This window comes from Ipomoea triloba, chromosome 10, assembly GCF_003576645.1.
Source record: "Ipomoea triloba cultivar NCNSP0323 chromosome 10, ASM357664v1".
NCBI lineage: Eukaryota > Viridiplantae > Streptophyta > Magnoliopsida > Solanales > Convolvulaceae > Ipomoea > Ipomoea triloba.
In genome coordinates this window covers 23,724,542-23,795,298 of record NC_044925.1, presented here as the reverse complement: position 1 = coordinate 23,795,298, position 70,757 = coordinate 23,724,542, and the positions used below count along the sequence as shown (strand labels likewise).

Sequence of the window (70,757 nt, the reverse complement as noted above, 5' to 3'; positions counted from 1 at the left end):
CGCCGTTGATGATTTGGAATCCGTACGGAGGAATGATGGGAAAGATTCCAGAATCTGCCACTCCATTCCCTCACCGGAAAGGGGTGATCCTGGAAAATTGAAGGGGAGAAGAAGAAACACATTGATTGGATAAGGGGACTGTACGATTACATGAGCGCTTATGCCTCCAAGTCTCCCAGAGACGCTTATGTGAATTACAGGGATTTAGACCTGGAATGAACAACAATGGCAGAAACACGAGTGTCTCAGAGGCTAGTGTTTGGGGTTATAAGTATTTCAAGGGAAATTTTGAGAGACTTGTTGCTGTGAAGACGAAGGTTGACCCTCATAACTTCTTCTGGCATGAACAGAGCATCCCTGTTCTTTCCTAATTATGTATTTATGTATTTTTATGTCATTGGTTTACAGTGTGATTAATGTTCAGTTGCATAATAAACAGAGTTTAATGTTAATGAATCTTTAAAACTCTGGGAAATAATAAACATGTTCATTTTTTCAGTACTGAACGTAATAACAAACATTCAATACACAAACAAATGAACTATTGGCTAGCTCACTGTAAAAACACAAGAAATTGGCACTGGAAATCTGCAATTATAAGCTTCAATCCAACAAGGTTTTACTTTGATGGAACAACAGGGATGCTCTGTTCATGCCAGAAGAAGTTATCAGGGTCAACCCTCGTCTTCACAACAACAAGCCTCTCAAAATTTTTCTTGAAATACTTTTTACCCCAAACACTAGCCTCTGAGAAGCTAGTGTTTCCGCCATTGTTGTTCATTCCGAGGTCTAGATCCCTGTAATTCACATAAGCTTCTCTCGGGGACTTGGAAACAAAAGTGCCCATGTAATTATACAGCCGCCTTATCCAATCCAAGTGTTTCTTCTCCTCCCCCTCTATTTCCCAGCTCGTCAGGTACTGGATTTTGCATATCACCCCTTTCCGATGAGGGAATGGGGTGGCGGATTCCGGAATCTTCCCCATCATTCCTCCGTAGGGATTCAGGATCATCAGCGGCGAGTCATCCTCCAGGAAGATTTTCCAGAGCCCCTTGAGACCGCTCTTTGGAATGGGCTTTCTCAGGAAATCTGATTTGGCCTTGAAATTTGTCTTCTGGAATTGTAGTTTCCCTTGGATGAGAAACTCCGGCGGCGTGGTTCTTGGGTTTCCGGTCAGGTAAATCACGGACTCTATCCAGCTCATTTCGGAGCAGTCTTTTTTGGTCAATCGTAGTTCGGGGAAGCTATGATTCATGATTTTTAGTAGCCTGTCGGTTTGTCCGAGAAACAGGGCTTTGTATTCCGTTTGTACGGTTCTTTTGTAATTGATTGAGGTTGAATTCACGGCCGTGAAGGTGACTTCGATGAAAAGATCCTCGTCGAGCTTATCGGCGATTTTCTGCCATTTATAGAATATTTTGGTTCCGTTTTGCTCTAATGTCCTCGGGACGTTGAAAACCGTCACCGTGGATGGAACTGGTACGAGGTTGATTTTCCAGGCGAGTAGAATTCCGAAGCTTCCGCCGCCGCCGCCGCTGATTGCCCAGAACAAGTCTTCCCCCATTGCGGCTCTGTCTAGAACCCTCCCCGTCGCGTCAACAATACGCGCATCGACAACGTTGTCCACTCCGAGACCGTACTTTCTCACCAACGGACCATACGCGCCTCCAGTAATGTGCCCTCCGATTCCCAAGCTGGTGCAAAACCCCGCCGGAAAACCAAGAATCTTACTTTTTTCCGCAATTCTGTAATAAACTTCTCCATTCGTAGCCCCAGCCTGGACCCAAGCACTGTTACCCTCAACATCAACCTTAATTCCCCGGAGCTTCGCCAAATCAATCACGACAAACGGCGCCGGAGATTCCATGTCCGAGGTGTAGGAAATCCCTTCGTAGTCATGGCCGCCGCTGCGGACTCTGAGCTGAATTCCGGCTTCTTTAGCGCAAATGACGGCCGCCTGAACGTGGGATTCAATGAGCGGGGTGAAGATGAGCAGCGGCTTGGGCGCGGAGGGCTCCAGGAAGCGGAGATTTTGGGCGGTGGATTGGAGAACGGAATTGAACGAAGAAGCATTTGTAGTAGGGGAGAAGAAAGCGGTGGAGAATGGAATGGAGGTATCGGAATATAAAGAAATGCATTTGTAGAACTGAACTTGAACGGAAACGGAAACCACCGGCGGCGAAAAGGTTAAGCAAGTGAATAAAATTGATAGAATTACCGGGGAGCTCGAAGAAGCCATAGCCGCCATGCGTCTTCCCATTAACGATGAGCGGCCTCACATATATACGCAGTAGAAGACAGAATTGGCTTGCATACTAACCCCAGCCTGAATAAGCCCAGCCTGAATAAGCCTGATCAACACGAAATTAAGAAAATAATAAAATTTCGTTATTTCATGGAGAATAACCTTTTCATCTTACATGGCACGAATATGATTGACAAAAAAATATATGTAGTATATGCTAATGTACGTAAATGATGGAAGCATAGCGTTAAGACGTCGATTGTGATTTGCTCGCTAGACTAAAATTCTATATTGTTGCTTACCTATGATTTTTGTCTCATTCATAAATATAAATAATTAAAAATTATTGTTCAAATTATATATACCCAAATTGTATATGTATTATATACACACAAATATGATATATTATTCATAGAAATTTAATTAAAATATAATCAACAATTAAATTAATCATATAATGATTTGAATAAAATGATAATTAAATAATAAGAAAATAAAAGATATGATAAATATAAGTGTATGGTAATAATGATGGAGTCATTAGTGTTAGAATTAAATAGTAACGTAGTTATAATTGTGTAAGTGTAGTTTTGTCTAACAAGAATGTAATAGAGATAATTTTGTCCAATAAAACTAAAATGTACAACATTTAATATTAAATGTATATCTTTATTAGCATACATAAAATGGACATAAATCAATGATATAACTTGGATTGAGACTTACGGAGTATTATTTAAAAAAAATTACATGAAAATTGCAATTCAATCCAACCAAATAATATAGTTTCCTTGCATGTTAATAACATTGTAAAAGATTTCCAATTACAGCCAACCAAATGCCCCAAAAGGTTATTTGCTCACAAGACTAAAATTCTATCTTTATGATTACGTGTGATTTTTGGTAACGCAAATGTACGAGGTAAACTTCACTTTGTGACTAAGAATATCCACAATAATAGTGATTTTTTGTGGTTTTTTAGGTTACACATAAGAGAGAGGAGGGAATTAGAAAAAGGAAAAAGGAAGAAAAAAAAACGGTTGATTCTGACGCAATAAATAAATAAATAAAGGCTCTAACGTGCCATCGCGCACTGCATGCGATCGTGTGGGTGTCTATTGTGCGTGAAACACGCACAACACCTGCTGGTATCCCTTTTCTCCTCTCTTTAGGACCCACAAAAAATCATTAACTTGCAGGAAAATAAAACACACACTCTCTCCTCCTTCTCTCATCTCCACATCACATTATACCCCACAAAAAATCACCGAAAATCTGTTGACATGGATGCTCTAAGGACTCTAAGGAAGCAAACCAGTTTAGGTTGTTCATAGCTGATCGGATCGAACCAAAAAGGTCAATAGATAGCTCCCATTGTTCATAGACACAATTATTGTTTTTTGAGTTGATTGATTACTTGTATTTTCGCTTATAATTCAGTGGTCTATTATTATTTTATATCGAAAATAAGAGGAGGACCCTTGGGAAGTCCGTATCAAGTTGACTCCACCACTCTACGCGCCCTTGTGACACGCACCAAATCGTCAAGGTAAGCATCTTCACTCCCGATAAGGCAGGCATCCAAAACCATTCTTTCTTCCCCCTGAATAGCCCCGAGCGACGCAAGGCAATCCGCCACTTTGTTTTGTTCGCGATAGACCACCCGCATGGAAACCCTCTCGTCTCTCTTGATCCACCATTTAGCATTCTCAATGTACTGACTAATAGGACCCCGACCAACCATCTCATCGTTGATCATTATTTCATACAAATATTATCGCTTGCACAGTGCACACCTTTGAAGGAGCCTTAATGGAATATTGTCTCACGTATGGCCGCATAAACCAAACTTGTTTTATTAAATAGTTTTTAATAATTAAATTGTAATGAGATCAACTAATTGATGAGTAACTAATAAATATATCATAAAGATATTTATAGCATTGTCAGTTGGCATATGATTTAGACATTAAATATATATTTGGTAAAATGATCAGCTAATGGTATGAGATTGTGCCTGATTCATGTGGTATATATTTGGATTAAAATAATGGTTAGTGATGACAATGGGGAAAGTAGCTGAATTCAACACTCTAAATGATTGGTATCTTATTATTGCCATAAAAATGGGTTTGAAAGATGATATGAACTTCCCCATTTTTGCCTTGAAAATCTTAACCTTAATCACACTGTAAAATCATTGACATAATACATAATTAGGAAAGAATAGGGATGCTCTGCTCATGCCAGAAGAAGTTATCAGGATCAACCTTCGTCTTCACAGCAACAAGTCTCTCAAAATTTCCCTTAAAATACTTATAACCCCAAACACTAGCCTCTGAAACACTGGTGTTTCTGCCATTGTAGTTCATTCCGAGGTCTAAATCCCTGTAATTCACATAAGCTTCTCTGGGAGACTTGGAAGCATAAGCGCCCATGTAATCGTACAGTCCCCTTATCCAATCAATGTGTTTCTTCTTCTCCCCTTCAATTTTCCAGGATCACCCCTTTCCGGTGAGGGAATGGAGTGGCAGATTCTGGAATCTTTGCCATCATTCCTCCGTACGGATTCCAAACCATCACCGGCGTGTCCTCCTTAAGGAAAATCTTCCAGAGTCCCCGGAGACCGCTCTCCGGAACAGGCGTTCTTAGGAATTCCGACTTCGCCTTGAAATATGACTTCGGAAAGAATGGTTTCCCCTGGAGGAGAAACTCCGGCGGCGTGGTTCTTGGGTATAAGGCGTTGTAAATTACCGATTGGATCCAACTCATTTCCAGGCAGTCCTTTCGGGTCAATCCCAGTTCTGGGAAACTGTGATTCATTATTTTGAGCAGCCTGTCGGATTTCCCGAGAAACACGGCGTCGAAAGCGGTTTGTACTGTTCTTTTCCCCTTGACGGCGGTTGAATTCACCGCAGTGACGAGGACTCTGAGGAAGAGATCCTCGTCGAGCTTATCGGCGATTTTCTGCCATTTATAGAGTAGTTTTGTCGCGTTTTGCTCTAATGTCCTCGGAACTGTGAAAACAGTCACCGTCGCCGGAACCGGGACTAGCTTGATTTTCCAGGCGAGTAGAATTCCGAAGCTTCCGCCGCCGCCGCCCCTGATTGCCCAGAACAAGTCTTCCCCCATTGCGGCTCTGTCTAGAACCCTCCCCGTCGCGTCAACAATACGCGCATCCAAAGCATTGTCTGCTGCGAGACCGTACTTTCTCAGCATGGCACCATACGCGCCTCCAGTCACGTGCCCTCCGATTCCCAAGCTGGCGCAAGTCCCCGCCGGAAAACCAAGAATCTTGCTTTTTTCCGCAACTCTGTAATAAACTTCCCCATTAGTAGCACCGGCCTGGACCCAAACACTCTTATCCTCAACATCAACCTTAATCCCCCGGAGCTTAGCCAAATCAATCACGACAAACGGCGCCGGAGATTCCATGTCCGACGTGTAGGAAATCCCTTCGTAGTCATGGCCGCCGCTGCGGACTCTGAGCTGAACGCCGGCTTCTTTAGTGCAAACGACGGCGGCTTGGACGTGGGATTCAATCAGCGGCGTGAATATGAGCAGCGGCTTGGGCGCGGAGGGCACCAGGAAGACGAGATTTTGGGCGGTGGATTGGAGAACGGAATTGAAAGAAGAAGCATTTGTATTAGCGGAGAAGAAAGCGGTGGAGAACGGAATGGAGGTATGGGAATGGAGAGAAACGCATTTGTAGAATTGATCTAGAAAGGAAAGAGAAACCACCAATGGCGAAAAGATTAGGGAAGTGAATAAAATTGATAGAATTATGGGGGAACTCGAAGAGGCCATAGCTATATGCAGACTGCTCTGCATTTTCTTGAGTGTCAAGATGATGAGGATCACACATATATATACAAGAAAAATGCTATTCCACTTTGTATACAAATTGACTTGTATTGACAATAGTTATATCATGGATCTGGATACATCTTACAAAGTGGACCCATATTTAAAATACACAATTTCATAATTGTATATTACAGTATATCACAATTTTTAAATCTATATAACAAAATTGTAAATATAGAGTTCAAAATTGTAAATATTGAGTAATATAATTTTGTATATTGATATTTAAAATTGTGAATATAGACCTGAGTTCACTTTACTCGGAGTCATTGCATAATTTGTATATTCTAGATCCAAGTTTACATAATAATTTGTCCATGTCCTGCTTAAAGATGTTGGACTCCTTTATTTATTTATTTATTTTTAAATTGAGTGCTTTAAAATTTTGATCACCACACTTGCGGATTGAAATGGCTTTCAACTTCACTCAATTGTCATAAAACAATAGTTAAAAGAAGTTGGCTTTCTAGCTAGTATTCATTACTCCTTTTTTTTTTAATAATAAAAGAAAATAGAATTGTTATGGTGTCGAATGACATCGATATTACGTTATATATGATACAAACATCAATGCATAGCATGCTATATAAGGGTGTGTTTGGTTGGGGGGTTTAGGCATAAGGTATCGGTATCAAAGTGATTGTTAGTGTTTGGTTGATAGGTTTTGTGAATGCTACTATGGGTTTGGAATACCCCATTAATGGCAAAATCCATACCCTTATTAAATAAGGGTTTCATCTTTCTTCATCATTTCTTCCCCAACTATTAATAATCATTCCCATTCCACCCAACTACCAAACATGCTAAATACTTTCACCAAAACTCATTACCCTTACCAAGTATTTGATACCCATTCCGATTCCGATTCCCATGTGCGAACCAAACGCACCCTAAGTATTGGGTCAAATTTTGCCATCCTTTTTTTTTTTTGAAAGAAAACATCAGAATATTCATTAAATCAAATGCGAAATACATGAAGGAATAGAAGATAACCAACTAGAAGGACCAGGTTGGGAACGAGCCGCCCTTGCAACAGCATGGGCAAGCTTATTCGCTGATCTAGGAATAAAACCAATAGACACTACTTCAAAGTGTCTTTGCAAAGACCTGCACTCATCAATCACACAGCCAGCATATGAAAGATCTGTTGAAGAGCCATTAATGAAATTACACACTGACTGACAATCGGACATCACCACTATCTTTGAACACACCCTATCTTTTGCCCAAGACAGAGCTTCCTTCACCGCCATAGCCTCTGCAAGATGAACATTGTTATGGCATCGTAAATAACCATTTTTAGCAGCCACATATCTCCCATCGCTGTCAGTAATAATAATCCCATAAAAAGCATGCTCAGAGTTAGGAAACACCGTTGCATCAACAAAAAACTTCACAAATTCATCTGTCACCGTCAAAGAAGGTGGCAGCTGCATGGCACGCTCATCATCACCAGGCATAGCATTCATCAATTGTTGCCAACAATTAACCATATAATCAACCTCAGCTTGTATTTGCGAAGCCACCCACGGCTTACTACTCGAAATCAACGCATTACGCCCTCTTCAAACACACCAACAAATTGCAACCCCACGTAACACTGTCAGCATAGGGCCAGCAGAAATAACAGCTTCTAACCATGCAACAAACGGCACACTACTATCAACAGGTTGATCAATAGAAGCCCATAAAGCCATAACTTGAGGACATAGGAAAAACAAGTGGTGCAAAGATTCAGGTTCATGGGAGCACAGTGGACATACCACATCAACATTCACCCCTCGGCCGAACAGGGCAGTCCTCGTAGGAATAACAGAATGCACACACCGCCAGAGGAAGTTTCGAATATGCGGCGGGATTTTGAGGCACCATAGTTTACGCCATATACCATTCAAAGCGAACCCGGTCTCATACTCCATTGACAACAAACGATAACCTTGTTTCACAGTATAACAGCCTCTCAAGTCTCCCCTCCAGCACCATTTGTCTTCAAAATTGATGGAGACTGGGATCTGAGTAATAAGCTCAATATCCCGCTGAATAAACAGACTGGATAATTTAGTCAAATCCCAGTCATTGGTATGAGGGAGCAGTAACTCAGTAACACGAAGATTCGCATCCTGACCATGCACTGGAGTAGTCACAAACGGATTAGTCGCATCTGGCAGCCACGGCTGATTCCATACACAGGTCGCTCGACCATTGCCAATTCTCTTATAACAGCCTTTTTTTAAAACATCTTGCCCAGCCAAAATGGATCTCCAACAATAACTAGGATTAGCACCTATTGAAGCATTCAGAAAATCTGCTCGCGGAAAGTACCGAGCCTTGTAAACTCTAGCAGCCAGAGAATCAGGACAAGTCAGCAATCTCCATCCTTGTTTTGCTAATAAAGCAATATTAAAATTATGGAGATGTTTAAATCCCATTCCACCAGTATTTTTCGGGCCACACATGCGCGTCCAAGACATCCACCGAATTCCACCACCACTACCACCATTCGCAGTCCACCAGAATTTATTCATCAACCTTTCAAGCCGCTCACATAAGGAGATGGGGAGAAAATATAAACTCATCGTATATGTAGGCAAAGCTTGAGCGACACTCTTCAGTAGTATCTCCTTGCCGCCCGAGAAAGAAACTTCTTATTCCACCCCCCTAACCGGTGTTTAAGTTTGGCTTCAATAAATGAAGACTTCTTGCTTATTCCGTCCTATCCCCATCGGAAGTCCCAAATACCGGCCAATATTATTTGCTTGTTGTACATGAAAAACCGCCGCCACATTATTTTTTTGAGACTCGCCCGTGTTCCTGCTGAACACAATACAAGATTTCCCGTAGTTAACGGTTTGGCCGGACATGCGCTCATAACTCACTAAACACGACTTGACAGATTCTGCCTCACAGACTGTAGCCTTGAAAAACAACAAACTATCGTCTGCAAAGAGAAGATGCGAGATCCCAGGAGCCCCTCTAGCCACAACACAAGGTGATACTCTACCTTGTCGAATAGCTCTAGTCAACAAATGGGAAAGGCCCTCGGCACAGATGATAAACAAGTAAGGCGACAAGGGATCTCCCTGTCGCAATCCGCATGTTGGCTCAATAAATTCAGACAGGTCCCCATTCATACTCACCTTATAACGAACAGTGGTAACACAATACATAATGAGTTCAATAAAATCAGTAGCAAAACCCATCCGTGTCATAATTTCCTTTAAAAAGGACCACTCCATTTTGTCATAGGCCTTGGCCATATCCAGTTTCAAAGCACACCAACCCTCCCTACCATCCCTTTTACGGTTCAAATAATGAATAACCTCGGATGCCACAAGAACATTATCTGTAATTAACCGGCCAGGTATAAAAGCACTTTGCGTTGCTGCAATCACCTCATCCAAAACCCCTTTCAACCGGTTTGCTAACATCTTCGAAAAAATCTTGTACGTAACATTGCACAATGCTATCGGTCGGAGATCCGACATAGCGACCGGAACAGATTTCTTTGGTATGAGCGTGATAATGGCGTCATTCATTCCAGACGGGAATCTTCCTTCATTAGCACAACCAATTAAAAAATTTGCCACATCCGGTCCAACCTCAGCCCAGAAATGTTGATAAAACGCCGGACTAAATCCATCCGGTCTAGGTGATTTATCGGGGGCCATAGAAAATAAAGCTTCCTTTACTTCCTCAATTGTGAAAGGTTGCATCAACCGACTGTTGTCCTGATTAGATATTCGAGGAGCCAAATCATCTAAAAGACCATCCATAAAAGAGCCTTTAGACGTGAATATAGACGTAAAATATTTCGTAGCAACTTCCAGAAGCCCTATACCTTCGCACCATTGACCCGAATCATCCTTAAGCTTATCAATTCTATTTTTCCTCCTTCTACTGGAAGCATAATGGTGATAAAATTTGGTATTTCTATCCCCATGCAAAAGCCAATGCTACTTTGATCTCTAGCGCCAATAGATATTTAACTGATCATGAAGAACTCGAAGCTGACCATCTAACCTTCGAAACTCAGCCAAACCAGACATATCTCGTCTATCTCGAAGAGAATTAAGCTGCCTCTGAATATTTTCAATATCTCTCTAGGTACGTTTTGCAAAATCTCCGCCCCACCTACGAAGAGCAGCGGTACGTTTTGCAAAATCTCCGCCCCACCTACGAAGAGCAGCACCACAAAGATGGAGTCTAGTAGTTAGACAGTCGCCTAACGCACCACAAAGATGGAGTCTAGTAGTTAGACAGTCGCCTAACGAAGAATTCCAAGACTCGAGAACCGTGTCTTTGCATCCATTCGAAGAATTCCAAGACTCGAGAACCGTGTCTTTGCATCCATTATCTTTCAGCCAAGCGTTCTCAAATGTGTCTTTGCATCCATTATCTTTCAGCCAAGCGTTCTCAAATAAAAAACTTCGGCGACGTCGAGCATATTTAGGACCTTCTAATTCAACAAAGATCGTTGTGTGATCCGAAGTCATCACATCAAAATTCTGAACGGTCGCCTGTGGGAACATACTACACCAATCAACGCCTGCCACAGCTCGGTCTAACCGTTCCTCAACCCAACTCTCGGTCCCTCTACCGCGCTCCCACGTAAAGCGTCGGCCACGCATCCCAAGATCGAATAATCCACAATCTTCTAACGCAGCATTGAAACCATCCATCAGCTGAGTAGGATGAGGATGAACACCACGTTTCTCTTCGGGAGATGCAATGTCATTAAAGTCCCCAACAACCATCCAAGGAAGGTCGGAGTTGTGCTTTAAAGACCGTAAAAAATTCCAAGCTTGCTGTCTTCTACATCGCTCAAGGTAGCTATAATAAAAAGTCAAACGCCAAGGTAAGCTGCCAGGCAGCCGAACTTGAACGTCTATATGGTTTTTGGAGTAGCTAATCAACTGCACTACCCCCTTATCACGCCACAGTAAAGCCAAACCACCTCCAACTCCTCCGCCATCAACATAGAACATTCCTTCAAAACATAATGTAGTTTTTAAATGAGCCGCATGAACCTGCCGAACTTTAGTCTCCATCAAAAAAATGAACATTGGCTTGACCTTAGCATCTAAGGCCACAATCTCTCGAACTGTGCGTGGATCGCCAAGTCCACGACAGTTCCAACATAACGAACTCATTGGGATGGGCGGGACTGGGCAACACCAGCTCCCGCCAAAAGCAAGTTTTTTGAAACAATAGGCACTACTTCCATCGTAACATCTGACACAGTCGTAACATTGTCATCCGCTTCCTTGCGCCGACGTTTTTTATCAAGAATGGTAAGAAAATCAGTCTGATTACCCTTGGAAGTATTTGAAAAGTTACCAGATCCCATATCGGGAGTACCCAAATCAGCCACAGACTTACCATTTGAAGTCTGTGAAGTCTTTCCATGCACATTAACATCATTCAAATCTTCAGCAATATTTTGTGACATCTTTCCTTTTAAGTCTCGGTCAACCGTCATTCCCGGTGCAACCCACGATCGCCGGTCAACTGTAGTCTCCGGGGCTACCCATTTTTCGCCGACTGCCGGAGAGTTTTTACGCCCACCCGCTCTCAACTCAACCCCAAAGGGTTTAGCAGCCTTTGGATCCCATCCATGCACCTTCGTAGGACAAAATCTGTCCCCATGGCCGATGATGCCACACAAGAAACAAAAAGTCGGGAGTCTTTCATAACGAAACTCAATTTTAATCCATTCACCATTATCCCGACGTAACTTCATACCCTTTTTCAACGGTTTCGCGACCTCCAACTCCACCCTAATCCGGAAGAACACTCTCATGGAGACCTCCAACTCCACCCTAATCCGGAAGAACACTCTCATGGAGCCATCCAACTCCACCCTAATCCGGAAGAACACTCTCATGGAGCCATCAAAGTTTCTTTCATCCATCATAACTACACGACCTATAAAACCACCCACAGCATCCAACACCGCCTCAGACCGAAGCCCACTCGGCAAACCGTGAACTTGAACCCAAAAAGACCGAAGCCCACTCGGCAAACCGTGAACTTGAACCCAAAACTGAGAGTGATCTAAAGAAATCAAATCTGGGTCCTCGCCTGGAGCCAAACGCTTGACAACCAAAAGATTTTGTTCGAAAGCCCAAGGTCCCTCATCTACGGCTCGAGAGATGTCGCTCTCGTGAAAGAAACGAAACATAAACCTCTTCGACGGCAATTCCTTCACATTCAAACGAAACATAAACCTCTTCGACGGCAATTCCTTCACATTCAACCCCATCGCTGGCTTCCAAACACTGGCCATCGTATCGCTCAACCCCATCGCTGGCTTCCAAACACTGGCCATCGTATCGCGAAAGAACAAAAATTTGGGAGTTCTATCAGATACAATACGTCCAACAGCAAAAAAACTCCTCCTCAGGCACCAACTCAACAGGAACGTTTCCGATCTGTTGGCCCCCCTCATCGTCATCCAGGTCCGCAAGAGTCAGAGTTGCCAGAGCATTCATCGCACTATCCGCAGCCATTGAAGAAACAGAGAAAAACGACGGAAAACAGAAGAAACCACTCTCAGACGAGAAGAAGGAAAGAAACTCGCGAAAGGAATCGAGAGAGAATTTGCCATCCTTAATTATCTTCAAAGTTAGTTGTCGTGGTCATATGCAGTAAATTAAAGACATCAACACAAGGCCCGTAATCGTTGGGGGCCCAATTATTTTATATATATGTATAGCGTAACATAATGTACATAAATGCATAACACGAGATGCATACACATGATTTTTATTTTACTACAAGATACATACACATGTCTTTTATTTTACTTATTCTCAGATTTGATTTATGTAAATAATTTATCTCCTATAGGCACATAATTTCATAATACAATACATAAATTTGTAAAATAAGGCACACAATATGTTTTGTGTTATACAACTACTAATCAATTTCAGGTACATAATCCTTATGTTTAAGGTACAAAATTGCATAACATGATGTATAAAAACGCATAACATGGCATACATACACATGCTTTACAGTAAAAAAAAAAAAGAAAAAAAAACAGTTCATCAAAAAAAATTAAAAAAATATCGATAACGCGAACTGATCGACGTTAAAATTAATGTTCAAAACGACGTCTTATAGAATCAGAGTTCACAGTGCACTGTGAACCCTGACCCACGGTATACGATTGCTTATTTGGATGACAAGCAGCTGTTGGGAATTGTTATGTGAAGGCCTTAAGAATCTAGTATATTGAACATTTAATACAATATTTGTTATGATATTTACTTATATTTAGTTTTTTTTTTAATACAACTAACTCTATTATATTGTAGTATCTGTTCATACATACTTTCTCAACCTATTTAGTTTAAAAAATAAGTATTAATGTATTTTTTGTGTAAAAATTGAGAAATATTTATTAAGTCTATTCAATTTGATTAAATTTAAAATTTAATTATTTGAATTCAACTCCAATCAATTACATCCTTGAGGCTTGAACAACGTTACGCATTGTTCGGTTTGTTTGTAACTTTGTAGAATAGACATAAAATGAGCTATAAATAAGAATGGTCGGGTTGGCCCAATAGGGTGGGGAAGGCCAATTGGCCATTGTCGAATTCGGGTCGTATCTTCTGTGTGCTCGGAAGCCTCCAGAAAGGAAAACGCAACAAATCTTCATCACGAGTTTCCATCAATTCAATTCGGATAAATTATGTCTCTTCCTCGTTGAATTCAAAGCCCTTTCCTTACCTGAAAGTCAAAGAACGCGAATTCGTGTTCGCTTCGTAGATTAAGCGGAGAAGAATATTCTTCTTTTGATTTGTTTTATTATTCTTAATAAAGGAAACTCGGATAAGATTTCCGTTCGGAATCGCAGTATCGTTCGTCGTTTTCTCTGTAATTTGCCTATCTGATCAATCTCGTCTCTTGGGCTTCAGATTTGCTCCTTCATCAGTGGTGAGCATCCCTGAATTTTTTGTTACAAAGGGGTTTATGGTATTTATCGATTTTGTAATTTGAATTTCACAATTTGATATGAAAATCCATGTTAATGTTGCATCGATATGTGCACTTAAATTGGAATTGCGTATCTCTAGGATTGAATTGATGTTCGTGTATCCAAAGTTTGAATCTTTTTAATCGCTGTAATGAGCTAGAAGATGCAAATATCAGATTGTGCCGTAAGCTTAATGTGAATTTTGTGTTTGATTATTTGCGTTGCAGATATGCAGAGCCAGGTGGTTTGTAACGGGTGTAGGACTATTCTTCTTTATCCCAGGGGAGCCTCAAATGTCTGCTGTGCAGTGTGCAATGCCCTAACTCCTGTCCCGCCTCCTGGTATTGTTCCTTGATCTTTTATTGAATTCTGAAAGGTCCATGATTTATCACTGCATATCTAGGCGTTAGTATGTCCCTATTGGAATAGAAAATTGAATATGAAAAAAAAACCCGCTAATAATAGTAACATGTAGTCATTGTAGAGTCTTGATGAGTGCACTTTTTTTATAATTTCTCTGATTCATGAGCTTCTCAGAACAGGGTGAAAGCTTTAAAATTTTAGGTTTCACAGGACATGATAGTGAATGGTCTGCATCATAGGCGTAACAATGGTGTATGCTCGTATTTGGACTTGGTGAGGAAATCATGAAATTAATCCAACTCTAGGATGAGGCAATGAGCAGGGGATTAAAAGAAAAAAAGAGATGAACAAAGAGTAAAATGAACACACACATGATAGAAAAAATAAAAGATGATAAACTTCTGGTGTTAAACAATAAATGGAACAGAAAGGAGAAACATCCTCTAAAGTTGCAATGCCTTATAATCATGCATTAGCAAGGTAGAAAGGTGCATTTATGTCTATAGGGCTAAGTCATGGAATTTATATCTATAATACACAGTAGATGTGCTTATTTTCAGTTCTTTAGGTTTTCACTTAAACATGTTCTTCACGCAGCAATGGAAATGGTTCAACTCATATGTGGAGGCTGTCGAACACTGCTGATGCATCCCCGTGGGGCTACCAGTGTGAGATGTTCATGCTGTCATACGGTTAACCTTGTGCCAGGTAAAAATATTAAAATTTGTTTGCATATGATATCATTGATATGAGCAGTTAACCTTTGATGTGATTAGCCAAAGTATGAAATACTATGAAGATTGTTGTACTGTTGTAGATATGCATTTGAAATACGCTGGTTCACGTGTTGGATTCTTTACTTCAACAATGTAAAGGAATGAAAATTTAGCGCTATTTTAAGCTAAATATGCATAGGGAAATGAGAGAAAACTAGCTAGGACTATCTAGGGTTCGAATCCCCTTCAAAATGTCTGAAAAACTGCTTAAATATGCAGTGTGTGTGGTGCATGGGTGTGCCCTTGCCCATGCGAGTCTGGGCCGTAATTGCACTCCCGCTGGTGCACTTGTTTATGCAAGTGCAACTTGTCCAATGTTGCACTCCCATGCACATGCAAGTGCAGCCACAATTGTTATACCATGGACTAGGGTCCACCTTGCATTGTGGACCTTGGTCCAAAAATTATGTGTATTATGTGCTTTTAGTTAATAAATTATGTGCCTATAAATAAATTGAAGGCACATAATCTGTTAACTGCAAGCAAATAATATGTTAACTGTAGACACATAATCTGGATGTCACTTTGGACTAGGGTCCCCAATGCAAGGTGTACCTTGGTCAATGGTATAATTTGCCGTGTAGCCATGGGTCGGCTTTGGATTGTCCTATGCTCTTCTTGAGTGTCCCAATGCTCCTTATGACTCGGCAATTGTCCAAAATTGACCCATAAACCATAAATGTTAATTTCTCTTCAAATCATCAAATGGTGTACCTAAATATCAAATCAAAGCATTTAAGGCACGTTTCTCTCTAAATCCACAGAAATGCTATACAAAAATGAGTCCAAGTATGGTCTAAAATATAGACATAAATGCACTTATCAATATACGAAACTACGAAAGATTGAGGCCCGTTTTTTGATTACATGCTTTCTTGCATTGTGATGCGTATGAAGTTTGGATGAGATTACCTTTTATGTGTGAAGAGTTGAAGAAAAATTATGGTTAGTTGATACTTGAATATAATATTGCAGGGGGTAGGCACAACTCATGTTTGCTGAATTTGTTGAATCACAAAACTCTGAGCGTTTAATGGCAATAATTTAAGTATATAACCAATGTTTAAGAGGATTTATTACATTAATCAAAGATTTTAAGTGGGATTATGTGTTCTGAGTAAGTTTTTTGGTGAACTTTATGATTCAGTAGTCTTCTAGGAAGTATTATTCTCTCTTGACTGTTTCAGACTGTTGATAGGCAATGAAGTTAGTTCATGTTAAAAGTGCAACGCGATAATGGCAGTTGAAATTTTGAAATATGATTAGTTCGAGTATCATCATTCACCGAGTGATGTTTGTAGAAAATAGTCTCAAAGAGCATTGGATAAGTTGGTGGTTAGAGTTCACTGGATTTATCACTTAACATTCAGGACAATTTTAGGATTCTCCTTTGTTTATGAAAGCTGTTTTAGGCTTTTAGCTTGTAGTTTATTGCTTTTAGTTGTGGGTTTTATGCCTTATCTTGCACGTTCACTCCCCTTTTAATTTGAGTGAAATTTTTCCTGATGTACAGGACCAAACCAGTTTGCTCATGTTAACTGTGGAAACTGCCGTACAATGTTGATGTATCCATCTGGAGCTCCCTCTGTCAAGTGTGCTGTGTGTCACTTCATCACTAATGTTAATGTGAGTATAGCTTCTTCCTAATCTATATGATGTCTACACTATTGTTTTCCTGTACATCAGACTTCATAAAGTCTGCACTATTGTTGCCAATTAATTTGTTCAAAACTGATACGGAGTATTTAAATGAAAGAGAATGGAAACCATTCTTCTTAGAGGAAAATTTCCATAAGCATGGCTTCATTCATGTTTAGGTTGTGGACCCAACAAAAAAACTGTTTACTCTCTGTTTAGCCTAGTGACATTGGTGCATCTAAATGTAGAATATTTAAGGGGATCTGAGAGGCGAGAGCTCAACCCTGACCCCAACCCTGCATCTGCCACCCATTCCTCCTTTGAAAATGTAAAGACAAGCAAGAAAAAGGAAGGCCCATAATTAGAAAACCTTTAAGGTTAGAATGTATTTGGGATCTGTACTCTGGTTGATCTCTGATTTAGCAGTGAGGTAGGTTAATGTTGTCTGTACCAAAGGAGAGTGATTCAGACAAATAATATCTGATCTGCTAAGAAACCAGAGTTTTGTGCTTGCCAATTATTCCAACTTACAATGTTAATCTGAATAGGAGAAAAATATAATATTAACCATGCTTTTTGTCACAAGCCTAAAACATGAAGTGATAGAAAATGAAAACAAAAAATCTTTCACAAATGAGATAACCCTAGAACATCTAGTTACTTTAATGATAATATCATCCTTTTCCCTAGAAGCTCTCAGAAAACTGTTTTTCTTTATCTTGCCACATAATTTATCTGTACAGTTTACCATTATCACATCTGGGATACATTTTAAATCTATAAGCATGTCAATTCTATGTGCATTTTCCTAGCAGGCAGGAGATACAAGAGCGCCTATTCAACCCCACACACCCAATGGAACTGCTACATCTTCATCAATGACACCTTCAACAGTGAGTTCTCCAATCTCCAATGTTCTCTTTTGTACTTACCATCTGTTAGATCAGGATTCTGAATTGAATATTGTTTCACGTGCTGCAGGCTACAACTCGACCACAGAATCAAACTGTAGTTGTCCAGAACCCCATGTCTGTTGATGAAAGTGGGAAGTTGGTAAGCCTCCATCCTGTAAAATTTATTTCTGCCACTTATGTCCATGTCATTTGGATTAGGGATGTAAACGAATCGAATCAACTCAAATATATTACTATTCGATTCGACCACATTATTCGAATATATTCGATTTGACTCAAATATTCAAATTCAAAATGCCTAACTTAATTTTTTTACAAGTTCTCCAATAAATTAAGATAAAATGTAATAAAAGTTTAAATTTAAATAGCATAGATTTTTCTATTAAAATACTACGTAGTATTATACTAATATTCTATTAATATACTAATTTTTTAAAGTTCTAATATAAATATATTCGAATATAGTCGAATCAAATATATTCAGATTCGTATTCGGATTCGAATTAAAAAACATTTGATTAGTTTACACCCCTATTTTGGATATTTACAATAATCCATGTAAATGGTAGGTGAGCAACGTTGTTGTTGGTGTGACAACAACATAGAGTTGGCGGTGGAGCATCTCAAATCTCATTGGTTTGCATCCACTCCAGAGGTTGGCTTGTTCTATTGGTAAAGATGAATATAGAGATGATGAGTACCTGCATTTGAAATGTGGTAAATGATTGGTGTTGATATTGTAAAGGGAAATCACGGCTTTTGTGAAGATTTTGGTTGTAATTTGTTGTACTGTATTGATTTGCTGTAGATGGAATTTTCATGTTGTGATTACTCATTCAGTCATTTGACATTCATCAGTTCTGTATTGTACCTAAACACTACTGTACTCCATTTAAACACCATTACTGGAACTGGGTGGTGGTGATTTTCACGTTTTAACCTCTGGATTTTTACCTGTTACAGGGTGTTTGGTTGGCACTAATTGGAATATACTTTTCCAATGTTATTCAGCCGTCGTAAAAATTACATTGTTTAGTTTGAGGGAATTGAAATTATTATTATTAGTACATAAGGACATTTTAATCTTTAGCTGGCATAAAAATTACATTGTTTAGTTTGAGAGAATTGAAATTATTATTATTAGTACATAAGGACATTTTAATCTTTATCACTTCTTTCCTTCTTATATTCTTAATAAATTCTATTTTTTCTCTACTATTTTATCATTGTTGTGTATGCCTTAAGATTGATCATAATTTTAAAAGAAGAGAAAAGTGAATAGAAATTAAGGTTAAAGTTGATTAAATGGCTCGTCAAACACTTCCTTGGTAGACATTCACATTCTTTCTTGCCAGTTCTTGAAGAAGACTCAAGAGCATTTTGACCTACTTTTATGTCTTGTTCTTAGGTACCTTTCCACTATTTTTTATTTTTTAATTGTTATTTTCTAGTTCAACGAAATGAAATTTACTGATGCCCCAAGACCAAATATTTTGCCAATGATTTCTTGACAAGTCTCAATTTTAACACAATTATCTTACAATGTGTTATGATATATAAACCACACCGGATAACTAAATTAAACAATATAAGAATTGGTATTGGCGAAAATAAAATCAAACACATGACTATTTAACTATAGGAATTATCTTCCACCCACTTAACTATTTCATTCGGGACGCTATATTATGTATTATATTATGCAAAAATTTGTATGAGATCGTCTCACGAGTCTCAATCCGTAAGACAGGTCTGATCTTTGATTAATGATGTCAAACATCCAACCCATTAATTAAAGATTTGATCAATTAATCAAAGATCCGACTAGTAAAACAATCTCACACAAGTTTTATCCATTATATTATTACTCTATATTAAAGTGTTTTTCAACATAACGATATTTCAATAATTATAAGAGTAAATTTTGTGTGAAAGTATCTTAAGTGAAGCGAATAATATTTTTCAACTGAAATATAATACTTTCCTATAAACTCATAAAAGGTAACATTTTAGACGTAAACATGTTCGTTCTATCTTCGCGTCCGGGACGCACCAACAATGGTTGATCAAAGTCCACCATCATTTCACGACCGTTTACCAAATTTTGTAATTAAATAATATCATCTAGTATATACATTTTATGCATCATACCCAAATCTTAGCCGCCATGAAATTTGCAATCGTTATATCGTGGACATGTATGTTGTGAACTATGATACAAATTATGTACTTGCAGAGTTACAATTAATATATTATGTACTTTTAATTTATTTACATACAGTTTATATATTATAAAAAGTTAATTTCATAGTGTTTAGTGGACTCCGTGTATGGTATAATTGCCTAATTAGCGTAAGATTTGTGAGTACAACCATATATGAGACCATAAAGATATGGCTTTGGAATGTAAATTACTATATGGAAAATGCTTCGTTTTTACCCCTCCTAAATTATTACACCACTAATTCTACGTCTTGCCCCGACAGAGCATTTGGGAGGATGTAAATCATTTTGTTTATTGCGCACCCCTCACTTTGAGAGGTTAATTGCTCCCACACTGCGGCTTGTAAGACTCGATCATTAGTATTTCTTCTCAAATTTCACCTTTGTAACCAATTGAGCTGTCCATATTTTAAACTAATAAAATGTTGCCAAGTCAAGAGGTAAAAGATGTAAGGAAAATAAATTAGGGGTATATAGCATTACCCTTAATATATTTTCATTATTGTTGCAGAGAAAAGGAAAATGCTATTTTTTAAAAATTGTATTAAATAATGAAGCATGTAATTAGTTTCAAAAGTATTCATATTCATTAATTAGTCAGTTATATCATCAATCGAAAAACCCTAATGCTGCCTCCCTTTTCTCTCTAAAATCAAACGCCTTTCTCTGCTGCTCAACTTCGGCTTCCACCGCCGGCCTCCGGCCGGAGCTCTGATGGAGCTTTGAGCCAGCGGTTTTGGTCACCTTCTATGTTTGCTCTCGCTCTTCTTCCGCCCCGACCACCGTTGCAGCTCCGTCCGCCTCCGACCACCGCCACAGATCTTCTTCTTCCGTTTACTCTCCCATTGAATAAAATAATAGTAGGTAGGTATTCGGGTTTGTGTTGGTAGTCTTGAACTCCCAACCCTACTTTGACTTTACCCACTTTTTATTTTCTCTATTTTTGTGTTTTCCTCTCGTTAGTTTCACAAGCTTTTTCCCTCTCGTTACTTTCACGAGCTTTTCATTTTCATTAGCATAAATCGTTTAGTTTGGTTTCGACAAGTGTTGATCTTATCCTGGGCGAACAAAAAAGAATGATGAAGAAGACCCAGATCTTTGATGAAGCTTTAAGCTCCCTGAAGAAATATAGCTTCATAGTTATAAAACAGTCTGCGATTCAAGTTTTCTATAGCATAGTTAGAAAAGTTGTTTCTATGTCTGACTGTAAGGAATAGTTTACCATTTCATTGATCATTGATGTGAACGTTTTATGTTATGAATTAATGGAATAGCTACATTTACCTTCAAAAAAAAATATATCATCAATCGAACAAAGAAAACAATATAATTTTAATCAAAATATATTAGGTGAATTTTTCTTTTTATTTTTATTTTTTTTAGAATATGGCATTAATACTTTAAATATTAAAATAGAAAACCTAAAGTCAACTAGCCCTATATATATATATATATATATATATATATATATATATAATATATATTAGGTGTTGATTAGCATTCAATAATAACCAAGACAATTATATTCAAAGTGAATAGGAAAGACTTTGGACCGAGTAGACAATGCTCTCAACTTGAAACTTTTCCTCTTTAACTTGTGTTTGATACAAATTATATAAGTGCTGATTAACAATTTAAACTTTTCTTATAAATATATTTTGTATTATTAAAAAAGTCATATTACCCCTATGCATTGGTTTACTAGATTAGAAGTCACACTTAAAACTTGTTTCCACTGACATAATAGAGGTTCCTCTGCCATGAATAATGGAGATTTATGTTTGGAATGAGCTCATTATGTGCACAAGTGTATAATTTAGTATTGAGTCTCGAAACTAAATTGATTTGATTTATTTCTTCATAAATATGGAGATGAATTTACAAAATCTCAACTATAATCCTGTAAAACTAAAAAAACCTGAGTGTATTCCAAAAAACAAAAACAAAAAACCCTGAGTTATCAAAATAAAAATTCATATCATCGGACGGCAGCTGGGCAACCAAATTTTTGGTACAGTACAACTTAAACCTCGTATTAGTCATAGGTAGATGCAATTTGCCAATTGTCAAGAATAGAGAATTCACGTTTAATTTGCATAATTGCATATGCGACTCCACATTCAAAGGAAAATTATATATTCAATAAAAATGTCAAACGTCACTACGTCAGCACTAAATTAAAATTTATGTGTTAGGTATTTTAATACTATAATTAATTATTATCACTTGCGTGTATAATGTGTATATAACTAACAATTACTTTCTCTTTAATCATAAACAATTAATTAAACCAAATAATATATTCAATTATATTTTAATTGAAAGTGAATCTCGATGCCTTCTAAATTGTTAGATTATGGAGTTTACATGTTAAGGGCAATGGTAGGTTTTTAAGGAGTTTTTGTGATTATGAAAGAGAAGATGGGAGGAGAGGAAATTGGAAAAGGAAAAAAGAAATAATAAACGATAAACAAAAAAAAAATCAGATAACACACCCGATTGGACGCTCCTGGTGCGCCTCACACGCACCAGGCAGATTTCTTATATTTTTCGGTGGAACCCACAAATGAGATAATAAAAAACCAGTTTTGCTGTAATAACCTCAAAATTTATCTTTCCTTCTCTCACTTCCACTTAGGATGCACTATCTTAAAAATAGTGTAAAGACCATGCTAAAGAACAATAATTGTCAATATTTCATCACTAGTAATTGTCGTTGTCGCTTTATTAATTAAATGTTTCCACTTTTTCAAATTTATGCCACATTATATGTGCCATGATACAGAGAACTACATACACCCTATTAATAATACTTGTAATACAAAAATGTTCAAACAATAAAATGTAATAACTAAATATTAGCCAATAATCACTCCCTTTTAGAAGAAATTAAAATAAAAAATTGTTAGTTCGACTCTCAACAAAAGCAGCTTATTGATTTTTTTAATTTGAGCTGCTCAGTTACAAACATTCTAGGTTATTTGTCTCTTTGTGATTTTTTTCGAATAGAGTCACAAAATGAACATTACCTAATGTAACTTTAGGCTTTGGGTGGTGACTACAAGTTTTTCTCGTCACCCAAAAACTTGTTATCATCATTGCATCGATAGAATAAATTTTTAGAAAAAGTTACTTATATGGTGAAGGAAGCTTATATATTGTTATCAACCGGAGCATAGCCCGAAGATTTCTTGAGTGGGAGCGAACAATTAAAACAAATGAGATACTTTTATTTTAAAATAAAGATAAAACACCCAGAAGTTGTATAAATGTTTAACCTCTACTACATCAAATATACTGTATAAATTACCATCTAAACCAACTCATCTTTTAGTAATTTATATCTGTACTACTTACTTCAATGTAAATTAACTATGTTGTTTGATTATAAGGTCTTTAACCTACAAACTATTATATAGGAATAAAATTTATTCAATATATATAGTCAATTAGTAGAGCGGTGGCGGTCTGTTTCCCTTATAATCCAAAATTGATATGTGCGGATAAAATATGGAGTTCATATATTTGTGATGTACGAGACAATTTAAGAAATACTGATTACGTGACATAATAATAATAGTTATTGATAGACCAATTTAACTATTTTTTTTTTTTTTTTTTTTACTATCATGTGATGAGGATTACATTTTTTTTAAGTTAAGGTGTGTTTGGAAACTAGGAAAATAATTTTTGGAAAATGTTTTCAATCATTTTCCATAAAACAGTTTCATTTTTTGTGTTTGGTTGCGTCCCGGAAAACTGTCTTGTGTGTTTGGTTCATTTTTTGAAAAATGCGTAAAATTGTATAATTATATAATTTTTTATTGTATTTAAAATACACAAATATATAAAATAATAATATTTATATAAAAAAGAAGGAGAAAAAAAAAAACAACGACGTCTGCACTAGTTTCCAGTGGAAACAAAAACAGATCTGCTCTGGCCAAAAACCAGAGTTCTGACGGAAACCAGTCCGTCGAAACAGAGAGAGGGACGATCCATTGGTCGTCCTTTGCACAGGAGTGATTTTTCATTTCCGGAAAATGACGTCCCGATTTTTTGTTCGGAAATTATTTTTCAAAAAAGGACTGATTTTCCTTGATCAACAGAAAATGATTTCCGTTGATCACATTTTCCAGACGTTGCCAAACACCAAAAGCCTGGAAAATGATTTTCCTTACCAAATACACCCTTAATCTAATTTATATTTACAATTATACGTTAATGATCCCGGCCACTAAGTTAATGGTAATATTTGTTAATTTTTAATGATACCACACCCGGGGAATCCCTTTTGTTTTGTTTGGTGTTGTTATTAAAGTCCTTATAGGTCTTTATACACATTAATTGTTAATAGTAAATCGTTAAATTTAGCAAACATTTCTTTACAAACTGTACAATCCACCAATAAAAATCGCTGACACAATTCGTTATCCGCTAATTGTCAGACAAGGCAAATAATAACAAAAATACATAATGAATGAGAGTTCATCATGCAAGATATACCTATGCTAAAGTTAATTTTTAGTGTATTATACTAAAATTAAATATGTATATTAAAATATATGGAGTAATAAGCATACTAAAAATAAAGATGTGGCATAATACAAATAAATATATTTCAAGTTCCACTTTATAAGATGGACATAGTGTCCATAGTATAATTTGAGGATAGAAAAATCCATTGTCATATGCAGGCATACCATGAATTAGTAAAAATATTATCAAATATTTATTCATTGTTGGATCATGGATGGTTACCCAATATCTGGCGGCCTAAGGAAGATTATGAATTGTTTATATCATAATTATGAAATCTCTTTGTGAATTGTTTATATCCAAATCTCTATATAAATGTGCAATAATTCACGTTAATGTCTCAATCTAGTACTGTTATCTCTGCAAATGGAAGCCATAATCGCTCTAATCATCTCTCTCTCTTTCCCTCTTTTACTTGCCGTTTACGCATTTCGACGACGGCCGGAAAACAATCCCGAATTCCCGCCGGGAAGTTTTGGATGGCCTATTTTGGGAGAGACGATCGGATTCTTGTTTGGGAAGCCGGAGAAATTCGTCCATGACCGGATGAAGAAATACTCGCCGGAAATATTCAAGACGATGATATTAGGGGAGAAAACGGCGGTGATATGTGGGCCCAACGGCCACAAGTTTCTCTTCTCCAACGAGCAAAAGCTTTTCACCGCCTTTAGGCCTCACGCCACGCAGAGATTATTCCGTTCCTACCAGCCCAAAACCCCGCCACCTCAGCCCCAGCCCGAAACCGTCCGCCACGAGGAGGCGGCGATGATTCGCCAACCGGGCTTTCTAAAGCCCGAAGCTCTGGCCCGATTCTTGGGCAGTATGGATCGTACAGCCCGAGAGCTCTTGCGGGACCACTTCGAAGGCAAAACAGAAGTTCGGGCCTGCCCGCTCGCCAAATCTTTCACTCTAGCCCTCTCGGGCCGGTTCTTCCTGGGAATAGATAACCCGAACCGTATAACCCGGCTAATCAGTTACTTCGATGACGTCACCTTGGGGATGCACTCCATGGTGCTCAACTTCCCGGGGACGGCGTTTTACCGGGCGAACAAGGCGGCGGCCGCCATTAGAGAAGAGCTGAGAAGAGTGGTTCGGGAGAAGAAAGAGGCAATGCAGAGCGGAGCCGCCATTAGAGACATACTCTCTCACATGATGACGGCGGGGATGCCGGAAAACGAGGCGGTGGACAAAATCATGGGATTAGTGGTGGCCGGATACAGCACGGTGGCGACCACCATAACTTTCCTGATGAAATACGTCGGAGAGAGACCTGAGATCTACCGGAGAATCCGCGCGGAGCAAATGGAGATTGCAGGGAGAAAGAAGGAGGGAGAGGGATTGGAATGGGAAGATATGCAGAAAATGAAGTATTCATGGAATGTAATATGTGAAACTATGAGACTAACCCCTCCTCTTCAAGGCACATTTAGGGAAGCCCTCACAGATTTCACCTATGCAGGCTATACCATCCCAAGGGGTTGGAAGGTAAATTACTACTAATTTTCGAAAACTTAATAGCTAAAGCTGAGAAGTTAATAATTAATAAGCTAACTAATTGAATTAAACTATTTCATAAAATTAATTGTTGAATAAGACGATAAGTGTAAAATAAGTTAATGGATGCTTAAATTTTGATAGGTGTATTGGACCGTGAGCAGCACCAACAACAATTCTAAATACTTTGAGGATCCTGAGAAATTCGACCCTGAGAGATATGATAGAGGGGAAGGGAGTGCACCATACACGTATGTGCCTTTCGGCGGAGGGCCTAGGACGTGTCCGGGAAAAGAGTATGCACGGCTAGCTATATTGGCTTTCCTGCACAATGTTGTGAAGAAGTACCGGTGGGAGGTGATAGAGCCCAAGGAGAAGGTGGTTGGTGACATGATGCCAACCCCTCAAAATGGACTTCCCATACGACTCTATCATATATGATTAGGGCTATTGGAAGAATTTTATTATATGTACTCTCAATTTTTATTCCATTACTTTTACTTTTTTTATGTGACTAGCTAGATAAGTTATTTTTTCATGTGAGTCATAATAAAAGTGTTTACATCTTTATCAAAATTTTGAATGTGAGAGTAAAAGTTAGGGGTAGAGAATAGAAGCACACATAGTAGGAAATATCATACCATCATATGTCATACCCTCCTTGACTAAATTATCCAGAGTAGATCTTTAATTTGTTCTTTGTACCAGGTTAGAGGGGTACCTGCGGATGTATTAGATTCGTGATATAAAAACTAATTAGTGGGAATATACCTTGCGGATGTATTAAGCTGTCAAACCATACAGTCCAGTAATTAATTGCGACAGAACATTTCACATTTGAGACCAAAATATAAAAAGAAAATGTACATGCCTGGAAAGGGCTGTAGTATTTGCCAAACACCCCAAAAACAGTAATTTATTATCCTTGTATGGCTCAAAGCTAAACAAGCAAAAAGGGAATTGAATAGGATTGAAAGTGAAGGCATGGGCTAATTAAGAGAACATGAAATATGCTAACATGGCTTAAAGTCCAGCAAAAGAAACTTCAGTCCAACTGCACAAGCACACTAACAAATAAATTATTAGTTTTTCAATAAATAAATCTCAATTCTTCTTGCACTTGTTCTTTACGAAGAACAAAAAAGTTCATAAAAGTAACTTTAAAAAAAAAAAAAAAAATTATCATTCGACATAAAAGAGACAAAAAGACTTTACCTTTCCCCCTCATTGTAGGGCACTCAAGAGCTGCCACAAATTAAAGCTGAAAATATGATTCCAATACTAAAAATGAAATCCAGCCATCCACATCATGAAGCTAGCCCATCATCATAAAATTCTTGAAAGCTCCCAAGCTATCTATTTCAATTTTCAACAAATATTTAAAATTTAGTCAATTTTTATTCATCTCGTGTTTCTTTTATAAGAACAAAGTTATGATACACAAATTAAGAAGCAAGAAAGCAACCATTTTGTTTTGACTTTGTCTTTCTTTTATAGGCAATTGAGAAGTCTCACACTCTCACTATGAGTTGCCGACTGTGTAATAATAATGGATTACTTTGATACATAAAATAAATACGAACAGCCAGAATAACTGGGGATGTAGCTCAGATGGTAGAGCGCTCGCTTAGCATGCGAGAGGTACGGGGATCGATACCCCGCATCTCCATTAATTCGTATTTTGCAATTCCGAGATGCAATACGTGTGTGAAACTGACGAGACTCCTTGAAATGATTCCACATGCCAATTTTGCTCACGGCCCATGCCTGTCCTGTTATATATTCGAATATAAAATCAAGTGCAATATACTTGAATTATTTATTATAACCATAATTATAAATTATATGCAATATACTTGAATTATTTATTATAACCATAATTATAAATTATATTTCTTTTGAGTACTACAAACTCTAATATATGTTCATGTATACTTTCTCAACCTGTTTAAGCTGACCTCCTATATGTGAAAGTCACTCCATGTCATTTGAACACAAGGTTGCTTGGTTAGTTTTGTTAGCATTTTGTATTATCTCTAATTCGATATATATACTGGATCAAATGCGAACAAGATTTTTCGTGCAGTTGGTGTTGACTGCACCCACAATTAGGTATGCATAAATAGACCAGAATAAAATATACAAACACACCACACATCAAAAAATACACCACTTAGTGTTACATTTTTAAACACTTTGTAATATATTTATGTGTACCTAATAGTGAGTGACTGTACCCGGAAGCCTCGTCTGCTCAGGAATTTGACCCCATATATATAAAGTATATATAAACGGTTAAACTAATTTAAACTGAGGGACCCTACTCCACAAATCGTAATCATACTTAGTTTGAGCATTATATGTGGAGTTGTGGACATCAATGGTGCTGTGTACTTGTATATATATTTGTCGAAATCCTCCTTAAGTTTGGTATCATCATATATAATAATATACGGAGTAATATAATATAATGACAATGAGCCGATACGAGGTGCAGAAGCAGCGCGACTGGAACGCCTTCGGGCGGTACCTGAAAAGCCACAAGCCGCCGCTACTCCTCTCCCGCTGCAGCGGCGCCAACATCCTTGAGTTCTTCAAGTACCTCGATCAGTTCGGGAAGACCAAGGTTCACACCGTTTCCTGTCCTTTTTTTGGGCAGCCGCAGCCGCCGGCTCCCTGTCCCTGCCCGCTCAACCAAGCCTGGGGCAGCCTTGACGCCCTCGTCGGCCGCCTCCGCGCCGCCTTTGAAGAGAACGGCGGCTTGCCGGAGGCCAACCCCTTTGGCTGCCGCGCCGTGCGCCTCTACTTGAGGGAGCTCCGGGACGCTCAGGCTAAGGCTAGGGGAGTTACTTATGACAAGAGAAAACGGACCAATACCATGCACACCAAGAATATATAATTAATTAATGAAGCAGTTCTATCTTGTGGTTTTTTTTTCTTTCTTTTTTAATTTCTTTGATTTACGGAAAACTCACAATTCTACTGGAAGGTTTCTCATTACTGTATTGTTATTTGAAAGCCAATGAAAGAGGCATTGTAAGGTTAAATGATTTATGTAATTACATTAATATTAAATTATTAAAGTGGTGTATTTTGATTTCTTTTTTCTTTTGGAAAGCTGAAGTGTGTGTTTAAGTGAAGAAAAAAAATTGTCAAAAACTGTGGTATAGTGGTACCCGATTTACACATGCGACTGTACTACTACATTGTAACAGAGTCAATAATACTAAAAAAAAAATTTGAGCAAAAATTCAAAAAGGAATATGGAGGCCATGATAAAGTACTCAATAATCCACACATCTTCATCCAAAAGCTAAGAGATCTATATTATATATTTTATTTATTAAAAAAAAAACCCCCTCTTTTAATGCATCTTTTCAGTGAGATTCTTTTTTTTTTCAATGAGATTCTTTAAATGGTGTAGATATGTGTTATCTCGATGACTCAATACATATAATTGACTTTTAAAAACTTGACTTTTACATAAACCGTAAAGCTATACACCAGAATGGCAACCCAGAATTAGGAAAGGAAAGGTATTCAAACTTTTATAGTGTTTTTAATTTGCAGAGTATATTTGTATTAAAAATAAAAATAAAAATCGATCAGGATGCCATTGTTGGCTATTCTCATTGCTATTTATATATTCTTGTACATTCATGGATAATAATGGTTAGGTTTTTACTCTCAAAAGCAGTACAGTTACAACTAACATGTCTCACTCAAAACTCAATGCCAGCGACGTTTGCTGTATTCGAGTTCAATGACCCGGAATGTTGGACGAGGACCTTAGATGAATACATAGCCATAAATATAATGAACCGAGTCACATTCACCCCTCTATTTATAGTCATAAAGACTTACTTGAGAGGGCAGGTTCGATTTAATTGTCCTAAGGGCTTTAGGCCAACTTTGCATAGACCATCAGCAAGGACCTATCCACCACCACTAACTCAATGTTTTCTGAAATGAGTATACAACTAACTGCAACTAGTAGTTTGAGTTAAGGTTTTGTAATAGTGCAGTTAGCTACTATTTTCAAGCAAAGATACACAAGAACATACAAAATAAGAAAAGGAAAGAAAAAAAAAAGGAAAGAATTATTAAATTGGTTAAAAAATCATCCACAAACACGTTCAACTTGGCACTTATTGCTACAAGAACCCACTCGATCAGTGACTTTTGAGGCATCAAGAAAATGATCACCTTTCCAAAGACACATCCGTCTATGGATAAAGGAAAGTGGGACCTGGAGGCAAGACTCAGTGGCATAACAGTTAACACATTAATAAGTGGTTTATTTTGGGCCTCTAATTTGTGGTGGGTGACTGGAAATGAAATATGCCTTGACACCATCATGAGAATCTATGACTACATAATTGATATTTGTGATCCTTCAAGAAACCACTAGCAAGCTTTCATGTCCCAAACAGACGTTCCTATGTCTTGCATGGAATAGGCTATTCAATTGGCAGGCAAGACAAAACTTACCAAACAAGTCGAATGACTATTGTCTGATGATCTAATTTAATCAAAGATTTATTGGTTGGCCATCAACCAATAAAAAATTGACACATTAAATAGAATTTTGTCTTACCTGCCAACATGAATTGGAATACTTCCTTAAACCTAAATGCACAAAATAAAAATAGAAAAAAAATAAAAAAAGTTGAATCAAACTGGTCTAAAAGAAAGAAAGAATAAATAAATAAACACCTTCGGCTATTTTACATTTCTACACGCAGGAATCCACGCTACCATTATCTCAGGGAACTCACCATTTTACATTCAGGAAAAGCTATAATTATACAAACCTTCTGAAAATTTAGTGTTTGCCCATCCTTCAACAACTTAAACTCATAGATGGACACCATAAGTCTGTAGCAACAACTTTCATCTTATGAGAGATTCAGTCTTCTTGCTGGAAAAAAGTATAATCCGAACCAGACTCGTGCTTTGTGACCTGCATGAATTGGTACGAGCTTCATGATGCATAAATATATCAATAGCATGACTGGAAGTATAATATTAACCAGAGTTGTTTGATCTACTTCCCCTTCAATGTATATTGGCCTTTATGCAAGTGCTTTGTAAATTATTAATAGAATTAAAGATAAACAACAAACCTCAGTAGCACGTGAAGATCCTGAAGGAAAAACAGGAACAAGAGACGTCCAAAGAACAGGGTCTGTTAAGGCATCTATGCTGTTGTAGTTGGTTAGTAGGGGAGCAGACAAGATAGGAGTGAGCGGGTGGATGTTTCTGTTGATTGTTAATCCTACACTAGTTCCAAATAAAGCTCCAAGCCTCTCAGTTCCAGCATCATGTATTGATTTCTCAATTGTCTTCCCATAATCAATTTTGTTGATAGTATTTTTGTTTTCATTCTCATCATTCTCTACTTTTTCTTTCTTCTTTGCTACCTTCTCTTGCAAATTCTTGTAAGCTGCACATTGTGACAAAATGCTCATAGCAGAAGTTGTGGAGCTTTTATGACTTTTTCCTTTTTGTGACAAGCCCAGACGAGGCATCTCATAGGGTTCAGTTGGCTGAACTGCCAATTCTGAAGCTTCATTACCAGTATCCTCAGAACAGCCATGCTTGGTTTCCTCTGATGTCCCTTTTACATAAGAATCTGCTTGGCGAGCTTTGTTGGCTCCCCACCACTTGATATAACTTGACAAATCAATTTTTTGGTCCATGCAATAACCAGCTACATATTCATTATCTGCAGTGACATCATCACCTGCACCAGACAGACAAAAGAAATTAGAATTTCCAAATATTATGAATTTCATTATTTTGGTCCTATCTTCACAAGAGGAAAAAGTTACAGTTACCATGATGTTTGCTGCTGAAATAGTCAGCTCCTTGTAAACGACCAAATTGTGAATCCCACCGACTACTATGCAAGAAAGTAATCTAGATCAGATGTATTGTTAGAAGTGGCAAACATACAGATATATCATTGATTTCATGAGCCATGAAATAAAAGAGGAGATAGTTGTCACGTGCAAGCATTACCTAGAAAGTGGACGATATTTAGAGATTCCTCTGGAAAATCCACTGCTCTTTCTGCAAGAAATTGCATAAACCACACCACATTTGAATTATAAGCTTTCAGAGTAAATGTAATTGCAGGTAAGTAGATAACTACATACCTTCTAAGTGATGCAAGATAATCCTCCCTCGAAAGGTTTTGCATTTCTTCAAGGTCCCTTGTATAATCTGTTACCTAAAATAATAAAAGTAAAGATTCCCTCAATTACATACCATAGATTCATCAAGTATCTATTAAATAGGCATTTATCAAAGTTCCAACTGCATCTTTTATAGATTTAAGCTCTAGGAAACCACAAATCCCAAGTTATCATTGTAAGCTACCCACCCACCGTGAGGATAATAATTTGAACCTGTGTATTAAGAAGTTCTGACAAGCACATAGTTTATAGGGAAAATGTCACTTCAAAGCTAAAGTTAGTACCTTTTATATAAACCTGAATTATTGTAGATAGTATTCCTTACCCTTTAAGTAAAGGGATCCTTTTAATTTTGGACAAAAAGTAGAAGAAAATAATTTGAAATGGATTGAGAGACTATAAATTAACAGAACTGGACAACATACTTGTCTTACTGCCAAACCTAATGAAAACTTAATTTTATATTTTAATGTTACAGGAAAATGGAAGGAGATATGAGGTGCAGGATGGAAGAAACTCTGGATTCTGGTATTTGTTACAGAAATCAGTTAAGCTATGGATCTGTATTTTCTTACTGGAAAATTAATGAGTGTTCCAGGACCCCAATATTTCAAAGCAGCAAGATCATATGCTCTGGCAGCAGCCTCCTCATCATCATATGCACCTACAGGCATTTTTAACCAGAAATGGTTAAATGGTTAACTTAATTTAAAACCTCATCATTTTCACTTTTAAGAAAAGAATACATCAAACTACTTACCCAAATAAACTGTTCACAGGGATCATGAACCAATCAGCACGCAATGTCCACACAGATGTAAGTATTTTGAAACATGCAATTCAACGAGGCATTTGAGCTCCAAGTTAGACTTTATATCATCATGTAAAAAAAATAACAATGAATCTATTAGAGGCAGAGAAACACCTTGTTTTCCCTTCTTATTTTGATTTTGATTCCAGGTGCTTTTATCCCAAAGATGAGCTTCATAACGACCAGTCCATCTATGCCTACTCATACATCCAAAATCATGTATCAAAATTTTTCCATGAAAGGATTAGTTATTTGTACTTGCATGCATTTTTAGTAATGAAAACCCTATTAAGTAAAACAAGTGGCACAATAATTGCCAGTTTATCCATTAGTAACTCAAATTTAATGCAACCTCTAAATTGTACATTTATTCTTAGTTGTTTTCAAATCAACTCCAATCTAGAAAGTAGAAACTGGTGCACTTTAGCATTAGGAAAACAATAGGTGTGGGAAGAACTTGTACAGGCTGCTTAATTCTACATACCCTTTATGCAAAACTAAATGACACAAGCACTTCTAGATGCTTATGCACTTATAGCCTTAACTTGTGGCCGATTTTCAGTAAAACTATCAGAAGCAAACTTCAAGATTCACTTGTCTAGCCTAATTGAAATAGTTTAAATCTCAAGGGAGGTACACTACCATTGCAGTATTCCATCATTTAATGAAAAACAAAAAGGTTAAACGGAAGTTCAAATGGTGCTAGCAAACAATAGCAAAGATGCATACTGATCATTCATCTTTGTAACATGGTTTGAGTCTACTCAAAACAAAACTTATCATGCATAACCATACCAGGAATCACTTCAAAAAACATCCACAACTATATGTAAGATTGCAAATGCAACACAACAGAACTAGTTCGAAGTAATGCACAAAATATGCTACACAAGGTTTAATGAAATAAAAAGGACTTGATTTTTCAAAATTTCTTGGAAGCTCCTCATTCAGGCATTCAGCTAACTACTTAACTCATAAAAAGGACACAGAAATATAGTTACTGATGCATTTGGCCCTACAACTCCTATCATGCAAAGTAGAGAAGGAAGACGTATGCAACTTGCATTTGTTTTTACAATGTTGGTACCATTAGAAAAATAATTTGAACCAACTCATATGCCAAGGTGGAATTCTTTAGCAACATTAACTTCAGTTCGTGTTTAGCTTCCTTTCCTATTGTTTTGCTACCACTGAAATCACATTTATGATACAGACTGAAGTCACTGAACTCTCACCGATCTTTGCTACTCTCTCTGTCCCATTTTATGTGTTGGGTTCAGTTAACAAGACTTGACTCAAGTTATTTACAATTCAATTTTTCATAATATTTAGTTAGTTTTAGTGTATAAAATTTATATACTTGGAAACTACATCAAAAGTACTATAAAATACAAAAAGCCGAATTTAAAAATTATAAGAAAATCAACAAAGAAAGAAGAGTCGGTTTGACTAATAAATAGTAAACAAGACAAATAAAATGGAAACATAGGGAGTTTTAGAGTTGCCTTTGATTAACACTTAAAAATCTAAGGAAAAGAAAGCAAACTAGTCATTTTATTTATTTATTGTGTAAAATGAATGGCCATCTAAAAGAGGTACAGAAATCACCAAACCAATAATAAATAGCTTTTGCTAAAAAGTATAAGAGAAAGAAAAGTGATATTGAGTATAAATGTAAATTTCTAAGAGATAATATTACGTAGCATCAGTGTATTAGTTATAGGAAGAAAAGAACAATTGAAACGATAGTTGAGAAACTATCATGCAGTATGTTTCATTAAATGCAAGTGACTAAGCTTTTATTCCCTTTTAAGGAACAGCACCCAAATTGACCCTATTTGGACATGCATTTTAATGCGTTACTATGATTTTCTAGCTGAAATACCTAGTGACACCACGATATACAGAGCTTCGCTTGCCAGCAGTGCACGGGGGCATTTTGCTGATGCGTTCTTTAGCTGTGCAGACCCTCTCTTTCTTTGCTTTCTTCAGTACTCTGTACAAGGATAGCTGATCGCTTCCTGTAGGCCCTGCTGTTTCTGATGTTTCTCCACCACAAACATCATTGCCACTGCTTCCTTCTGGTTTTGCAGTTGGCTCAGAGGAGGAGGAAGCCATAGTTGAAACTGTCCCCTGTAAAGAATAAATAAATAAATGAGAGTTATAAAAGTGAAATGAGATATTAAGAGTTAAAAGAGGGGATTTGGGGTGGGAGTGTGGAGTAAGTGGAAACAAGACCGATTTGAGTATTTCAAGTCAACACAAAATGGAATTGCAGAGGCACAAAAACTATTTAAACTGGAAGAGGATTAACACCTCTTCATCAAAGCTGTATGAATTTACAATTGGTTTACTTAAATTTTTGCTCAATCCTTCACTTTCCATCTTACTATTGTTATCTTTTAAGTAAGGCATAATAGTTTGCCTCTTACCTAGATTGCGATGATGATTTTCCAAGCAAGGGAAAAAGAGTTTCAATCATTCAGTTCAAAATACTAATGTTGTGTAGCTTTCATTACTTCTTTTCGTACCTAAATCTTCCTCTATAGTTTCTATGTACTGGCTCAGCACTTACTCACTATAATTGAGATTTAAGAACATATTCTCATTTTGCATCATAACATAGAGTCTGTGAACAGTAAACACCGTCTCAGTCTCCAAATTACTTCATTCCGGCAACATAACTGCTTTCAACGTTCACGTTTTCATTCATTTCTTTTCTAACAGCAAAATTAAACTTATTATTGTTAGCAGAAACTACTGTTAAGGGTTCGACTTCCGATTCCGGAACGACAGTACCCGATCGGAAGCGGAACGTTCGTGAGATGATCCTTCCTAGAATCATGGATAAAGGAGAACTGAACTGCGTACCTGTAAGGAGCTTTAGGTCGGAAATTCGTCGAGGATTGATCGGAAATTGCAGTGAAGAGCTGAAAACTGGTCTGCTTCGAGGAGGAACCAACCGAACGTTGAGAGGAATATTAGGGCCTTTTTTGTTTTGAAAATTTTACGGCGTGGAATTACCGTTGTACACGTGTCCCGCTTTCGGTCAAACAAGATAAAGCTGAAATGCATAATTTAACATTTTAACCATGCAAAACAAACATAATTATCGCAAGCTCCACCCCCATGTGGTTTAGTATGTCGAAATGGGCCAGATGTTGGGCCTACTTTCAGATTATCTTCCTGGTGGGCCACATCGTTGTTTCCTGATATCTATGATCTCTTTGTCAAAGTACTGAGTTAGTTAAGTTCCTGCAAATTACTCTGTATATCGTAAATCAGAGTTCTTCGTACATAAAAATAATATTGTAGGTATATAAATAAAATAAAATACATAAAAATAATATTACAGATACATAAAAATGTCACCAATAATAGTAAATTTATGTACGTATACATTATTAAATTTATATAGTTACAATAGTGACTTTTGAACCAAATTTATGTACCAAAGTAATGAATTACGGAGTAATATGTTTGTAGATTTATTTTTAGAAATTAAATCTAAAACATAAAAATATAAATTTAATTTATATGTTATTAGTGTGATTGATTTTATAACTTATAAGTAGAAATTTATACGTGCGTGACAAAATAAAGTATAAAAAAAGAATATAAGTTAAAATTAATTTTAAAATAAAAAGGTAAGATAAAATTGATTGGGTAACGAAAATGATAAGCACTAAAAAAACTTAAATAGATTGTTGAATTCAAACACGTTTTCCAAGTAGGTACATTGGATTTATCCACCACAAGACACTAGATGGATTACTGGATTATTCTAAATTAAAAGGACAAAAACATTCAAGGTAACAAATAAAAATTTAGAATTTCCAATGGAAGAGTCTCCTTCGACATTCATGCATGTTTCATCCTAAACAATTAAACAAAACACAAACACCAAGATATTTTTATTTAAAAAAAAAATTAAAAATTAGACCTTGACAGTGGTTACACTTAAGACTTGTTTTTAGTGATAATGTAGGATTTGAACTTTATCTAAAATAATTTGAGCTTTGTTTGATAAAATTTATTTTAGAATTTACAACTTATTCTAAGTTACAAATAAATTATAAATTATATTTTTTCTTTTGAAAACTTAAGATGAATATTATTGGCAAATTCTGCTGTGGACCCAGGTGCAAGGTGGACCTGGGTCCAAAACTACGTCGTTTTTGTCTTTTTTTTTTAAATTAGTAAACATATTGCTGAATATAGAGTTGTCCAAAAATGTGTGAATGTAGAGGTTTCAAAGTGTGAATGTAGAGTATAGGAATCGTGAATATACACATGTGTGAATGTAGAGTTGCCCAGAAATGTGTGAATGTGAAGGTTTCAAATTGTGAATATAGAGTATAGAAATTGTGAATGTAGAGTTATGCATGAGTGAATCTGTAATAGAGTTAAGAAGTTCTAGCAACTTGTAGCCCTGTAATGTGTGAATGTGAAGTTTTCAAGTTGTGAATATGGAGTATAGGACCTGTGAATATAGAGTTTTGAATGTGTGAATGCATAGCAGTGATAATATAGTTACTAAACATATAATCTTGTAATGTGTGAATGTGGAGTTTACAAAGTGTGAATGTGGAGTTTACAAAGTGTGAATGTAGAGTATCATATAATCATGTAATGTGTGAATGTAGACTTTACAAAGTGTGAATGTAGAGTATAGTGTATGTGAATGTGGAGTTTACAAAGTGTGAATGTAGAGTATAGTGTATGTGAATGTAGACCCAGGTCCACCTTGCAAGGTGGACCTGGGTCCACGGCATAACAATTGAATATTATTCTATAATATGAGTAAAATAGAAATGATACGCTACTTTAAACAGTGTTTCAAAATATATTAGTAGCTACTAATTTTTGAACATTTCAATTTTAAGCTAGCTATTAAATTATGAATATCAAACTGAGCATGGTGTTGGGCTTTCAATGATAGAGTTAAAATATGAATGTTGGGCTCGTATTAAACAAAATGTACAATCAAGTGTGGTTCTCATATCTCAACATTAGACAAGTTCAAACTTAATCCAACAAATTTAGGATACTAATATCAATTAAAAAAAAAAAAAAAAGAAATTGTATACTTCTAAGTTCTAACGTTTACTCCATACACAAAATCTTGATGTAATACTTGTATTAAGACTTACATGAAAAAGTAGCTTATCAGTCTACCACATTAGGAAGTAAAATTTATGGAGTAAGATTTGAGAGTCTATGTAGTATAACTAAAAAAAAAAAGTTAAAAAATACGTTAATTGAGAAAATAGTTAGCTTATCAATCAATTTTGACTTGTTTGACTACTATTAGCTATTTGACTTGGTTAAATAATCAATATGAGTGTTTAATTAATTAGTTTTTTGTAACAGTTTATTGCTCCAAAACGCTATAATTATAAAAGTTATTCAAAATAGTGTTTTCGATTATCTTTTTGAGAAAGTCATTTTGCATATAATTAGCTATCAGCTAACAGTTAATTTATCAAACATATTTTTATAATCAGCTAATACTATCAACTAGTCAAACTTATTGACTTAATCAGCTAACAGATACTCCCTCTGTCCCATTTTACCTGTCCTATTTACTATTCACTGGTCAAACCAACTCTTTCTTCGTTGCTTATTTTCTTTAGTAATTTTTTATTATTTTTAAATTTAATTTTTTGTGTTTAATAATACTTTTAACGTAGTTTCTAAATATATAAATTTTATATATTAATGTTAAATTTAATATTATGAAAAATTAGAGTAAAAATAACTTCAGTCAAACCTCGTTAAACGAATCAGACATCCATTTTGGGAAGGAGGTAGTATTTGCCAAACACCCCAAATTCACTTTAATGATATCAGCAGTTAAAAAATTGACATAATACTGACATTAGATGTTGTATTTACTTGCAGACCAAACGGCTAATTGTCCCATCATATATTGTCTCTTTTTTAAAACACTTTTTGCTAAAGTCTGAAACATTCATGTTGAAGGGGCAACAATAATGCAGATTCATTGATTTATTTATTTATTACTCCGTATTCTCTTTGGAGTGGTTGGGGCAGTTCATCACTCCAATCACCCTCAAAATGATCGTTTGATTAAAATGGAGCGATGAGTTGTTTTAAAGTTTAAAATATTTTAGTTCAAAATTTCACAAGAGAAATGTTTCAATTAAAGCATTTCAAATGTTTAGGACTATTACATTCCTTATTTATATATATATATATATATATATATATATATATATATATATATATATATATATATATATATGTTGTATGACAACTTCAACTAAGAATGTATTAGTAATAATTAAATATGTGACCTTTTAATACAAAAATCATGAATCATCTATCACGCCACATATTTCGAGACAAATTCACAATATACTTGTATAATAGTCTAGTAACTTGAGCCAATTAATCGGTAGACAATAGACTACTAATGTACGCTAAATTTAAATTAGTCTTATAACTAAGAAAATATCATATGTTGTATCCAATATACTTGAATAATCAAACATGAAATTAACTGAGAATCCATTTTCATCATGTATAGTAAAAGATAATAAATTACTCAATGGTACGAATGCCGCCATTGAAATTTCAATAATGAATCTATACATTGTCTAAACACTTGAAATAGGTTTGGTACATATTAAACAAACTTTTGACTTTGAGCTTTATTAATAAAGCAATAGGTATTGGAAAGAGCCATCCAAATAGATTGTGATAGGATTCAAATTTGGTCAAAATTTAACGCAACAATAAAATGCTGAAGTGTCATGGTACAAAAAAACAATAATATGCACGTACACCAAACATACATTAAAAGAGTGACAAAAATTGGAGCAATGTGATGGTGAGATTGAATTACATTAGTTAGCACTACAAGATTTATGCGCTTTCAATCCACTCTAAATAATAAAATTTGTACGTGTGTGTATAATATAATGAATTAAATTTAAATTACATGGAATGAATACATACACATGTTATATTAAAAAAATTGTAATTTATGCCCATCATAAATATGTCAATTATCACTGTTACCCTTCAATTTTCAAAACGTGACATATATTTGAATTTAGGATTTATAATAATAATAATAATAATAATAATAATAATAATAATAATAGGCATTGTGAACTTTATATTACTTATTTCCCTTTCAATACTCATGTATACCAAACATTGGAATTGAAATTCTCATTAATTCTATTCATGCAAACTAAACACTTAAATTTAAATTATCACCTATTTCCCACATTATTCACCCCCGTTAAATTGCATAATTTATTTCCCACCTGATTCCTTTCCTCCCACCAAACTCCTTATAGGAGATAGGTAGAATCAATCAAAGAATTTATTTAGGACAAATTAGTAGTTAGAACTTAGAATTAAGGACTTGATATTAGATATATAATTAAGGTGTGGTTTATATTAGTCAGCATGTATGTGTATACTAGTTTTTCTTATGCGCGATGCGCAAAAAATAGGTGCCCAATATTAGTATTTTGTATTAAAATTTTAAATTTATTTAAATTTTAATATAGTAAATAATAATAATAATAATATATTTTTATAAATTGAATATTTATAGTTTAAAAAATAACTAACATATAACTCTAATATTTAATGTTTATATATTATTATTATTATTGAAGAAGATAATAAAATATATGGTGGATGCATGTGCATAGTAAGAATAGTAACGGAAGTTATAACGGTAGGGGTATATTTGTCCAAAATATTATGTAGTACAACTTTTATAGCATAATGTACAAAAAACTTAATGGAAAAAACGGACATAAATGAGGGGTATAACCTTCATTCACATTTATTATGTTTTTAGATATTGTCTATGATTTCTCTAATCTTTCCGTCTTTAGTCTCACGCCTGTCTCTCCCTATCTGGCCATCTCTATCATACTACTCTCTTCGTCACATAGTTTATATGTTTAATTTGATTAACGAAAGTTGAATTGATTAAAATTATTTAAAATTTAATATTCATAATATTAATTTAATATTAATATATAAAATTTATATATCTAAAAATTATATTAAAAATACTATTAAATAAAAATTTAAATTAAAAATTATAAGAAAATACTAGAGAAAGTAAAGAAAAAAAATTAATTTGATCAATAGATAAAGTATCTTTCTTCTATTCTAATGTTCACCTGAAGTAGTGCAATATTCACATGTGAATATGTGATCATATAAAAATTATAATTAGAAATAATACTCAAAATGATCAATTATCTATGTCTCAAATTGCATATAAAATCATCATTTTCCTAGATTACAATTTAGTCATCAACTATCAATTCATATAAAATGGTATATATACTATTTAAAATTTATTCCATTTATATATTCCTTTAGCATACTAAATTGGATAAGTTTTATATACTACTAGAGAGGTGCTTGTGATTATTAATTTTTGTAATTATTTAAAATCAAAGGGAAAATTAAATAATTTAATTCCTTTGTGTCTAAGAGTAAACCCACAAATATTTTTACTTGGTTTTATGATTTTGCGATGAAGTGGAAAAAGAGAAGTACGAGAGGAAAGAGATGATATATTACAGGAGTTTGATTTTTTTTTTTTCTTTTGTGGGCATGTGAATGATTTGCTTTAAAGTGCCTCATGCACCAATAGCAAGGACTGTAAACAAATTGAACACAAATGGGCAGATTTGAATTTTTTTTGGGCATGTGAATGATTTGTTTTTGAGTGTCTCATGCACCAACAGCAAAGGCTGTAAACAAAGCTCACAATCGCGACAGCGAGACGCACTTACGAGTCTCAGTGTTTTTTTTTTTTTTTTTTTTTTTAACTCCTGTAAAAAATTTTATTTGCAAAAGAAAAAATTTAGAAAAAGCTCGCAATCATCACATTTGTTAAAAATTACATGATAAGATTTTTATTATTTCAAAAACTTACCAAAATTTACAATTGGGGAGAGCCTAAACTAATTAACCCACCGAAATTTTACAAATCCTTTAACCATGAATCGAAACGAATTTTTTCAGTTAAAGAACAGTTAAGCAACATTATTCGGTTCGGTCGGTTAACCAAACTTTACCAGAAGTTTGCATATTCCTGCCTTAAAGATCTCATTTTTGCTCCCTAATATGTGTCATATTTTGATTGTTTAATATAAATGGAGTCATGATTTTTATTTATTTTTTTTCTTTCAATAAAATTTGAATATTTAGTGAGAGTAAAAGTTGAGAATAGATTTTTAGAATACGATTGTTTCAAAAAAAAAAAAAAAAAAAAGAGTTGGATTAGTGTTTTTTTTGGGCTAAATTATTCTCCTTCATCCATTAAATAGCCTGTAATGATAGGCTGTATGTCATAATCACATGCGCAACTGAGCACGAGATCACGTGATTATCCCTGTTTTTCTCACGTGATCGCCAACAGAGTTACAAGCACCCTCGATTGCCTCGAATATCCGATGATCTTCCCACTGCATACATCTGTCGTTTCTAAATAAAGTAATAAACCCACCCACTAAAACCCAATCATATTTCTCCTAATTTAATTTTATTGGATCGGTAAACGATTTTATTTATATTACTTTAAAGGATACCTTTTTTTTCGCACTATAAACAAATATAAATAATGGTAACATTAAAGTCAAAAGTCTGAAAGAAAGGCATCACTTATAATCATCATTTACTAATTAGAAACACTTTTCTTTTCTAAAAAATATAAATTACTAAATAAAAATATATATATTTACTTGTATCGTTTTTTCATTTTGAAAAATAACAAATTGCATTTTCAAATTTAAAAATACCCATAATATAATTTATAATCATTATTATCATTAACTACGAAGATGTATGAGTGCATGACTATAATTTAGTTCAAATTAAAACATACACTATACAATCTATAATTTCTTGGAACTGAAAACTTTTTTTTTTTAAATGTGTTATATTTACACACAAAACACATGCTTGACTTTGAAAATTTTGATTGATTGATATGATCTTATTTGAATATACCATTATAATATATCTATTTAATCTAATTATTTTCACCATTAATTACAAACTTCATTTACCAAGCACATTGTGATCAGATGACACTTTTGTGGCTATTTTTGAGAAAAAGTCACATAATCAAATCCCAGTGATTTGTAACAGAGTCTCGATAGTATTAAAAAACAAAAAAACAAAAAAAACAAACTTCATTTTCATCCATCTGTTTACCTATCTATTTATTTGCTCTTTTCAACCTGTACCTGTTCTACGTGTGTCTACTTACCTGAGCTTTGTTTGTAAGTAATATTAATATATTTCTTTATTTCACAAGTTAAAGTATATATTTGATATAAGATTTGATTTTTTGTTTAAAAAAGAAAAAGATGCCATATGATTTCTACTAACTTGACCATTGGCTGCACGTGAAATACTCACAAAATGTACAAAGCGTGAGGTACTTGGTGCATGGGCTGGGGCGCTGACAAATTTTAAAAGCCTCAATATACCATTTGAAAAGCGACAGAACTTTAGAAATTTGAATCCTTTAATAAAATTGTTGAGTAAATACCGGAGGTCCTCCGACTTTAGTGACGCTGCCACTTTTAGTCCAATTATTATTGTGTGGACTATGGTCCACACAGCTGTGTGGACCATACTATCAAATAATGTACATTCAATATAAAAATAATGTACATTCAGTACAAAAATAATGTACATTTAGTACATTAAAAATGTACATTTGATTATGGTCCACATAGCTGTGTGAATCATGGACCACACAATAATTTGCCCTTTTAGTCCTAAACCCAATTTTTAAAAGTAAATTGCAATAGAAAAATTATGTGTGATGGATTCAATTGAAATGATGTTTGCATAAATTGAACTTGTGACTTTCAAATGCAATAATCATTGTTGGTTTTATGATTTTTGAGTAGTCATAGACGAGCAAACACAATTGTTAAAAACATAAAACGTAAGTGCGTAATACCGAACAACAAAACACGAAAATACTCAAATCTCTCAGCATTAAATTACTTTGCGGGCTCAAAGTAATTTAATGCTCGTCCATGGTCCACAAATTTAATACAAGATTCATAATACAAGATTCATAATCCAATTTTAAGGAAGATCTCCCCAATCTCGTTGATCCAACATCTTTTTACATGGCATTTGGTTGGAGAGAAGGAATTAGGTGGGAAAGGAATTGTAATTTTATGAAAAAATAATAATGTGGAATAAAGTGAGAGTTTAAATTCCAGTGTTTGGTTGGAGGAAATAAAATTACTATGAATTTCAATTACAATATATTTGGTATACATGGGAATTGAAAGAGAATAAGTAGTATAAAGTCTAAAATGCTCATTATTATTATTATATTAAATGACAAGTACACAAAAAATATAATTAACATATTAAATTCAAATACCACTCATCTACCGTATCTCTTGAACTAGACATATTGTAATTAATTTTCATGCAAATACTTCATCAAATTTTAAGTTTCATAAGGTCACATAAAAAAACATAAAAATAAAAGTACACAACCTAATTAAACATAATAAAATGTTAAACTTTCTAAAAGCTTACATCCAAAGTAGTGAAACACATGCCTCATCATTATCATACACAATTCGTCTCACATTATCTCGTTTAGCATAAAAGTCAATAAAATATTGTCTAATTTCTGGTCTATAACTATGAAAAGATGTCACTGATGCCATCAAAAGTAAAAAATTACTAATAGCAGTATACATCTTTAAGAATAAAGTCAAAGTAGTTGCAATTCGTTTTCTTCTTTCACACATTCTAGTCAAACTTAAACAAGACATAATTGCAATAAAATATCATATACCATAAAAATGCTTTTAGCTTTTTAACACAATTATGAGATAATAACAACTACTTGCATAATCTTGAATAGTTGCTGCAAATAAATAATGCAAATTTTGAATCTTCCCTATATAAAGAATTCAAAGGATTGAAGGAACATACACGAAAGATGTTGTATATAAACAATGCATATAAAGAATTCTAATTTTGAATAGGTTCTGCAATATAAAGACTTACAGAATGTTCTTTTCAAAAAATTTTGGTTCTGTCGTTCTCATATAAAGATGTACATAATTTGCTTTTCAAAAAATAGGCAATTTAAAATTTGCTTTCAATAATATCTGCATATTCAAAGTTTAGGCAACTCCAAATTTTCTTTCAATATTGTCTGCGTATTCAAAGTTTCGGCAACTCCAAATTTGCTGTTAAAATTTATGCATATCCAAATTTGCTGTTAAAAACTTAGGTGATCACAACTTCGTTGCTCTAATCCTAAGCCTACAAGACCCACACCTAGAGTCACTGCAGAGGTAAATCACAAGTCGCGCAATAAGCTCATTGATAATATTCTAGTCTTCATGTCAAAACAGTAGGGGGTGCTTCATGTCAAAACATGCTCGCATATAAAAAGTGATAATTGATATGATCCATTCATTTGGTTAGATCAACAATTAATGGTTGCTGAAAAATAAGAGGAAAAATAATGAAGTTATTTTTGTAAATATTAATATTTATAAAATTGACCCCGTATTTTTTTTATTTAACTAAGAGAGCGTTTGGTAGCTATAAAAGTTTGAATTTTCATGAGAATTTAAAAGGTGAGTAAATTTTTCTCACGTTTTGTGCAATATTTGACTTATAAAAGTTCGGGTAAATGAGAATCACATTCCATGATATCAATGAAAGTAAATCATATCTATGGGGTATGATTCTTTTTTTCTGGATGACTGAGAATCTATCAAATTTATTAAGACGGTAGGTTAAAAGTCTCTTATAAATATAACAAATTTCTCTCTCACTACTACACATTGTTTATTAAAGAAATTTAAATTCAGTTATGTAGTTAAAGTTTTTCGTAATCAAAGTTGTAATATGATTCATTACGTAATGATGCATTACATATAGTCATCGTGTGTGTGTGCACGCGCAATATTCTGTGTATAACTTGATTAATTTGAGTTAATTTTTGACTACTTAATTAATTCGATGACTTGGTGACTTTTCGGCATATGGTTTATTAATTTACAAGTGATTTATTAAACGGTCGATTATTTGTTATTTTTTAATGTTTGTTAGAGATTATAAAAATTTTATGAGGCTCAAACCCACAACCTCCCATAGAAAAGAACAATTTGGTGTCACTAGACCACAAGATCCTTAGCCGTTTTCCCATAAATTTAATTGATATAAAAGTATCAAACAACCTCTATAGATCTCAACTATTAATAAAACTTAATAGACGGCTAGGATAAGTCATCACTTTTTTTACAGGAAAATTTCGTTCTCAACATTTTATCTGCCCATACGAGGTATGTAATATAAAATTCCCATTTGTTATATGATTTATTTTTCTTCTCTTTTAAATTTTCTTTTATCATAAAGTAGTTGATGACACCGAATAAGAATCAATTCAATAACTAAAGTCTAAAAGGAATCGGTACGGGTAACATTTATTTAAATAATAATTAAAACCATAACAAGAGATTCAGCACTTTTTTTTTTTTTTTGGAAAACAGCACATTTAATCTCATGATTAGTGGCACGAATGAGTAATATTGGAGGAAAAAGAGGATGAACAACTAATAAATGATTAGAAGTCTAGAAGATATATTATTGCCTCGCTGAGATCCATGAGAGGCACTATCATCAAATAGAGGCCATATTTGGTAGTTGCTATATTCTTCAAAATTTTAGTAGATTCGTCTTTATTTTTTTTTTTTAGTTGAACCAAATTAAAATGCCAAAAATTTCATTTGGTAATTAGCGATTTGGAGTAGTATTGTTGCTCCAAGTAGCCGAAATATGAAACACTGCTTTCAATAGTGTTTGGAATTTGGATACAGAAATTTCTTTTGCCAAAATGCCTTATCAAAAAAAAAAAAAAAACTATTTCATAAACCTCCTTTAATATTGAACCGTTAAGCTCCTCTTCCATTACCTTTCCAGTGTTTAATGTCAGGGAAATATGGGTGTTGAGCTCCCGCACCTTTGTCTTGTTATTGTTATTGTTGTAGTTATTATTATTTTTCCTTTTGTATTGTTTTTATTTATGTTTATTTTATTATTATTACATAATCGAAATAGTAAAAATATGAATGTCCATATATGTATTTTTACTTATTAACCGCTAATATATAGTAAAGATTTATTTTATCAAATATCTATTTACAAACTTTTAATACAATTCGTCGGTTAAAACTGCTAACACAATTCGTTATCTGATGATTTTTCAAACAAGGCCATAAAGTAGTCCTCTCTCTAAATTTGAAATAAAAGTCTTATTGTTTTTTCTTTTTCCTTCCCTCGTAAATACACGTTATTTACAATTTACACAAAATTTCATAAGAGTTGACCTTAGAGGCTTAGACAATTATTATCTAAGATTACAATTACCGACTACAATCTCTCCCCATACGATATTACAACAATAACCATATAAAATTAAGTATTCCAATCAAGCTTTACAAACCCCACACATTAACCTAATCGAAGCATTGCCGCATTGGGCCATGATCACCATATGAGCTAATCCATATGTCCCGAGCTATTTTCGTTATTTGATATTACAATTTACTCCATTAGGTAGTAAATATAAAAAGTAAAATACAAAATAAATAAGTACTCCGTAATATTTAGTCATTATCTATATCTATATCTATATCTATATCTGATCTATATAATAATAGAAGTGTCTGGTCAATTTTCCCGCTCAAAATAAAGATTATTTTAATAAAATCATACTCAAAGTTATTTTAGTAAAATCATTGATTTTATTAATTACCATATATATATATATATATATATATATATATATATATATTCATAAAATTAGCAATCAATTATTATTACATATTATATCATTGAATTTATGTTTTATCAATGATTTTATGATGTTTCTTTTCATATAGAAAATATTATAAATCATTATAAATACTATTAAATATTTTACAAAGTCAAATCCTTTATATTGTATTTAATAAATCCCGGTATGTTTGCTAATAAGGTGGATAGTGTATATATAGGGGTGAATAATAAAAATAGGAGCTACAAAATGGTCCTCACATGTTATTGAAAAAGAAGTTTTAACCCATAAAATAGTCCTCACAGGTTACATAAATCATATTACAAATCAAAATTTTTAAAATAAATGCAATTAAATGAATCATATATTATTGATAATTTTGCATTAATCTTATAATCAAATAAATATATACTCTCAAATATTATAATTATTTATAGCTTAATCTTTAATTTTATTATTTAAAGTTATAATATAAAAAAGTAATTTGTGCATCGATAGTTTAATACTTTACTATATTACGACGTTTCAAAAAATTACTATTTTTCCATAAATACAATGATATTTGTAATGTTGTTATCTAAAATACGTTATATTTATTACAAGAGAGAAATATAAATGATTATTATTATGGACAAAAATAAAAATATGAAATATTTGTAATGTTGTTATCTAAAATACGTTATATTTATTACAAGAAAGAAGTATAAATGATGATTATTATGGACAAAAATAAAAATATTAAATATACCTTAATAGAAAATGACAATATTCACAGAACACGGAGTAATTATGCACCTTTGGATAAATGCATTGGCTATGTCCAGCTGGGATGGTAGTATAAAACTCTTGCTGGGGTCATTTTCTTCGTCTGTCTTTGGATTATTTTTCTCCACTGTTCACCACACTCGCCGGCCCACTGTTTTTTCTCAGGTATTCTCAGTTCTCACCCAATCACTCCTTCAATTCAACCTCATTAACTCATAAGGTTCTGATTTCAGTGCTCAGTTTCTTTGATGCTTGAAGGTTTATGGCTTAAATATCTGGCTCATTTCTCGTTCTTGACTTGAAGTTTGATGTTTTTCGTTCTGGGTTTTGATTATATTTGAAAGGGATTTCTGGGTTTAGCAGAAAGATTAGTTTTTTAGCATTGGGTATGTGTTTTTAGTTTGAATGGTTCTGAAGTTTTTTCCTTCTGTTTATGCCTATCAGCCTATATGTGATATGTCTACTTCTTTGGCCAGTTTAATCTGATGCATGGCGTTTGTGGCCATGTGGGGAGTAGATCTGCGAAATGCTAGTCCGTATAAGCTATTCAGTGTATTAATTTGCTTAGTGTAAAGTTTAGATCTGAATTTGTGCACGTTTGGGGACTGGTTTATGGTGCACTGATGCACTCCTTGCCTTCTGCTTTGATAAATAAAGTAAAACTGGATAAAGTGGGTGAAAAAGCATGGAGTTTAAGATGAAAGTGCTTTGTGTTATAAAATTAAAATGTGGGTGTTCCATCTTTTCAGATGTGTTGCTTTATTTGGTTCAAGAATTGCTTTGTTTGTTAAGAGAACTATTTTACAAGTATTAAATAAGGTTGTGTTTGTTTCCTACCATAGCTTGTTATCTGTGTTGTGTAGCATTGCTTTTTGGGACAAATTTGTGGGCATTATTCAACTTGGTGACCCAAAATTTACCCAGATCTAGGCTGTTTTCCACCACAATGATCTAATTGGACATGAAATGTGTGTGTTTTTTTATCCTGACATAGCCCATGTGATTGGGCCCACAATCCCAGTTGATGGCCCCATTGAAATCTGAAGTTTTACCTACTAGATCACCTTGAATGAGATGTTCATTTAAATATCTGGTTCTACCTACTAGCTTATCTCTCAAACAAAATTAATATTGTGGTGCAATCATTGCAGAAGAACAAGGTTTCATGTTTTGTTGCTCCTGTATATTTGCTGTTCAAGATTGTAACTATTGTTCCAGATCCATGTACTAAACTAGGTGGAACTGGAACTTTATTCTTTCTTTTGGGGTTGGTAGAACTAGTAACTTAAATGTGAATACACTAAGATCCAACTAGAAAATCACATTGTGCATATACTAAAACAGTTTATTGTGGGGGCAACCCCAACCAAGTTGGTCAAGCTGTTGACTTAGTAAGGTTACAAGTTCGACTCCCAAGGGAGCGGCCTAGTTCACACTTTCAGGTGGTGGTTGATGGTTTTCTTTGTCACCCAAAAACAACAATTTATTGAGCTTATTCCACTGCTATATCCTTCATTGCATAATTTTAGCTTATATAATACTCCGTAATAATTTTATAATAATTTTGGCATAAGCAAACTGCCTACCATGAGCTTTAGGTCTTAGTGATTCAGTGGTCACTCTTTGATCTTTGCGTAATGGTTTCAACCCTAACAATCTTTTGGAAATTGAGCTAAAGTTTCAAACTTTCATGTCTTTCTATACCTGCACAGTGCAGGTGCCTTGCAACCTTCAATAAATGTTTAATTCCTTATTTCCTACTTTATCTCAATTTCTTTGAATTTGAGGTTTAAATCTTCAATGCTTAACATAGTTTCCTGATTATGATCAAGATGAAATGTTTTACACACTTTGTTGTTGCTGTGCAGGCATCACAGTTCCCCACAATGTCGGACCTTGAGGCCCCTCTTCGTCCGAAGAGAAAGAAAGGGTTGGTTGACTTCCTGGTGAATTTCAGATGGATCGTTGTCATATTTGTTGTCCTTCCCTTCTCTTTCTTGTACTACTTTGCAATCTATGTGGGGGATATGATATCCGAGAGCAAGTCTTTCAAGAAAAGACAGAAGGAACACGATGAAAATGTTAAGAAGGTTATGAAGCGTCTGAAAGAAAGGAATGCATCTAAGGATGGTCTTGTCTGCACAGCTCGAAAGCCCTGGGTTGCTGTTGGGATGCGTAATGTGGACTATAAGCGTGCCCGCCATTTTGAAGTTGATCTTTCTTCGTTCAGGAACATCCTTGATATTGACACCGAAAGGATGGTTGCCCGAGTTGAGCCATTGGTCAATATGGGCCAAATCAGTAGGGCCACTGTCCCATTGAATGTTTCCCTTGCAGTTGTTGCTGAGCTTGATGACCTGACAGTTGGCGGTCTGATTAATGGGTATGGTATCGAGGGTAGCTCGCACATATATGGACTGTTTTCTGACACTGTTGTAGCATACGAGATTGTTCTAGCAGATGGAGAATTAGTTCGGGCAACAAAGGACAATGAATATTCTGACCTTTTCTATGCCGTTCCATGGTCTCAGGGTACTTTGGGGCTTCTCGTTGCAGCTGAGATCAAGCTTATACCGATTAAGGAATATATGAAAGTGACTTACAAACCCGTAGTTGGTAATCTGAAAGAGATTGCTCAAGCATACATTGATTCATTTGCACCCCGAGATGGAGACCAAGACAATCCCGATAAGGTTCCAGACTTTGTAGAAACCATGGTATACACTTCCACCGAAGCTGTGTGCATGACGGGTAAATATGCTTCTAAAGAAGAGGCCAAACAGAAGGGGAATAAGATTAACTGTGTTGGTTGGTGGTACAAAACGTGGTTTTACCAGCATGCCCAAACAGCACTAAAGAAAGGCGAGTTTGTCGAATACATCCCGACGAGGGAATATTACCATAGGCATACAAGATGTCTGTACTGGGAAGGTAAACTCATCCTGCCATTTGCTGATCAGTGGTGGTTTAGGTTTCTTCTTGGGTGGTTGATGCCACCGAAAGTTTCTCTACTCAAGGCTACTCAAGGCGAGTCCATAAGGAACTATTATCACGACAATCATGTCATTCAGGATATGCTTGTTCCTCTTTACAAGGTTGGAGATGCTCTCGAGTGGGTTCACCGCGAGATGGAGGTACTGTTTTACTGCATTCCTTTTCGTTATAACAAAACTTAGCTAATCAACATGGTTGGCGTGGTGGTTCAGCACCTCGTCTCTTAAGCATGAGCTTAGGGGTTCGATCCCAAACCATTTGGCCAGTCCCCTACCACTTAGTGTGCTGACCATTGGGACGAGGGTTAGTCTTCTGGCTGTCGGCTGGAGGGATTCCTTTGGGCAAATCCAAAAAAAAATAACAAAACTTAGCTATCATTTGGAATTTCATCTTATACTTTTGCTTCAATTCAGGTATACCCGATCTGGCTTTGCCCACACAGACTATACAGGCTCCCCATCAAGACCATGGTGTACCCCGAGCCAGGATTTGAGCTGCACCGCAGGCAGGGTGATACGCATTACGCTCAGATGTACACCGACGTTGGTGTCTACTATGCACCTGCCTCCGTCTTGAGAGGCGAAGTGTTTGATGGTTCATTGGCTGTGCAACGAATGGAGGAGTGGTTGATTGAGAACCACGGTTTCCAACCACAATATGCTGTGTCTGAGTTAACCGAGAAGAACTTCTGGAGGATGTTTGATGCTGGGCTCTACGAGCACTGCAGGCGCAAGTATAAGGCCATAGGCACCTTCATGAGCGTGTACTACAAATCGAAGAAAGGAAGGAAGACCGAGAAGGAGGTGCAGGATGCGGAGAAAGAGAAAGCTGAAGTCGAGACCCCTGACTGTGATTAGTCTTTTGGCATCGTCGTATCGATTTTAGGTTGGAGTTTGGAGTCGAATGTCGTGGTTAGGATTCATGAGTTTGTGGCCATTTGTCATTTCTGTAGTTTTTCTGATGTTTCTGTATTTGAGATTAGTACTCTGACTCTTTTTTATCTGTGTGTTGGTGAGAGGTTGTATTTCAGTTGTCATAAGAGGCCATATTGAACTAATTCATGTTTTCTGGAAATCTAATGGTTTTTCAGCTTTAATTGAAACAAGCCTCTTGATTTTAGCTCTAATAGCAATGAGTTTGGTTATGATGCAGGGCATAATTGCGACAATTAACTATTCACACATTGTGTGAGATGCACTAGAGTTAATCTATTTTTATCTTTGCAATATTTATACACTTTCAAAAGTGAGTTTTAGTTCCACATTACTAAATTTGTAATTCTTTTCCTATTTTGCCGACTTCTCTGTAATATTTTCTTACTTTTAAAAGGAGTTTTACTTTCGCATCAAAACAAAATAAATAAAAAAAATCCAAAACTAAAACAAATAAAATTAAAAAATATATATATAAGGCTACCTTTTGACAAGGTTGCAAGCTTGCAATTCATGTAATCATAAAAAAAAAAATTAAATATTTTTTCTTTCCACATCAACTCCATGCCATCTTGCATTGCCTCTCTTTCCGGGTTTATTTCAGTGTTAGTGCATGCCTATATAAAATTAGTGGGATTTAATATCACATATTTATTATTGTCAATATTAAATAAATAACAATAATAGAGAAACAAGAATATAAGAACTGTGAGATTTTATTACTCTATAATTTATTTTAGTAAGGTAAAATTACAACAAGTGTTTGCAGGTTAGAGACCTACATAGTTTAAAATACACCCCTACTCAGAACGATTAAATCGGTTCACTCACACTTTTGAATAGTGTTTGCAGGTTAGAGACCTAACTTTGAACATCGAGTTATAAGGTTTTACAACCTATTATTTGAATTTATAGAATCGGTCATGTAGACACATGTGACGATATATTAGTGTGACTGTGGATGCAACGAGAACAGGATGTAATATCCTATGTTTATTATCCAATTGTTGTCACACCTATATCACAAATAGATAGAGTAGTGACCAGTGGAAATCTGAAAAAACACACAAAGCGACACTTCTGTCCAACCACAGCACTCCAACTCAGCTTCTCTTACTCTTTCGTAACCTTATCCTCACCCTCCACCACCAATCTTCTTCCACCCAAATCTAAAAACCATCTCTCCACACTCCCCTGCAGAAAAACACCCACCCATTTGATCATCTCAACCAGGAAGAAGAAGAAGAACTCAAAATGTCACTCACAATTCCCACAAATCTCTCCAAACCCATCAATCCAACATCCAAATTGATCACAAAGCCGGCAAGAGCCGCCACGATACTCTGCTCCGCCGCCGCTTCCTCTAACAATGGAAGCTCAGAGCCGTCGTCTTCCTCATCGTCGTCGTCATTGAAGGCGTTCTCCGCCGCCCTGGCGCTCTCCTCCGTCCTCCTGTCGACGCCCGTGCTCCCGGCCTCCGCCGACATCTCCGGCCTCACCCCCTGCAAGGAGTCCAAGCAGTTCGCCAAGCGGGAGAAGCAGCAGATCAAGAAGCTCGAAGCCGCCATTAAAAAGTACGACCCCGACAGCGCCCCTGCTCTCGCTCTCAAGGCAACCATCGAGAAAACCAAGCGCAGGTAATCTATATTTCTCACAACCTAAGCTCTGATACCAACTTGAAACGTAAATATAGTTTGAAAACAAAATAATATGCTTTGATACCAACTTGGAAGGTAAATATATGTTTGAAAACAAAATAATATAAAATGGTGCAACCTAAGCTCTGATACCAACTTGAATAAAATGATGGTGCAGGTTTGACAACTATGGGAAGCAAGGGTTGTTGTGCGGGTCGGACGGGCTGCCGCACTTGATAGTGAGCGGAGATCAGAGACACTGGGGAGAGTTCATCACCCCGGGGATCCTTTTCCTGTACATTGCAGGGTGGATCGGGTGGGTTGGGAGGAGCTACCTGATCGCCATCAGGGATGAGAAGAAGCCGACCCAGAAGGAGATCATCATCGACGTTCCCTTGGCCAACAGGCTCGTCTGGAGAGGCTTCATCTGGCCCGTTGCCGCCTACAGAGAGTACGTCACCGGCGAGCTCATTGACCCTAATGTCTAAATCCCTCTTTCCCTCCTTCAGGTATCAATCAAACCTCACTCCAAACATTGCCTGTCAATTATGAACAACTTAAACTGGTTACTGGCTAGAGTTATAAAATGGAATTTCCCTTGTCGCTCAACAAAAATTACATTTTTTTTTTGCTCTAACTTGTCAAGGAGTTTGAGTTGAGTTGATTTTGTTTGTGATTTAGGTACTGGGAAAGTGGATTTGATTAGGGACCAAGGTGGTGGCAAGAAGGAGCTTGATTTTGTGTTTGTAAGGAGGAGTTGGAAATTTTATGAATCTTGTGTTTGTATATTTTTACCTGATATTATAAGCATTCAATGCCTTTCTTTGAATTTGAACACTAAGCTACAGCCTATTGTACTTTTCTTGTCTCTGCTCTAACTTAAGCCAATTAAAATGTGTGAGAAATTCTTAAGCACCAATATGGTTCCAATAAGCTCTTGGGGCATAGCTCGGTTATGAAAGCCTGAGTTTGGTTATGGTGGCCAACAAACGTCTTGAGTTTGAACCTTGAAAGAGGGGCACGTCCCGCGATTAACCTCATCTCTCAACCTACTAAAGCACGTACCTGTGACCTCTCACTTGGGAGAACCACAGCAGCTGTGCCGCTTGACCACAAGGTTTTAGCATATATATATATATATATATATTGAAACAACTAGTGTTTAACATCAAATAACAACATTTTATATAAAGATGTATATATGTATATATATGTAGACAATAGCTTACAACATTGAAAGATTGGAGACCGAGTCTCCTGCCTTCCATAAAGCCTCTACTCGAACTCGAGTCTACTACTAGAAAACAGGTGTAATTCATCACCAAATTACACCTTAAACTCTCGGTTCGGTCGGGCTTCGATACTAAACTACTAGTATAAATAGTATTACCTTCACGCTCTTAACAACTGCTACTAAAATATTCCCTTCTCCCACTTAACAAGTAGTATAAACCAAACCAAAAATATGAGCTATGAGTAGAAGTAGCCTGGCTGGTCAACGACATCCGTGTCCAGCTCAAAGTACCCTCTAGGTTGCGAGCCCATAACAATTGACTGGGGAGAGCCACTGTTCTGTGGGCTGGAACTCATGGCCGCGGCCTGGCGGACTCGCAAGTGGACCACCTCTGCCTGGGCCATGGCCAATTGGGTCCGAAGCACATCCAGCTGCTGCTGTAGAGATGATATGGCTCCGGCACAGCCGTATATCGGGTCTCGAACCCGGGCGTTCGCCTCGTATACCATGCTGCTCACCGCATCTCCCCTCTGCTCCTCCGGCAGCTCCTGTCACATATCATAATTTTATTTTAATAAAATGATGATTCGATTTTTAAAGATTAATCAGAACATGTCATGTTAACATTAGTAATATGAGGGACATCCTTAGTCAAGTTGATCAGTTTACTTAATAACTACAACGTTAAAAGTTCAGCTCTCACGCTATGACCTATTAACCTTCATGATTTAAGCCAGTCAGTTATGGACAATTTTGCTTGTTAGGATCACAAAGACCATGTTTGGTAAATAATCAGCCTATAAGCCAATTTTAGTTTATTTAACCACTATTAGTTGTTTGGTTAATAAGCTTTTTGTAACTCCAAAATACTAAAATTCAAAAGGCTACTTAAAGCAGCCTTTTCAATTAGTTTTTTGAGAAAAGAAATTATACCAAACAACTATCAGCTAACAGCTAATTTATCAAACAACTTTCTACAATCAGCCAATGTTATCAACTAATCATACCTTCTAACCCAAACAGCCAACCCAATCAGCCAACAACCATTTACCAAACAGGGCCAAAGTAAAATTTATTATTATTATTTTTTTTTTGGAAATAAAGTAAAATTTACTTAGTGTATAACCTTGGTCACTTAAAAAAGCATTAGTAATATGGCTCCATGACCATCAAGTGTTTATGGGGTTGCAGGGAAAGACAAGGTGACATGGTCGTTAGATCAAGTTTTGTCCTATATAAGTGAATAGTCAATAATATGATGTCGTGGCAATCTTTCAGAGGTCAAATGATATATAGTTACCGATTTTCTTTAATTTGTTATTTATTGTGGTCAAAGCTGAGGATGTTGGTTATGTTTGTTGTCAACGGAAATGGAAATATTTTTCTTGGGGTTAGTTGATGATTGTAGCGTTTATATGTTGTTAACTTCTTATGGATAATGACCACAACTAAATAATGGATTCTAAGGTCAAGAGTGTAGTTAGCCAACATGCTTACTCAGCTTGTACTACCCTCACTGATACACCAATGGTTTCTAATTTGTTTTCTAACTCAGGTAATGTCAACCATAGTTAGGCAACACACATTTCATAACAATTAGATGAACCAACCTAAAAAACAGTTAAATACATTCACCACTTGACTGATTGATGCGAAAATTGAATAACATCGTATTTAAATAAATCTTATAAATTGCGTGAAAAAACATGTATGGCTGCATTGTTAGATACTTTTAGATGTCAATCTTAACTTTCTAAGCAAATAATATATCTAGAAACTACATTAAAAATTAAATTTTAAAAATTAAAAAAAATAATTCATTCGACTAATAAATAGTAAGTTGACGAGTAAATATAACAAGAGAATACTGAGTTATATATATATATATATATATATATATATATATATTACCTGTAACATCTTGCTGACATTGCTAGCTCCGAAGACCCTGTGCACATTGGCGAACTTATGAGGCTGATCGCCGGGGAAGTATGGCGCAAAGACGCAGTCGGGGCCGCACCTCCTCCGCAAGAGCTTGCACGCCGCACACGGCGACGAAGACGACGGCGGCGACGACGACAACCTCTTCCAGCTGCTCTCCTTCATTCTCGTCTTAGTACGTATGTAGGTTTAATTTGGTAGCTTAGGCGGGCGGCCTGATCGAATTAAAGTATATACATATAAAGAGAGTGTAGTGTATATAAGGTGGGAAAACGGGTGGGGTAAAGGCGATGAGGGGATCGAAAAGAGTATAAAGAGAGAGGGAGTGGGTTACTGCAGGTAGTCAAAAAAGAAAATGGAAGCTGGGAAAAGAGTAGACTAAAGTAAGGGATACGAGGGAGGGAACTACTTTTATAGCATGCACTACGCATAATCTCTAAGAATTGGGTATTTGGGTCCCACCAACTCCTATTTTCTCCTGATACGACAACTTTTGGCGCCATTCCTCCCTTTTTTTTTTCAGACTTTTATTTTTTTTATACGTCATCATGTTTCTAATTTTATTTTTACATTTAATCAATCACGAAAAGAAATTAATTTTATTACAATTTAATCTTGTCCACAATTTAATAAAGAACAAATACTACTTGAACTCTCAAAATTAACTCATTTTTACTTCATCATACAAAATTTTGAGGTAGACATATTTATTGGGACGTACAAAATAAAAATAACCTATCAATGTTTGTCACGTCAGGGAGTAAAAGTGAAAGAGTTAAAGTTTGAGAGTCCATGTAATAAAACTTTTTTGGGAGTGGGTTGGGAGTAGAGTTGTATTTTGGTATCAAAACTTGGCTTTGGTTGTTAAGTGAATATAAGGAAATAAAATCTTTAATTAATTTATTTTATTTGGGGTTTAAAATTCTAAAGTTGGTATGCTATCCACTTTCATCCTGTTTTACGGAGGAGTAATTATTACAATTATAGTGGGTTTAATTTTTTGTTTGTTGTTTTTTCTTTTCATTTTTTTCCCTTTTTTTAGTGATTACGAGAGAAATCTAAAGTTATTGAGTAAACACTATTCTTATTTAATAAGCACTCAAATCATATAGGAGAGATAAAATACACTAAGAAGATATTGTGCAACGAAATTAACGATATGAGTGTTGATAAAAAATAAACTTATAATCTTTATATACGATTTAAATTTTATAACCACTCAGTAATACTCCCGTAACATAATTTATGATATGATGTTGAATGGTCTTCTTCTTCTTCTTCTTTTTCCTAACTCATTTGCCTTGTTTTTTTATGGTGTTTTGACCAAATATCTGTGAATTTGACTACACTAACTATTTGATTTAATTTATTAAACCTACCATCTATTAACACCATATTATACACACGCAATACACAAAAACATGATCATGCTAGATTGCTAGGTGGTAGATATTCCATTCTACCACCCAAATTGAAAGTCAAACTATACACAAAAGTTAACCTCTATATAAATATATTTAACATATTAACATGCATGGTACCTTCTTTTTCCTGCTCACCATTCACTAGCCATCAATTCCTCAAATTAAATAGCTTACTTTTTTTTAATAGTAACAAGAGAAACACGCAATCACTATCTGAAGATGTGCACTAAATAAACTTCATTTTTTGGTCTTTGTCGGCAAATGACCATCATAAGATAAACCAACCTAACCAAGAAGGCCAATAGACCGCTTCTGCTAGGATTTGAGAATTAAACTTTTAACTATGTAGTTACCAAGTGCAAGTAAACAGTCTACCAACTTAATTGGTTGAGGTTGCTCTAAATAGTATTTGAATGAGATGCAGATGGGGATCCTAATAAACACCACATTATTAACGTTAGTAGTTAATATACCTTCAAATTTTGTACACATAAGCAAAAAGTGTTTGACTCCCCTCTTAAACATTATTGTTGCCTAAATTTACCATCTTATGTAGAAAATGTTACCTCAACTTCATAAGTTTGATTAATACCAACTTTTATATTAATGTATTCATGATCTTAACAACTACTTCCGCCGTCTTATTTTAGGTATCTAATTCAATGAATTAATCTTGATTAAAGTTATTTATAATATTAAATGTGGTATTAGTATATAAAATTTAATTTATATATTTAGAAACTATATTAAACATAGTATCAAAAACACAAAAAGAAAATTTAAATTTAAAAATTATAAGAAAATACTAAAGAAAATGAACAAAGAAGAAATATATTGTTTTTTTTTCCTGAAACAAAGAAGAAATAGATTGTTTGATCAATGAATATTAATAAACATACTAGGTAAAATGACGCTGAGGGAGTAATTTTTTTGAATACTGCTGACTCTATTACAATGTAATATTTGTTCATAACTATTTTCTCAACCTATTGAAGTACAAAGAGTCAATATCGTCTCCACTGAAACTCGAACACTGGAGGAGTAAATTAAATGTACTGAAAACAAAAAATGGAGGCACAAAAACGTTCTTGCTTCTAATTAAAAAAGATGATAATAATAATAAGGTGAAATCAAGAAATCTGAGTTATAAATAAAATAAAATAAAATAAAATAAAATAAAGTTTTTTTTTTGTTTTTTTTTTTTGTAAAAAAAAAACCTATATGGTAACACCCGACAATATCACGGAACGGCAACAATAAAGCATCAAGACATTACAAATGTTTTTTAGAAATTAGGGAGCAGCGCGCTGCGGGCGGAGCTTGACCATGAAGATGGTTCCCCCCTTGTATTCCTAAAGCAAACAGGAAATGCATGCCAAAACACATCCATTATCCATATATATATATGGTCATCATCAGGTGCGGCCGCACCACTATGTATACAAATATATACCACGCAATGTTAGAAAATACACCACACAAATGTGGATCATTATGTACGCATCATCAAAAAGCACACCACTAGGTATGTAAATATACACGACACAATGTTAGCAAATGAACCATTAAGGGCAGTGAGTTATGATGTATTATTTTGGATGTGTGGTGTATTTTATAGTGTTTTTGTGTATTTTCATTGTGGTGTGTTTTCTAACATTGAGTGGTGTATTTTCTAACATTGAGTGGTGTGAATCGCACCGACCACACGAGAAGACGCGGCCACATTTGAACATATATATATATATATATATATATAATATAATATATTCACATGTAAAACAAAATAATCGGGTGTGAATGACAACTAATAATAAGGACATATCAATAATTTAAATAAGAAGTGAATAAACTAATTGAATTAATCACATTAGTAATTAGTCAAAGATTTAAAAAACAAAAAAATTTCACTATAAATAAAGAATCTAATATGATATTAGCCCGATGTTTTCCACCTTTCATTCTAATACATATTAATGTAGTATTACCTTCGTCTAAATTTAGCAAAGTTAAATATGAACATTATCACTTCCGATCCATTTATGGTTATGATTTTACTATTGTTTGTATAGAGACATTAAACAACTACGAATTCATCAACATGCATGTTTAGGTTTTCAAAGCTCTTGCCTTTGATTTCTTCATTTTTTCTATATACGGATTCAAATTTCCAACTCAAACCACACGCAACTAACCTTATAAGGTAGCTTGGTCAGAAACAACATGAAACTTATGTAATGTATGTATGCATCTGCATGGTTTCTCATTGGCCCCCCATCGATGCTCTTGTCTACTTGCCAGCTCCATAACATGTGTAACCACTTAACAATCATATCATGAAATTCAATCAATAATTTCTCAAGAATGTGCTGTGGATAAAGTGATAAACTCGATCTGTATTTTGACCATAACCGATAATTAAAGAGCTATAAGGGGTAGGTTACTTAAACTGATCGACTCAAACTAACAATGTCAATAGACGATTCCTTTTGAAAGTTTAAAATTTGTAACCTTATGATTATGAAGTCAAGAATAGGCGGGGATTTCCTCATTTTTCTGCCATGACATGCTTGAAGCTAAAGACAAAACTTGTATTCAAATTTGTAATGATTATTACGCCTGGATTATGATGATGATGATGCTGAATTGTCACTAGTGTGATGTTTAATTTCCAGTGACATGCATGCACGGTCAACATAATTACCTGTTAACCCTAGTATAATCTTGTATTATTGTCATGGCCACAATGTTTCAATGCATTGAATCGTGCTACGACTTCGATCATGTGCGCCGGAGGTGACAAGAAAACCAAAACGAATTTGAGTTGTGTCCATAAATTTATTTAATTAATTAAATAGAAATAATATAACTTTAATTTGAGTTGGATTAATATGGGCTCACTTCTCTACATAAAAGCTACTTCCATTAATTAATTAATAATTATTTTTTTGTCATTTTCTTTTTTCAAATCAAAGTCTACCATTTAATCATTCATTCTCTTTGCCCCTTCATAATTGCTACGCAATATATGGAGGTTTTCGAAAATGATGACTATTTCCATGTAGAATGGCCACGATAAAATTGAAAAAAATGATGTGAATTTTAACTTACTTTATTTTGTATCATTTTCTAATATGCTTTTAGTTTTTTTTTTTTTTTATAGTTTTTTTTTCCAATTGTTTGGTTAGTTTTATGTGACTTTTTTTTATTTTTTTTTTATTTTTTTATATAAATGTATAATTTTAAGGTACATTTAGCCCATGAAAAAAAAAATACTCCGTATATAGGAAGATATTTAATTTTCATGGATAAGAATAGACGAAGATTTTAGACTCTATTATTTGGTTTGATTTATGTGAAATTTGAAAGAAGAACTCTAGGAATTGAAATATTTAAGGTACATTGAACATATATATTGTGAAATGGTTAAAGGGGGAAGCATGCTCAGAGATTGTATTATAAGTTTGGTTGAAATTAATTCCAGCTATCAAAGTTTTAAAAAGTTAAGTAGAAGCATGCATGTTTTTAGAGAACAAAATAAAGAGACGGGTGCTTTTGCTTTCCTTTCCTTTAATTTCTAGCTATTGGGCTCGATCTTGAAAGTGTTCGATTCTATTAGATGACCAACGAGCTCGGTGTTGTTAGCTCTACGGAGGATTGAATATAATTAGTCTTCTTGTTGTTGTTATTAGTTTTGGATCTTTCTCAATTTCATTTTTTTAAAGTACCCAATGACATTTTTCCTTATATTCTAAGAATTACATGAAACTCCTTATATAAAAAAAAAAAACTACCATTCATATTTTGAGAATTTACCATTTTAAAAATTTTGAGAAAAATATTTCATGCAAATCAAATGGGACCTAAAGTGTCATATTGTATTCCGTTTATTTTTGGGGTACAAAATTAGATTCATTTATTAGATTTATTAATTAAATGAATATATATATATATATATATATATATATATATATATATATATATATAATATATATAATATATATATATAATCCAATGAAGACACCCTCCCACATAAAAACTTTGGATAAATCTTAACCATAGAAAATAAGTGATCAAAGGTTATGATTAAAATTCAATACCCTAAATTCATGTGAATATATAATCAGCAACCCTAATCCTCATAAATATCAATTAAGGGGCAAATCAGTCCAAGCAAAATTCTAAACATCTGTCCAAATAGGTAAGTCGATGAGAAATTAGGAGTTTTTATATTATTAAATTGCCAAGGACTTTCTGGTCCAGTGGAATCAAAGGTGGTGGGTTCGAGCCTCAGTGGACTGCATTGTAATAGAGTTAGTAGTATTCAAAAAAATATTATTAAATTCTTTCGATTTAATAATAAATTATTGTTATTGTAATTAAATATAAGAAAAATTGATTTTGTTAATGTTCAATTATTGTTATTGTAATTAAATATAGGAAAAAATATTATAGTGCCTTAATTTAGTGAGACAAACATGTGGAGCAAACGAGAGTAGAATGAGGTGTTGTGTTGTGCTCTGGGCGACTATATATGTGCACTCATGCACAACATCGTGTGCATAATCGCATGTGCACTCTAAAGTTGTACTATGCACACATACACATCATGCACTGCCACAAGCAAATGTGCATGCATATGTACTATAGTGCCCACTAGGTCATGACGAGGTGCATAAATACAACGAAAACCCAGCATCGAAGACTGACAGTGCAAATGCACACTTATGAGGCCACAGTGCACATTGGTATATTGCCCTAAAAAACTACATATAAGTCAATCACAAATAGACAATATTATACTCAAACGATAGACAATTAAAAAACACAAAAAATGAATATAGTCCATTGTTGGAAAAAAAAAAAAACGTAGAATAAGAAAAATTAAAAGAAAGATGAAATAAGAACTCCCCACGAAGAAGGATAGTACATCAACAAGGAAATCCAAACCTAACATAAATTTCTTCCCTAAAATCATGCAACAATCCTAATTTTTTTTTTTTGAATACATGCAACAGTCATATAAAATACTATACATATTTAAATGTTAAAATAAGTTTAAATACCCCCAATTACCTCTATGAAAATTACCAAAATTAAAAAATAAAATAAAAACCATAAATCATAACCACGTACAAGCATCCTATAAATGTATTGGAGAGTCTAGATTTGTTCATAATTTTTATGTGCGAGACTCATATGAATGCGAGCCTATATATATGGGGTTCAAATGAGAATAGGATCATCTTATAAAAGTGAATACGGATCATAGTCGTCGATCAAGGTCCACCTTCAGCAAAAAAAAAATAAAAAATGTAGGTCAATTTTATAATTATTACAAATTTTTAAGTTTGCAATATTTATAAAATTGATCCATGCCTTTTTTCATTATTTTTCATGAACCTCAACCTTTGATCTATTCAAATTGATGGATCAAATTAGATATCACTTTTACTTAGGAGCTTATTTTCACCTTAATACACACACAATCTCTCTCTCTGTGTCCTCAAAAGGGGTGGGTGAATGGATAAAATATAATTTCCGTATCAAAAGTTCTCGAGTTTAATTGTTGAAAACTATTTTTGGTTAAACTAGTCAAACACAATTTTCTTAATGCAACTTAAATAGTAACTACTCATTAAAAAAAAAAAGAGAGAAGAAGAAGAAGAAGAAGCATATAACATGACTAGATCGAACATGTGGGGACGTGTACTAGAGAATACGGTGAATAAAGTAGCCGTTGGATTTGTCAAAGGCAGCTCAAGACACTTTTTGACAATAATATTTATAGAAATACGAACCTATATTGGTTTTGGTTAATGGTTATCATCACATTTTCCAAAAAAAAAAAAACAGAGTCGAAAATGGATCCTATTATCTCGAGGTATGGCGCTAATATTTTCCATTTTACTTATTTGAACGATAATTCAATTTATGTTTATTTGATATTTAAAATTATAAATATTTAATTTATTTTTTACTAAAATTATTATTATTATTAAAAATACTTTATGATTTAATTTAATTATTAAATAATTTACCTTGTCTTTCATCATCTTCAATACACAAAATGTAGATTAAAAAATGATAGGTCAAATTTTTTTTTTTAGACCAATCAACACCATATTGAGATCATTTCAATTTTCAATTATGAAGGTATCTACATATTAAATATTTTATGTTATTTATTCCTTGCCTATGTGAAAAGGGATTGAGCATTTCGATCACATGAGATAATATGACATGTTATATGTAAATAAATTTGAAAAAAAAAGCAGCATTATATTATCTAAAAATATTGGAGATATGAATTACAATATAATTTAAATAACGATGTTATAAATACTATTTTATTTTTTAATTTACTTTATAATATTGAATGTTATCATAAATACAATTATAAAAAGACATATATTCCTTATATCCCTCTCCAAGCAACCTCTTACTTTAGATATTCAACAACCAAATCACAAAATAAAACATTATATTAGTACGGTGTTGTGCGAATTAAAAAGTTTCTACCTTTAGCTATTTTTTATCATGTTTCTACAATGCTTTCTACTAATAGTTAATCCCACTAAAATTTTCATTTATTCGTATATACCTTTATCTTTGTAACAAACACATACTTTACAAAAAAAAATATTACATTTTAATTAAAAGTATTATGCATTTCACGTGAGATTACCAGATATAATATTTTTAAATGTTAAGTATTCAGTAATATTTTTTTAAAAAATGTTACATTTTAGTTGACCTTGTGGTCTAGTGGCATCGGGTTGCACTTCATGTGGAAGGGGGTGGGTTCGAGTTGAGTCTCAGTGGAGGCGTTGCTGTCTCTTTATGCTTCAGTAGGTTGAGAAAGTAGTTTATGAACAGATACTACATTGTAACAAAAAAAAAAAAGTATTCAGTGATATGCTGTATTGGTTTGATATGAAAGCATGACTATTGCTAGTCAACTTTGCTTTAAAATGTATGAAAAAAAAAAAGTGTATATGAAGCTATTGTAATTAAAAATCAAATGAATTTGTTTATTTATGAGGGATTTCATCACATAAAGAAAAATGCTTGTTTTAATGTGTACCTAAAATAGTGACGAGATTAGAGTAGTTACAGTATTCACAGTAAAATTAAAAAAGATTGGACTATGTACTCTAAGTCTCTAATTGTACTGCTCATATTAGAACTTACATCTCGAGTAGATAAAATCAAAGGTTGTGTTCTTCAAGGAATAAGGGTAGTCAAAAAGCATTTTTATTTCTAAATGGCATTAATATCCAATCATTCAGTTACATACTTGCATTATGTTGCAAATGCATGCCATCCTTACTATAATTGTTCTATAAAATAACTATTTTGGTCCAAGTCATGATGTACAATAATTATTAGTTTTGTCTTAAGTTTTAAATTATATTCTCTCTCACACACATATAATACATAGAGAGAATAGTTCACGTGGACAGCTTAGTTGGTCACAGAGGTGAAGTTTATGAAGAAAAATCATGGATCAAGTCTCACCAACGGCTGTGTGAAAGCAACCTCTCAAAGTGAGGGATAAGGGGGACTCCTTGTGTTCATACCATGATTTACATTCAACATTTTGGCAAGAATATATAAAGAGAATAAGTTAAAATTTAAATAAATTTGTGAATTTGTTAGCAAATTTTGAAGAAAATGCTTACTAAACTACAATAATATATTTCACTACTTTACATGGTTCTTTGCACTAATATATCATTATTTATTTTAATTAAACATAAACACATATAAACAATTCCAAAAATTTGGAGTAGTTAGAAACAATTAACAAATGTTTGATAACCAATTTTCTAACCACCTCGTAGTTAAACTAAAATTTCAGTTCAATTTCGTTTATATAACATTATGAACAGATTCATTGTTCCAATCCCTCTACTAGCTAGCAGTTGGAATTTGCCTACCAGAGTTGTTTACTTGTTTTTTTAGAAGTTTTCAAAATCAATTGTCTTTAATTTGGTTAGCAAAACCATAACCTCCGCAAATTTTCGAAGCCTAGTAAGCAAAGGGTATAAAGAATATATTATTGTAAAATTATATGTAACTTTTTGTTTTGTGTGTAAAAAACATGTATGCATGGAAATAGGTTGCATTTGTTACGTTCAATCTAGTTTGGTTTGAGTTTCAAAGATTCAACTGGTCTTGTAAATTAAATTCCGTTTATGGTAGAAAATGAAAAATTAATTAGATCGGTTTGTTAATAAAAAATTAGTTAGTTTGAATTGATCTAGTATGACTCTTAGAGATATGGTCCCAATGGCTCAAGGACCTAACCGGTGAGAAAATATTTCATACTCGAAAAATGGTCTTGAGTGGCAGCCTAAGGCTCGAGAGCAAAGTAGCCTCATTCATTGTCGATGATGGGGAAGGAAGTGTGTCAAAATAATCTAACTGGTGAGAAAACATTTCATATCCGAAAAATGGTTAATGAATTTGAACTATCTTACTTTACGGGGATGGGAACAACATATGTTGTTTCAATGTTTCCTTCCATACCACCTATTGGTGTGAGAGGTGGAGTGGGGGCCTGGGGCAATGGAATTTTAGTAGTTGTATGCACAGACACCTCAGTTGTTATTCAGGTGGTAAATATTCAAGATTGAGTCCTGTCTACCATAAGGTGGGAGTTTCATCCAATGTGATAAGTCTATTGTGGGCACTATGCACTGGTCTCCCACCTAAAGGTCTTTCAGTCACCTTGATTTATCTATTCACAATCCTATCATGCCGGGGTGATTTCAGCGATGGTAAGGGTGAAAATTGTAAAATTCTGATAGTAAATTCCAACTTGAAGAAGAATTTAGATCAAAGTCATCAAACTGAGAATGGGATTCAATCGAGATTAGAGAGTGTAATGGTCCAATATTTTGGGCTTTCACATTCATACAATGAAATGGGCTATCTATCTATTATTCTGTGAAAAGTTGGAATCTTTTATGCTGTCCAAGCCCATCTCCTCCTACCCGTCACTTTAACGTTACCACCACCACCTGGCATAGTAGCGTTCAGAGTTTATACGCAGAAAAATCCATTTCCCAGCAGAATCTCCGGCAGCAGAATCCATGGAAGCCGCTTCCTCTGCAATTCTGAACACTCTCCCCGCTACTACTACTGCTTCTAAGCTCTACAGAATTCACAGGAAAAATTTTTTGTCGCTGTCTTATCTCCCTCTTACAACGCCAAGAACTCCCGGTCTTCGGAGCCGCAGGGTGTGCTTCAGCGGCTCCACCTCGTTCTCCAGTAACACTCAAGAAAACCCATGCCAGCAGCTTGCTCTTCTTCTTGAAGTTGAAGGGTAATTTTTTTTTTGGGGGCAGTTTTTTTTAGTTACTGTTACCCATCTTCGTGAAGAGTAAATGCAATTCCGCTATAGAACTTCCGATTAGAAAATTGAACTTAATTGAAGTTGTCTGCAAATGGGATTGTTAATCTGAGTTTAAATTAGGGTGATATTTGTTATAATGCTTTCAGTGGCATTGTCTTGTAGCTTAGGTCCCAATTTGAAAATCTTTTGAAGTGCTTATATGATTGTTCTTGAGTTCTTGGTATTTGGTAAAGTAAATCTTTTGTGAACTTGACATAACCATTCTGTACTGGATGCTGAAATTGTCTAGATGAAGAGCAAGGGAATATTTTATGGGGCTTTAATATTTTAGTTTAGTTTTCCTTTTATTCTCTTATGAGTTTCTTTTCATTCAGGGTCCTGATGGATATCTATCGCTTTGGAAATCGGCAAGCATTCAATGTAGGTGGGGATCTTTTCCAAAATTAATGAAATTCAACTAAACGGTTATAAGTGTAGGTGTTCTATGTAATAGCATTTCCTATGCATATAGATAATAAAAGAAAAGAAAAAAAGTTGAAAGAAGCTTATCTTTATGGCCATGATCAACCGACAAGTATATCAATCCATGAGTCTATAATATTGGTTTGCTTTCTAATTTCAGCATTTCAGAAGCTTGGATTGGACTGTGCGAGTTGGACTCAACCAGTTTATCAGGATCTTGTAAAGTACGAAGCTTGAACAGACTTGATAATCATTTAATGAAAAATAGTTGTTTGTGAACACAGTGGACCTTTCCTTTGCAATTGTTTTTTATTTTGTTTTATAAGAATTATAAATCAGCAAATCATCATAAATAATAAGAGTTTCTTTTTAGGAAGAGCTTTGGTGATGAGGAGAGGATGTTGGTCTTATATTTTAACAGGGTGAGCTACTTAATCTATGATGTTTGGATCTAATTAAATCAAGACATTGTTTAAAGTTTCAGGCAGGCATTTATGGGCTTTTCAAGTGCTATTTTACTGTGTGCAGATTGGATGGCCAACATCGCTACCTACAAACGAGAAGGAAGGGTTTTTGAAAAGAGTTCTCCGTGAAAAGGCAATTTGCTATATTGCAGTGATTAAAATGTGCATTAATACAATATATTAACATGAACTTATCATAATTGATTTATCAGTTCTTGAAGTGGAGAATAGTGCTATTCTAGATCTTTTTGCTTCATTTTCAGCGTTCTCACCAAGCTCATCTTTATTGATTGATTTGTATTAGTAAAGGCATTTATTATAATTCACCAAGGGTGTTACCACTCATATGGCCAAGTACTTTATGGTTTGATGGTATCACTGTTACTTTCTATAAGTCTTCAAGTTTGAGTCCTGTTCAGAGTCCACATTGAAAAAATAAGAGAGAACATATGGGTTTATAAGGTCATGAGTTAGATTAGCTAATTGATTAGATTCAATATTTTAGTGTGGTTTGGCCCATGTATATCCAAGAAAACAAAAAGTAAAGGTTCTTTTGCTTAGTCTTAAACTGCCTTGTGGACGCCATTTGTGGCTGGCTTTCCACAATACTGAAATACAACTTACTTCATTTCATCGCTATGATTTTATGGAGTTGCAATGTGCTCTTCGCTGTTAAATTTTATTTTTCTCCTTTGTTTTTCTTCCTTTGCGTATTTATTCTCATAGTCGGTAGTCCACACAATGAAATTTTATTCAATTGTTTTCTTCAAGTAGAGAGCTAATTTGAGTTATTCTCTGGCAGAAAAATGCATTGGATGATCTTGTTATATCAAAAACATTACCTTTAAGGCCAGGGCTCGAAGCGTAAGCAGTCTCTTACTGCTTGATGTCATTTGATAACTTTGTAATTGATATTCTGTTAGAACAAGTAATACTTAGAGTTCAATCCGGCATCTGTGGATTGTCCTTAGGTGTGTTATCTCTCTCGAATGAAAGACTTACAGGGTACTTACGTGTAGTCTCCTGCTGCAGTTTTATTGATGAGGCACTTGAAGAAAGTATACCTGTGGTTATGCTGACAGCCTATAGTAAAAGAGGGGATAAGGTCGCAAGGTACTTCTATTTTATTTGCGAATAAACCTTTCTCGCAAAATATTTGAACTAGAGATGCAATTCTTTCCTTGTTTCTCTGATGTGCTGAACAAGGGAAGCAAATATTAAGCCGTTAATTTACACCTTCAGTATTGGATCTATTTTTTGTAGCATAGATAGAATTGATGTCTCAACACTAAACCAATTAGTGAAATTCGACTGCTTTAATTGTGCTCTTATCTCTGTTGATCTCTTGTTTGATTTTAAGGTCCATTGTCGAAAAGCTTGGAAGTGATCGAATGTCAAAGATGAAGATAATTGGGGATGAAGAGGTAAAGCAAAGTTTTTATGGCCAACTTGTACTTGGTAAAGGAGTGTCTTCTGATCTCGGTGAGCTATTGGCTAAAGAAGCAAATAAAGCTGGTAACCTCCCGTGTGTGAATTGGTCTTATGGTATATTCACTGACATGTTAGTAATGCTAATATATGACTATATGTCGTCATAACCAGTTTCTTCCGAGGAGCAGAGAATTGCAAAGG

The 70,757-nt window shown here is 34.8% G+C and overlaps 9 protein-coding genes, 1 non-coding gene and 2 pseudogenes across 13 annotated transcripts in view; 8 read left to right on the top strand and 4 right to left on the bottom strand.

The window, feature by feature from the left end:
* LOC116033337 overlaps positions 1-371 on the top strand; it is a 606-nt pseudogene extending 235 nt beyond the window's left edge.
* Positions 372-589: 218 nt separating this feature from the next.
* Positions 590-2,252, bottom strand: LOC116033001 (berberine bridge enzyme-like 13). The gene has a single exon (XM_031275755.1). It carries the CDS (start codon positions 2,246-2,248, stop codon positions 620-622), a length of 1,629 nt encoding a protein of 542 aa, XP_031131615.1. The 5' UTR covers positions 2,249-2,252; the 3' UTR covers positions 590-619.
* A 2,077-nt stretch (positions 2,253-4,329) lies between these two features.
* On the bottom strand, positions 4,330-6,063 carry LOC116033002 (annotated as a pseudogene).
* Positions 6,064-13,690: 7,627 nt separating this feature from the next.
* On the top strand, positions 13,691-18,796 carry LOC116033005 (protein LSD1-like). Of its 2 annotated transcripts, none has more exons than XM_031275758.1 (7): positions 13,691-14,059; positions 14,327-14,440; positions 15,060-15,170; positions 16,752-16,864; positions 17,692-17,769; positions 17,858-17,929; positions 18,360-18,796. In XM_031275758.1, the coding sequence occupies exons 2-7, from the start codon at positions 14,329-14,331 to the stop codon at positions 18,393-18,395; spliced, it is 522 nt and encodes a 173-aa protein (XP_031131618.1). In that variant the 5' UTR covers positions 13,691-14,059; positions 14,327-14,328; the 3' UTR covers positions 18,396-18,796. The 2 variants fall into 2 exon arrangements, with proteins under 2 accessions (XP_031131618.1, XP_031131617.1); XM_031275757.1 differs by having other exon boundaries at positions 17,689-17,769.
* Positions 18,797-24,914: 6,118 nt separating this feature from the next.
* LOC116032834 (beta-amyrin 28-monooxygenase-like) lies at positions 24,915-26,622 on the top strand. Its single transcript, XM_031275557.1, has 2 exons — positions 24,915-26,037; positions 26,191-26,622. Exons 1-2 carry the CDS (start codon positions 24,919-24,921, stop codon positions 26,485-26,487), a joined length of 1,416 nt encoding a protein of 471 aa, XP_031131417.1. The 5' UTR covers positions 24,915-24,918; the 3' UTR covers positions 26,488-26,622.
* Positions 26,623-27,642: 1,020 nt separating this feature from the next.
* Positions 27,643-27,715, top strand: TRNAA-AGC. Its single transcript has one exon. It is a non-coding gene; the product is annotated as a tRNA-Ala (tRNA).
* Positions 27,716-28,516: 801 nt separating this feature from the next.
* LOC116033336 (protein LIGHT-DEPENDENT SHORT HYPOCOTYLS 4-like) lies at positions 28,517-29,137 on the top strand. The gene has a single exon (XM_031276088.1). The coding sequence runs from the start codon at positions 28,517-28,519 to the stop codon at positions 28,943-28,945; it is 429 nt and encodes a 142-aa protein (XP_031131948.1). The 3' UTR covers positions 28,946-29,137.
* Positions 29,138-30,726: 1,589 nt separating this feature from the next.
* On the bottom strand, positions 30,727-36,082 carry LOC116031640 (AP2-like ethylene-responsive transcription factor At2g41710). 2 transcript variants are annotated; one of them, XM_031273894.1, is made up of 10 exons: positions 35,929-36,082; positions 34,943-35,190; positions 33,172-33,254; positions 33,007-33,015; positions 32,822-32,910; positions 32,208-32,281; positions 32,071-32,121; positions 31,887-31,951; positions 31,173-31,792; positions 30,727-31,009 (listed from the first exon to the last, which is right to left on the bottom strand). In XM_031273894.1, the coding sequence occupies exons 2-10, from the start codon at positions 35,173-35,175 to the stop codon at positions 30,956-30,958; spliced, it is 1,278 nt and encodes a 425-aa protein (XP_031129754.1). In that variant the 5' UTR covers positions 35,176-35,190; positions 35,929-36,082; the 3' UTR covers positions 30,727-30,955. The 2 variants fall into 2 exon arrangements, with proteins under 2 accessions (XP_031129754.1, XP_031129755.1); XM_031273895.1 differs by having other exon boundaries at positions 31,887-31,948; positions 35,929-36,079.
* A 12,690-nt stretch (positions 36,083-48,772) lies between these two features.
* LOC116032587 (delta(24)-sterol reductase) lies at positions 48,773-52,789 on the top strand. The gene is made up of 3 exons (XM_031275225.1): positions 48,773-48,841; positions 50,545-51,810; positions 52,084-52,789. Exons 2-3 carry the CDS (start codon positions 50,563-50,565, stop codon positions 52,525-52,527), a joined length of 1,692 nt encoding a protein of 563 aa, XP_031131085.1. The 5' UTR covers positions 48,773-48,841; positions 50,545-50,562; the 3' UTR covers positions 52,528-52,789.
* A 979-nt stretch (positions 52,790-53,768) lies between these two features.
* LOC116032739 (photosystem I reaction center subunit III, chloroplastic) lies at positions 53,769-55,154 on the top strand. 2 transcript variants are annotated; one of them, XM_031275443.1, is made up of 3 exons: positions 53,773-54,239; positions 54,418-54,748; positions 54,921-55,154. In XM_031275443.1, the coding sequence occupies exons 1-2, from the start codon at positions 53,857-53,859 to the stop codon at positions 54,725-54,727; spliced, it is 693 nt and encodes a 230-aa protein (XP_031131303.1). In that variant the 5' UTR covers positions 53,773-53,856; the 3' UTR covers positions 54,728-54,748; positions 54,921-55,154. The 2 variants fall into 2 exon arrangements, with proteins under 2 accessions (XP_031131304.1, XP_031131303.1); XM_031275444.1 differs by lacking the exon at positions 54,921-55,154 and having other exon boundaries at positions 53,769-54,239; positions 54,418-54,751.
* A 246-nt stretch (positions 55,155-55,400) lies between these two features.
* LOC116032752 (LOB domain-containing protein 4-like) lies at positions 55,401-57,800 on the bottom strand. The gene is made up of 2 exons (XM_031275462.1): positions 57,385-57,800; positions 55,401-56,021 (listed from the first exon to the last, which is right to left on the bottom strand). Exons 1-2 carry the CDS (start codon positions 57,577-57,579, stop codon positions 55,710-55,712), a joined length of 507 nt encoding a protein of 168 aa, XP_031131322.1. The 5' UTR covers positions 57,580-57,800; the 3' UTR covers positions 55,401-55,709.
* A 10,065-nt stretch (positions 57,801-67,865) lies between these two features.
* Positions 67,866-70,757, top strand: part of LOC116031505 (CBBY-like protein) — a 4,571-nt gene continuing 1,679 nt past the window's right edge. Inside the window, exons 1-9 of the mRNA XM_031273731.1 lie at positions 67,866-68,169; positions 68,574-68,623; positions 68,822-68,885; positions 69,035-69,083; positions 69,190-69,258; positions 69,928-69,989; positions 70,158-70,238; positions 70,486-70,640; positions 70,728-70,757. The exon at positions 70,728-70,757 is cut by the window's right edge and continues 55 nt beyond it. Coding sequence (XP_031129591.1) covers positions 67,937-68,169; positions 68,574-68,623; positions 68,822-68,885; positions 69,035-69,083; positions 69,190-69,258; positions 69,928-69,989; positions 70,158-70,238; positions 70,486-70,640; positions 70,728-70,757 — 793 coding nt within the window. The 5' untranslated portion in view covers positions 67,866-67,936. The remainder of the gene's footprint in view (positions 68,170-68,573; positions 68,624-68,821; positions 68,886-69,034; positions 69,084-69,189; positions 69,259-69,927; positions 69,990-70,157; positions 70,239-70,485; positions 70,641-70,727) is intronic.

Excerpts from the sequence above, each read along its gene's own strand:
- LOC116033001 (XM_031275755.1), bottom strand. The coding sequence starts at position 2,248 with ATGGCGGCTATGGCTTCTTCGAGCTCCCCGGTAATTCTATCAATTTTA.
- LOC116033005 (XM_031275757.1), top strand. The coding sequence starts at position 14,329 with ATGCAGAGCCAGGTGGTTTGTAACGGGTGTAGGACTATTCTTCTTTAT. Across the intron at positions 15,171-16,751 it reads TACGGTTAACCTTGTGCCAG|GACCAAACCAGTTTGCTCAT; the intron begins GTAAAAATATTA and ends CCTGATGTACAG. Across the intron at positions 16,865-17,688 it reads ACTTCATCACTAATGTTAAT|CAGGCAGGAGATACAAGAGC; the intron begins GTGAGTATAGCT and ends GCATTTTCCTAG.
- LOC116032834 (XM_031275557.1), top strand. The coding sequence starts at position 24,919 with ATGGAAGCCATAATCGCTCTAATCATCTCTCTCTCTTTCCCTCTTTTA. Across the intron at positions 26,038-26,190 it reads CCATCCCAAGGGGTTGGAAG|GTGTATTGGACCGTGAGCAG; the intron begins GTAAATTACTAC and ends AAATTTTGATAG.
- LOC116033336 (XM_031276088.1), top strand. The coding sequence starts at position 28,517 with ATGACAATGAGCCGATACGAGGTGCAGAAGCAGCGCGACTGGAACGCC.
- LOC116031640 (XM_031273894.1), bottom strand. The coding sequence starts at position 35,175 with ATGGCTTCCTCCTCCTCTGAGCCAACTGCAAAACCAGAAGGAAGCAGT. Across the intron at positions 32,282-32,821 it reads GAACACTCATTAATTTTCCA|GTAACAGATTATACAAGGGA; the intron begins GTAAGAAAATAC and ends TTATTATTTTAG. Across the intron at positions 32,122-32,207 it reads TATCTTGCATCACTTAGAAG|AAAGAGCAGTGGATTTTCCA; the intron begins GTATGTAGTTAT and ends AATTTCTTGCAG.
- LOC116032587 (XM_031275225.1), top strand. The coding sequence starts at position 50,563 with ATGTCGGACCTTGAGGCCCCTCTTCGTCCGAAGAGAAAGAAAGGGTTG. Across the intron at positions 51,811-52,083 it reads GGGTTCACCGCGAGATGGAG|GTATACCCGATCTGGCTTTG; the intron begins GTACTGTTTTAC and ends GCTTCAATTCAG.
- LOC116032739 (XM_031275443.1), top strand. The coding sequence starts at position 53,857 with ATGTCACTCACAATTCCCACAAATCTCTCCAAACCCATCAATCCAACA. Across the intron at positions 54,240-54,417 it reads ATCGAGAAAACCAAGCGCAG|GTTTGACAACTATGGGAAGC; the intron begins GTAATCTATATT and ends ATGATGGTGCAG.
- LOC116032752 (XM_031275462.1), bottom strand. The coding sequence starts at position 57,579 with ATGAAGGAGAGCAGCTGGAAGAGGTTGTCGTCGTCGCCGCCGTCGTCT. Across the intron at positions 56,022-57,384 it reads ATGTCAGCAAGATGTTACAG|GAGCTGCCGGAGGAGCAGAG; the intron begins GTAATATATATA and ends GATATGTGACAG.